Here is a 72089-nt window from a genome sequence, read left to right as displayed (position 1 = left end):
TGAACTGAGGCAGCTCCGGAACATTGTCTCTCAACTGTGATATAGAGTGTAGTACTACATTTCAGTGAAGTGTAAGGCTTTCCAAAGCTGCCGAACGTGTTTCTGTCTCTATTTCAATGGTATTCTGCCTTGTATAACACACGTTTACCACTCTAGTCTCCTTTAAGTAAAGAATATAGGGTTCATACACTGCTTCATGTGATCTTAACTCGAATTAAGGATTTCCCGGATCTTAGCTACCTTTTCTACACTAAGAACTGACTTGGAGAATCTCTTTGAGCTGTTCTAAACAAGTTCTCATCTGTTTACAGTCATTTTCTCTGAATTATCCATGTTTTCATGTAGTTTCCTATATTCTGCCTTCTGGTCCAAGTATAAGCTTTGCCCACTTTATCAAACAACTTCCTACACACTGTTATGAACTGAGGTAGCTCGGGAACATTGTCTCTCAACTGTGTTATAGAGTGTAGTACTACATTTCAGTGAAGTGTAAGGCTTTCCAAAGCTGCCGAACGTGTTTCTTTCTCTATTTCAATGGTATTCTGCCTTTTATAACCCACATTTACCACTCTAGTCTCCTTTAAGTAAAGAATATAGGATTCATACAATGTTTCATGTGATCTTAACTCGAATTAAGGATTTCCCGGATCTTAGCTACCTTTTCTACACTAAGAACTGACTTGGAGAATCTCTTTGAGCTGTTCTAAGCAAGTTCTCATCTGTTTACAGTCATTTTCTCTGAATTATCCAAGTTTTCATGTAGTTTCCTATATTGTGCCTTCTGGTCCAAGTATAAGCGTTGCCCACTTTATGAAACAACTTCCTACACACTGTTATGAACTGAGGCAGCTCGGGAAAATTGGCTCTCAACTGTGTTATAGAGTGTAGTACTACATTTCAGTGAAGTGTAAGGCTTTCCAAAGCTGCCGAACGTGTTTCTTTCTCTATTTCAGTGGTATTCTGCCTTGTATAACACACATTTACCACTCTAGTCTCCTTTAAGTAAAGAATATAGGAGTCATACAGTGTTCCATGTGATCTTCACTCGAATTAAGGATTTCCCGGATCTTAGTTAACTTTTCTACACTAAGAACTGACTTGGAGAATCTCTTTGAGCTGTTCTAAACAAGTTCTCATCTGCTTACAGTCATTTTCTCTGAATTATCCAAGTTTTCATGTAGTTTCCTATATTCTGCCTTCTGGTCCAAGTATAAGCTTTGCCCACTTTATCAAACAACTTCCTACACACTGTTATGAACTGAGGTAGCTCGGGAACATTGTCTCTCAACTGTGTTATAGAGTGTAGTACTACATTTCAGTGAAGTGTAAGGCTTTCCAAAGCTGCCGAACGTGTTTCTTTCTCTATTTCAATGGTATTCTGCCTTGTAGAACACACATTTACCACTCTAGTCTCCTTTAAGTAAAGAATATAGGATTCATACAGTGTTTCATGTGATCTTAACTCGAATTAAGGATTTCCCAGATCTTAGCTACCTTTTCTACACTAAGAACTGACTTGGAGAATCTCTTTGAGCTTTTCTAAACAAGTTCTCATCTGTTTACAGTCATTTTCTCTGAATTATCCAAGTTTTCATGTAGTTTCCTATATTCTGCCTTCTGGTCCAAGTATAAGCGTTGCCCACTTTATCAAACAAGTTCCTACACACTGTTATGAACTGAGGCAGCTCGGGAACATTGTCTCTCAACTGTGTTATAGAGTGTAGTACTACCTTTCAGTGAAGTGTAAAGCTTTCCAAAGCTACCGATCGTGTTTCTTTCTGTATTTCAATGGTATTCTGCCTTGTAGAACACACATTTACCACTCTAGTCTCCTTTAAGTAAAGAATATAGGATTCATACAGTTTTTCATGTGATCTTAACTCGAATTAAGGATTTCCCGGAAATTAGCTACCTTTTCTACACTAAGAACTGACTTGGAGAATCTTTTTGAGCTGTTCTAAACAAGTTCTCATGTGTTTACAGTCATTTTCTCTGAATTATCCATGTTTTCATGTAGTTTCCTATATTCTGCCTTCTGGTCCAAGTATAAGCTTTGCCCACTTTATCAAACAACTTCCTACACACTGTTATGAACTGAGGTAGCTCTGGAACATTGTCTCTCAACTGTGTTATAGAGTGTAGTACTACATTTCAGTGAAGTGTAAGGCTTTCCAAAGCTGCCGAACGTGTTTCTTTCTCTATTTCAATGGTATTCTGCCTTGTATAACACACATTTACCACTCTAGTCTCCTTTAAGTAAAGAATATAGGATTCATACAGTGTTTCATGTGATCTTAACTCGAATTAAGGATTTCCCGGATCTTAGCTACCTTTTCTACACTAAGAACTGACTTGGAGAATCTCTTTGAGCTGTTCTAAACAAGTTCTCATCTGATTACAGTCATTTTCGCTGAATTATCCATGTTTTCATGTAGTTTCCTATATTCTGCCCTCTGGTCCAAGTATAAGCTTTGCCCACTTTATCAAACAACTTCCTACACACTGTTATGAACTGAGGCAGCTCGGGAACATTGTCTCTCAACTGTGTTATAGAGTGTAGTACTACCTTTCAGTGAAGTGTAAAGCTTTCCAAAGCTACCGATCGTGTTTCTTTCTCTATTTCAATGGTATTCTGCCTTGTAGAACACACATTTACCACTCTAGTCTCCTTTAAGTAAAGAATATAGGATTCATACAGTTTTTCATGTGATCTTAACTCGAATTAAGGATTTCCCGGAAATTAGCTACCTTTTCTACACTAAGAACTGACTTGGAGAATCTCTTTGAGCTGTTCTAAACAAGTTCTCATCTGTTTACAGTCATTTTCTCTGAATTATCCATGTTTTCATGTAGTTTCCTATATTCTGCCTTCTGGTCCAAGTATAAGCTTTGCCCACTTTATCAAACAACTTCCTACACACTGTTATGAACTGAGGCAGCTCGGGAACATTGTCTCTCAACTGTGTTATAGAGTGTAGTACTACATTTCAGTGAAGTGTAAAGCTTTCCAAAGCTACCGAACGTGTTTCTTTCTCTATTTCAATGGTATTCTGCCTTGTAGAACACACATTTACCACTCTAGTCTCCTTTAAGTAAAGAATATAGGATTCATACAGTGTTTCATGTGATCTTAACTCGAATTAAGGATTTCCCGGATCTTAGCTACCTTTTCTACACTAAGAACTGACTTGGAGAATCTCTTTGAGCTGTTCTAAACAAGTTCTCATCTGCTTACAGTCATTTTCTCTGAATTATCCAAGTTTTCATGTAGTTTCCTATATTCTGCCTTCTGGTCCAAGTATAAGCTTTGCCCACTTTATCAAACAACTTCCTACACACTGTTATGAACTGAGGCAGCTCCGGAACATTGTCTCTCAACTGTGATATAGAGTGTAGTACTACATTTCAGTGAAGTGTAAGGCTTTCCAAAGCTGCCGAACGTGTTTCTGTCTCTATTTCAATGGTATTCTGCCTTGTATAACACACGTTTACCACTCTAGTCTCCTTTAAGTAAAGAATATAGGGTTCATACACTGCTTCATGTGATCTTAACTCGAATTAAGGATTTCCCGGATCTTAGCTACCTTTTCTACACTAAGAACTGACTTGGAGAATCTCTTTGAGCTGTTCTAAACAAGTTCTCATCTGTTTACAGTCATTTTCTCTGAATTATCCATGTTTTCATGTAGTTTCCTATATTCTGCCTTCTGGTCCAAGTATAAGCTTTGCCCACTTTATCAAACAACTTCCTACACACTGTTATGAACTGAGGTAGCTCGGGAACATTGTCTCTCAACTGTGTTATAGAGTGTAGTACTACATTTCAGTGAAGTGTAAGGCTTTCCAAAGCTGCCGAACGTGTTTCTTTCTCTATTTCAATGGTATTCTGCCTTTTATAACCCACATTTACCACTCTAGTCTCCTTTAAGTAAAGAATATAGGATTCATACAATGTTTCATGTGATCTTAACTCGAATTAAGGATTTCCCGGATCTTAGCTACCTTTTCTACACTAAGAACTGACTTGGAGAATCTCTTTGAGCTGTTCTAAGCAAGTTCTCATCTGTTTACAGTCATTTTCTCTGAATTATCCAAGTTTTCATGTAGTTTCCTATATTGTGCCTTCTGGTCCAAGTATAAGCGTTGCCCACTTTATGAAACAACTTCCTACACACTGTTATGAACTGAGGCAGCTCGGGAAAATTGGCTCTCAACTGTGTTATAGAGTGTAGTACTACATTTCAGTGAAGTGTAAGGCTTTCCAAAGCTGCCGAACGTGTTTCTTTCTCTATTTCAGTGGTATTCTGCCTTGTATAACACACATTTACCACTCTAGTCTCCTTTAAGTAAAGAATATAGGAGTCATACAGTGTTCCATGTGATCTTCACTCGAATTAAGGATTTCCCGGATCTTAGTTAACTTTTCTACACTAAGAACTGACTTGGAGAATCTCTTTGAGCTGTTCTAAACAAGTTCTCATCTGCTTACAGTCATTTTCTCTGAATTATCCAAGTTTTCATGTAGTTTCCTATATTCTGCCTTCTGGTCCAAGTATAAGCTTTGCCCACTTTATCAAACAACTTCCTACACACTGTTATGAACTGAGGTAGCTCGGGAACATTGTCTCTCAACTGTGTTATAGAGTGTAGTACTACATTTCAGTGAAGTGTAAGGCTTTCCAAAGCTGCCGAACGTGTTTCTTTCTCTATTTCAATGGTATTCTGCCTTGTAGAACACACATTCACCACTCTAGTCTCCTTTAAGTAAAGAATATAGGATTCATACAGTGTTTCATGTGATCTTAACTCGAATTAAGGATTTCCCAGATCTTAGCTACCTTTTCTACACTAAGAACTGACTTGGAGAATCTCTTTGAGCTTTTCTAAACAAGTTCTCATCTGTTTACAGTCATTTTCTCTGAATTATCCAAGTTTTCATGTAGTTTCCTATATTCTGCCTTCTGGTCCAAGTATAAGCGTTGCCCACTTTATCAAACAAGTTCCTACACACTGTTATGAACTGAGGCAGCTCGGGAACATTGTCTCTCAACTGTGTTATAGAGTGTAGTACTACCTTTCAGTGAAGTGTAAAGCTTTCCAAAGCTACCGATCGTGTTTCTTTCTGTATTTCAATGGTATTCTGCCTTGTAGAACACACATTTACCACTCTAGTCTCCTTTAAGTAAAGAATATAGGATTCATACAGTTTTTCATGTGATCTTAACTCGAATTAAGGATTTCCCGGAAATTAGCTACCTTTTCTACACTAAGAACTGACTTGGAGAATCTTTTTGAGCTGTTCTAAACAAGTTCTCATGTGTTTACAGTCATTTTCTCTGAATTATCCATGTTTTCATGTAGTTTCCTATATTCTGCCTTCTGGTCCAAGTATAAGCTTTGCCCACTTTATCAAACAACTTCCTACACACTGTTATGAACTGAGGTAGCTCGGGAACATTGTCTCTCAACTGTGTTATAGAGTGTAGTACTACATTTCAGTGAAGTGTAAGGCTTTCCAAAGCTGCCGAACGTGTTTCTTTCTCTATTTCAATGGTATTCTGCCTTGTATAACACACATTTACCACTCTAGTCTCCTTTAAGTAAAGAATATAGGATTCATACAGTGTTTCATGTGATCTTAACTCGAATTAAGGATTTCCCGGATCTTAGCTACCTTTTCTACACTAAGAACTGACTTGGAGAATCTCTTTGAGCTGTTCTAAACAAGTTCTCATCTGATTACAGTCATTTTCGCTGAATTATCCATGTTTTCATGTAGTTTCCTATATTCTGCCCTCTGGTCCAAGTATAAGCTTTGCCCACTTTATCAAACAACTTCCTACACACTGTTATGAACTGAGGCAGCTCGGGAACATTGTCTCTCAACTGTGTTATAGAGTGTAGTACTACCTTTCAGTGAAGTGTAAAGCTTTCCAAAGCTACCGATCGTGTTTCTTTCTCTATTTCAATGGTATTCTGCCTTGTAGAACACACATTTACCACTCTAGTCTCATTTAAGTAAAGAATATAGGATTCATACAGTTTTTCATGTGATCTTAACTCGAATTAAGGATTTCCCGGAAATTAGCTACCTTTTCTACACTAAGAACTGACTTGGAGAATCTCTTTGAGCTGTTCTAAACAAGTTCTCATCTGTTTACAGTCATTTTCTCTGAATTATCCATGTTTTCATGTAGTTTCCTATATTCTGCCTTCTGGTCCAAGTATAAGCTTTGCCCACTTTATCAAACAACTTCCTACACACTGTTATGAACTGAGGCAGCTCGGGAACATTGTCTCTCAACTGTGTTATAGAGTGTAGTACTACCTTTCAGTGAAGTGTAAAGCTTTCCAAAGCTACCGAACGTGTTTCTTTCTCTATTTCAATGGTATTCTGCCTTGTAGAACACACATTTACCACTCTAGTCTCCTTTAAGTAAAGAATATAGGATTCATACAGTGTTTCATGTGATCTTAACTCGAATTAAGGATTTCCCGGATCTTAGCTACCTTTTCTACACTAAGAACTGACTTGGAGAATCTCTTTGAGCTGTTCTAAACAAGTTCTCATCTGCTTACAGTCATTTTCTCTTAATTATCCAAGTTTTCATGTAGTTTCCTATATTCTGCCTTCTGGTCCAAGTATAAGCTTTGCCCACTTTATCAAACAACTTCCTACACACTGTTATGAACTGAGGCAGCTCGGGAACATTGTCTCTCAACTGTGATATAGAGTGTAGTACTACATTTCAGTGAAGTGTAAGGCTTTCCAAAGCTGCCGAACGTGTTTCTGTCTCTATTTCAATGGTATTCTGCCTTGTATAACACACGTTTACCACTCTAGTCTCCTTTAAGTAAAGAATATAGGGTTCATACACTGCTTCATGTGATCTTAACTCGAATTAAGGATTTCCCGGATCTTAGCTACCTTTTCTACACTAAGAACTGAATTGGAGAATCTCTTTGAGCTGTTCTAAACAAGTTCACATCTGTTTACAGTCATTTTCTCTGAATTATCCATGTTTTCATGTAGTTTCCTATATTCTGCCTTCTGGTCCAAGTATAAGCTTTGCCCACTTTATCAAACAACTTCCTACACACTGTTATGAACTGAGGTAGCTCGGGAACATTGTCTCTCAACTGTGTTATAGAGTGTAGTACTACATTTCAGTGAAGTGTAAGGCTTTCCAAAGCTGCCGAACGTGTTTCTTTCTCTATTTCAATGGTATTCTGCCTTTTATAACCCACATTTACCACTCTAGTCTCCTTTAAGTAAAGAATATAGGATTCATACAATGTTTCATGTGATCTTAACTCGAATTAAGGATTTCCCGGATCTTAGCTACCTTTTCTACACTAAGAACTGACTTGGAGAATCTCTTTGAGCTGTTCTAAGCAAGTTCTCATCTGTTTACAGTCATTTTCTCTGAATTATCCAAGTTTTCATGTAGTTTCCTATATTGTGCCTTCTGGTCCAAGTATAAGCGTTGCCCACTTTATGAAACAACTTCCTACACACTGTTATGAACTGAGGCAGCTCGGGAAAATTGGCTCTCAACTGTGTTATAGAGTGTAGTACTACATTTCAGTGAAGTGTAAGGCTTTCCAAAGCTGCCGAACGTGTTTCTTTCTCTATTTCAGTGGTATTCTGCCTTGTATAACACACATTTACCACTCTAGTCTCCTTTAAGTAAAGAATATAGGATTCATACAGTGTTCCATGTGATCTTCACTCGAATTAAGGATTTCCCGGATCTTAGCTAACTTTTCTACACTAAGAACTGACTTGGAGAATCTCTTTCAGCTGTTCTAAACAAGTTCTCATCTGCTTACAGTCATTTTCTCTGAATTATCCAAGTTTTCATGTAGTTTCCTATATTCTGCCTTCTGGTCCAAGTATAAGCTTTGCCCACTTTATCAAACAACTTCCTACACACTGTTATGAACTGAGGTAGCTCGGGAACATTGTCTCTCAACTGTGTTATAGAGTGTAGTACTACATTTCAGTGAAGTGTAAGGCTTTCCAAAGCTGCCGAACGTGTTTCTTTCTCTATTTCAATGGTATTCTGCCTTGTATAACACACATTTACCACTCTAGTCTCCTTTAAGTAAAGAATATAGGATTCATACAGTTTTTCATGTGATCTTAACTCGAATTAAGGATTTCCCGGAAATTAGCTACCTTTTCTACACTAAGAACTGACTTGGAGAATCTCTTTGAGCTGTTCTAAACAAGTTCTCATCTGTTTACAGTCATTTTCTTTGAATTATCCATGTTTTCATGTAGTTTCCTGTATTCTGCCTTCTGGTCCAAGTATAAGCTTTGCCCACTTTATCAAACAACTTCCTTCACACTGTTATGAACTGAGGTAGCTCGGGAACATTGTCTCTCAACTGTGTTATAGAGTGTAGTACTACATTTCAGTGAAGTGTAAGGCTTTCCAAAGCTGCCAAACGTGTTTCTTTCTCTATTTCAATGGTATTCTGCCTTGTAGAACACACATTTACCACTCTAGTCTCCTTTAAGTAAAGAATATAGGATTCATACAGTGTTTCATGTGATCTTAACTCGAATTAAGGATTTCCCAGATCTTAGCTACCTTTTCTACACTAAGAACTGACTTGGAGAATCTCTTTGAGCTTTTCTAAACAAGTTCTCATCTGTTTACAGTCATTTTCTCTGAATTATCCAAGTTTTCATGTAGTTTCCTATATTCTGCCTTCTGGTCCAAGTATAAGCGTTGCCCACTTTATCAAACAACTTCCTACACACTGTTATGAACTGAGGCAGCTCGGGAACATTGTCTCTCAACTGTGATATAGAGTGTAGTACTACATTTCAGTGAAGTGTAAGGCTTTCCAAAGCTGCCGAACGTGTTTCTTTCTCTATTTCAATGGTATTCTGCCTTGTAGAACACACATTTACCACTCTAGTCTCCTTTAAGTAAAGAATATAGGATTCATACAGTTTTTCATGTGATCTTAACTGGAATTAAGGATTTCCCGGAAATTAGCTACCTTTTCTACACTAAGAACTGACTTGGAGAATCTCTTTGAGCTGTTCTAAACAAGTTCTCATCTGTTTACAGTCATTTTCTCTGAATTATCCAAGTTTTCATGTACTTTCCTATATTGTGCCTTCTGGTCCAAGTATAAGCGTTGCCCACTTTATCAAACAACTTCCTACACACTGTTATGAACTGAGGCAGCTCGGGAAAATTGTCTCTCAACTGTGTTATAGAGTGTAGTACTACATTTCAGTGAAGTGCAAGGCTTTCCAAAGCTGCCGAACGTGTTTCTTTCTCTATTTCAATGGTATTCTGCCTTGTAGAACACACATTTACCACTCTAGTCTCCTTTAAGTAAAGAATATAGGATTCATACAGTGTTTCATGTGATCTTAACTCGAATTAAGGATTTCCCGGATCTTAGCTACCTTTTCTACACTAAGAACTGAATTGGAGAATCTCTTTGAGCTGTTCTAAACAAGTTCTCATCTGTTTACAGTCATTTTCTCTGAATTATCCATGTTTTCATGTAGTTTCCTATATTCTGCCTTCTGGTCCAAGTATAAGCTTTGCCCACTTTATCAAACAACTTCCTACACACTGTTATGAACTGAGGTAGCTCGGGAACATTGTCTCTCAACTGTGTTATAGAGTGTAGTACTACATTTCAGTGAAGTGTAAGGCTTTCCAAAGCTGCCGAACGTGTTTCTTTCTCTATTTCAATGGTATTCTGCCTTTTATAACCCACATTTACCACTCTAGTCTCCTTTAAGTAAAGAATATAGGATTCATACAATGTTTCATGTGATCTTAACTCGAATTAAGGATTTCCCGGATCTTAGCTACCTTTTCTACACTAAGAACTGACTTGGAGAATCTCTTTGAGCTGTTCTAAGCAAGTTCTCATCTGTTTACAGTCATTTTCTCTGAATTATCCAAGTTTTCATGTAGTTTCCTATATTGTGCCTTCTGGTCCAAGTATAAGCGTTGCCCACTTTATGAAACAACTTCCTACACACTGTTATGAACTGAGGCAGCTCGGGAAAATTGGCTCTCAACTGTGTTATAGAGTGTAGTACTACATTTCAGTGAAGTGTAAGGCTTTCCAAAGCTGCCGAACGTGTTTCTTTCTCTATTTCAGTGGTATTCTGCCTTGTATAACACACATTTACCACTCTAGTCTCCTTTAAGTAAAGAATATAGGATTCATACAGTGTTCCATGTGATCTTCACTCGAATTAAGGATTTCCCGGATCTTAGCTAACTTTTCTACACTAAGAACTGACTTGGAGAATCTCTTTCAGCTGTTCTAAACAAGTTCTCATCTGCTTACAGTCATTTTCTCTGAATTATCCAAGTTTTCATGTAGTTTCCTATATTTTGCCTTCTGGTCCAAGTATAAGCTTTGCCCACTTTATCAAACAACTTCCTACACACTGTTATGAACTGAGGTAGCTCGGGAACATTGTCTCTCAACTGTGTTATAGAGTGTAGTACTACATTTCAGTGAAGTGTAAGGCTTTCCAAAGCTGCCGAACGTGTTTCTTTCTCTATTTCAATGGTATTCTGCCTTGTATAACACACATTTACCACTCTAGTCTCCTTTAAGTAAAGAATATAGGATTCATACAGTTTTTCATGTGATCTTAACTGGAATTAAGGATTTCCCGGAAATTAGCTACCTTTTCTACACTAAGAACTGACTTGGAGAATCTCTTTGAGCTGTTCTAAACAAGTTCTCATCTGTTTACAGTCATTTTCTTTGAATTATCCATGTTTTCATGTAGTTTCCTGTATTCTGCCTTCTGGTCCAAGTATAAGCTTTGCCCACTTTATCAAACAACTTCCTACACACTGTTATGAACTGAGGTAGCTCGGGAACATTGTCTCTCAACTGTGTTATAGAGTGTAGTACTACATTTCAGTGAAGTGTAAGGCTTTCCAAAGCTGCCGAACGTGTTTCTTTCTCTATTTCAATGGTATTCTGCCTTTTATAACCCACATTTACCACTCTAGTCTCCTTTAAGTAAAGAATATAGGATTCATACAATGTTTCATGTGATCTTAACTCGAATTAAGGATTTCCCGGATCTTAGCTACCTTTTCTACACTAAGAACTGACTTGGAGAATCTCTTTGAGCTGTTCTAAGCAAGTTCTCATCTGTTTACAGTCATTTTCTCTGAATTATCCAAGTTTTCATGTAGTTTCCTATATTGTGCCTTCTGGTCCAAGTATAAGCGTTGCCCACTTTATGAAACAACTTCCTACACACTGTTATGAACTGAGGCAGCTCGGGAAAATTGGCTCTCAACTGTGTTATAGAGTGTAGTACTACATTTCAGTGAAGTGTAAGGCTTTCCAAAGCTGCCGAACGTGTTTCTTTCTCTATTTCAGTGGTATTCTGCCTTGTATAACACACATTTACCACTCTAGTCTCCTTTAAGTAAAGAATATAGGATTCATACAGTGTTCCATGTGATCTTCACTCGAATTAAGGATTTCCCGGATCTTAGCTAACTTTTCTACACTAAGAACTGACTTGGAGAATCTCTTTCAGCTGTTCTAAACAAGTTCTCATCTGCTTACAGTCATTTTCTCTGAATTATCCAAGTTTTCATGTAGTTTCCTATATTTTGCCTTCTGGTCCAAGTATAAGCTTTGCCCACTTTATCAAACAACTTCCTACACACTGTTATGAACTGAGGTAGCTCGGGAACATTGTCTCTCAACTGTGTTATAGAGTGTAGTACTACATTTCAGTGAAGTGTAAGGCTTTCCAAAGCTGCCGAACGTGTTTCTTTCTCTATTTCAATGGTATTCTGCCTTGTATAACACACATTTACCACTCTAGTCTCCTTTAAGTAAAGAATATAGGATTCATACAGTTTTTCATGTGATCTTAACTGGAATTAAGGATTTCCCGGAAATTAGCTACCTTTTCTACACTAAGAACTGACTTGGAGAATCTCTTTGAGCTGTTCTAAACAAGTTCTCATCTGTTTACAGTCATTTTCTTTGAATTATCCATGTTTTCATGTAGTTTCCTGTATTCTGCCTTCTGGTCCAAGTATAAGCTTTGCCCACTTTATCAAACAACTTCCTACACACTGTTATGAACTGAGGTAGCTCGGGAACATTGTCTCTCAACTGTGTTATAGAGTGTAGTACTACATTTCAGTGAAGTGTAAGGCTTTCCAAAGCTGCCGAACGTGTTTCTTTCTCTATTTCAATGGTATTCTGCCTTTTATAACCCACATTTACCACTCTAGTCTCCTTTAAGTAAAGAATATAGGATTCATACAATGTTTCATGTGATCTTAACTCGAATTAAGGATTTCCCGGATCTTAGCTACCTTTTCTACACTAAGAACTGACTTGGAGAATCTCTTTGAGCTGTTCTAAGCAAGTTCTCATCTGTTTACAGTCATTTTCTCTGAATTATCCAAGTTTTCATGTAGTTTCCTATATTGTGCCTTCTGGTCCAAGTATAAGCGTTGCCCACTTTATGAAACAACTTCCTACACACTGTTATGAACTGAGGCAGCTCGGGAAAATTGGCTCTCAACTGTGTTATAGAGTGTAGTACTACATTTCAGTGAAGTGTAAGGCTTTCCAAAGCTGCCGAACGTGTTTCTTTCTCTATTTCAGTGGTATTCTGCCTTGTATAACACACATTTACCACTCTAGTCTCCTTTAAGTAAAGAATATAGGATTCATACAGTGTTCCATGTGATCTTCACTCGAATTAAGGATTTCCCGGATCTTAGCTAACTTTTCTACACTAAGAACTGACTTGGAGAATCTCTTTCAGCTGTTCTAAACAAGTTCTCATCTGCTTACAGTCATTTTCTCTGAATTATCCAAGTTTTCATGTAGTTTCCTATATTCTGCCTTCTGGTCCAAGTATAAGCTTTGCCCACTTTATCAAACAACTTCCTACACACTGTTATGAACTGAGGTAGCTCGGGAACATTGTCTCTCAACTGTGTTATAGAGTGTAGTACTACATTTCAGTGAAGTGTAAGGCTTTCCAAAGCTGCCGAACGTGTTTCTTTCTCTATTTCAATGGTATTCTGCCTTGTATAACACACATTTACCACTCTAGTCTCCTTTAAGTAAAGAATATAGGATTCATACAGTTTTTCATGTGATCTTAACTCGAATTAAGGATTTCCCGGAAATTAGCTACCTTTTCTACACTAAGAACTGACTTGGAGAATCTCTTTGAGCTGTTCTAAACAAGTTCTCATCTGTTTACAGTCATTTTCTTTGAATTATCCATGTTTTCATGTAGTTTCCTGTATTCTGCCTTCTGGTCCAAGTATAAGCTTTGCCCACTTTATCAAACAACTTCCTACACACTGTTATGAACTGAGGTAGCTCGGGAACATTGTCTCTCAACTGTGTTATAGAGTGTAGTACTACATTTCAGTGAAGTGTAAGGCTTTCCAAAGCTGCCAAACGTGTTTCTTTCTCTATTTCAATGGTATTCTGCCTTGTAGAACACACATTTACCACTCTAGTCTCCTTTAAGTAAAGAATATAGGATTCATACAGTGTTTCATGTGATCTTAACTCGAATTAAGGATTTCCCAGATCTTAGCTACCTTTTCTACACTAAGAACTGACTTGGAGAATCTCTTTGAGCTTTTCTAAACAAGTTCTCATCTGTTTACAGTCATTTTCTCTGAATTATCCAAGTTTTCATGTAGTTTCCTATATTCTGCCTTCTGGTCCAAGTATAAGCGTTGCCCACTTTATCAAACAACTTCCTACACACTGTTATGAACTGAGGCAGCTCGGGAACATTGTCTCTCAACTGTGATATAGAGTGTAGTACTACATTTCAGTGAAGTGTAAGGCTTTCCAAAGCTGCCGAACGTGTTTCTTTCTCTATTTCAATGGTATTCTGCCTTGTAGAACACACATTTACCACTCTAGTCTCCTTTAAGTAAAGAATATAGGATTCATACAGTGTTTCATGTGATCTTAACTGGAATTAAGGATTTCCCGGAAATTAGCTACCTTTTCTACACTAAGAACTGACTTGGAGAATCTCTTTGAGCTGTTCTAAACAAGTTCTCATCTGTTTACAGTCATTTTCTCTGAATTATCCAAGTTTTCATGTAGTTTCCTATATTGTGCCTTCTGGTCCAAGTATAAGCGTTGCCCACTTTATCAAACAACTTCCTACACACTGTTATGAACTGAGGCAGCTCGGGAAAATTGTCTCTCAACTGTGTTATAGAGTGTAGTACTACATTTCAGTGAAGTGCAAGGCTTTCCAAAGCTGCCGAACGTGTTTCTTTCTCTATTTCAATGGTATTCTGCCTTGTAGAACACACATTTACCACTCTAGTCTCCTTTAAGTAAAGAATATAGGATTCATACAGTGTTTCATGTGATCTTAACTCGAATTAAGGATTTCCCGGATCTTAGCTACCTTTTCTACACTAAGAACTGAATTGGAGAATCTCTTTGAGCTGTTCTAAACAAGTTCTCATCTGTTTACAGTCATTTTCTCTGAATTATCCATGTTTTCATGTAGTTTCCTATATTCTGCCTTCTGGTCCAAGTATAAGCTTTGCCCACTTTATCAAACAACTTCCTACACACTGTTATGAACTGAGGTAGCTCGGGAACATTGTCTCTCAACTGTGTTATAGAGTGTAGTACTACATTTCAGTGAAGTGTAAGGCTTTCCAAAGCTGCCGAACGTGTTTCTTTCTCTATTTCAATGGTATTCTGCCTTTTATAACCCACATTTACCACTCTAGTCTCCTTTAAGTAAAGAATATAGGATTCATACAATGTTTCATGTGATCTTAACTCGAATTAAGGATTTCCCGGATCTTAGCTACCTTTTCTACACTAAGAACTGACTTGGAGAATCTCTTTGAGCTGTTCTAAGCAAGTTCTCATCTGTTTACAGTCATTTTCTCTGAATTATCCAAGTTTTCATGTAGTTTCCTATATTGTGCCTTCTGGTCCAAGTATAAGCGTTGCCCACTTTATGAAACAACTTCCTACACACTGTTATGAACTGAGGCAGCTCGGGAAAATTGGCTCTCAACTGTGTTATAGAGTGTAGTACTACATTTCAGTGAAGTGTAAGGCTTTCCAAAGCTGCCGAACGTGTTTCTTTCTCTATTTCAGTGGTATTCTGCCTTGTATAACACACATTTACCACTCTAGTCTCCTTTAAGTAAAGAATATAGGATTCATACAGTGTTCCATGTGATCTTCACTCGAATTAAGGATTTCCCGGATCTTAGCTAACTTTTCTACACTAAGAACTGACTTGGAGAATCTCTTTCAGCTGTTCTAAACAAGTTCTCATCTGCTTACAGTCATTTTCTCTGAATTATCCAAGTTTTCATGTAGTTTCCTATATCTTGCCTTCTGGTCCAAGTATAAGCTTTGCCCACTTTATCAAACAACTTCCTACACACTGTTATGAACTGAGGTAGCTCGGGAACATTGTCTCTCAACTGTGTTATAGAGTGTAGTACTACATTTCAGTGAAGTGTAAGGCTTTCCAAAGCTGCCGAACGTGTTTCTTTCTCTATTTCAATGGTATTCTGCCTTGTATAACACACATTTACCACTCTAGTCTCCTTTAAGTAAAGAATATAGGATTCATACAGTTTTTCATGTGATCTTAACTGGAATTAAGGATTTCCCGGAAATTAGCTACCTTTTCTACACTAAGAACTGACTTGGAGAATCTCTTTGAGCTGTTCTAAACAAGTTCTCATCTGTTTACAGTCATTTTCTTTGAATTATCCATGTTTTCATGTAGTTTCCTGTATTCTGCCTTCTGGTCCAAGTATAAGCTTTGCCCACTTTATCAAACAACTTCCTACACACTGTTATGAACTGAGGTAGCTCGGGAACATTGTCTCTCAACTGTGTTATAGAGTGTAGTACTACATTTCAGTGAAGTGTAAGGCTTTCCAAAGCTGCCGAACGTGTTTCTTTCTCTATTTCAATGGTATTCTGCCTTGTAGAACACACATTTACCACTCTAGTCTCCTTTAAGTAAAGAATATAGGATTCATACAGTGTTTCATGTGATCTTAACTCGAATTAAGGATTTCCCGGAAATTAGCTACCTTTTCTACACTAAGAACTGACTTGGAGAATCTCTTTGAGCTGTTCTAAACAAGTTCTCATCTGTTTACAGTCATTTTCTTTGAATTATCCATGTTTTCATGTAGTTTCCTGTATTCTGCCTTCTGGTCCAAGTATAAGCTTTGCCCACTTTATCAAACAACTTCCTACACACTGTTATGAACTGAGGTAGCTCGGGAACATTGTCTCTCAACTGTGTTATAGAGTGTAGTACTACATTTCAGTGAAGTGTAAGGCTTTCCAAAGCTGCCGAACGTGTTTCTTTCTCTATTTCAATGGTATTCTGCCTTGTAGAACACACATTTACCACTCTAGTCTCCTTTAAGTAAAGAATATAGGATTCATACAGTGTTTCATGTGATCTTAACTCAAATTAAGGATTTCCCAGATCTTAGCTACCTTTTCTACACTAAGAACTGACTTGGAGAATCTCTTTGAGCTTTTCTAAACAAGTTCTCATCTGTTTACAGTCATTTTCTCTGAATTATCCAAGTTTTCATGTAGTTTCCTATATTCTGCCTTCTGGTCCAAGTATAAGCGTTGCCCACTTTATCAAACAACTTCCTACACACTGTTATGAACTGAGGCAGCTCGGGAACATTGTCTCTCAACTGTGATATAGAGTGTAGTACTACATTTCAGTGAAGTGTAAGGCTTTCCAAAGCTGCCGAACGTGTTTCTTTCTCTATTTCAATGGTATTCTGCCTTGTAGAACACACATTTACCACTCTAGTCTCCTTTAAGTAAAGAATATAGGATTCATACAGTTTTTCATGTGATCTTAACTGGAATTAAGGATTTCCCGGAAATTAGCTACCTTTTCTACACTAAGAACTGACTTGGAGAATCTCTTTGAGCTGTTCTAAACAAGTTCTCATCTGTTTACAGTCATTTTCTCTGAATTATCCAAGTTTTCATGTAGTTTCCTATATTGTGCCTTCTGGTCCAAGTATAAGCGTTGCCCACTTTATCAAACAACTTCCTACACACTGTTATGAACTGAGGCAGCTCGGGAAAATTGTCTCTCAACTGTGTTATAGAGTGTAGTACTACATTTCAGTGAAGTGCAAGGCTTTCCAAAGCTGCCGAACGTGTTTCTTTCTCTATTTCAATGGTATTCTGCCTTGTAGAACACACATTTACCACTCTAGTCTCCTTTAAGTAAAGAATATAGGATTCATACAGTGTTTCATGTGATCTTAACTCGAATTAAGGATTTCCCGGATCTTAGCTACCTTTTCTACACTAAGAACTGACTTGGAGAATCTCTTTGAGCTTTTCTAAACAAGTTCTCATCTGTTTACAGTCATTTTCTCTGAATTATCCAAGTTTTCATGTAGTTTCCTATATTCTGCCTTCTGGTCCAAGTATAAGCGTTGCCCACTTTATCAAACAACTTCCTACACACTGTTATGAACTGAGGCAGCTCGGGAACATTGTCTCTCAACTGTGATATAGAGTGTAGTATTACATTTCAGTGAAGTGTAAGGCTTTCCAAAGCTGCCGAACGTGTTTCTTTCTCTATTTCAATGGTATTCTGCCTTGTAGAACACACATTTACCACTCTAGTCTCCTTTAAGTAAAGAATATAGGATTCATACAGTTTTTCATGTGATCTTAACTGGAATTAAGGATTTCCCGGAAATTAGCTACCTTTTCTACACTAAGAACTGACTTGGAGAATCTCTTTGAGCTGTTCTAAACAAGTTCTCATCTGTTTACAGTCATTTTCTCTGAATTATCCATGTTTTCATGTAGTTTCCTGTATTCTGCCTTCTGGTCCAAGTATAAGCTTTGCCCACTTTATCAAACAATTTCCTACACACTGTTATGAACTGAGGTAGCTCGGGAACATTGTCTCTCAACTGTGTTATAGAGTGTAGTACTACATTTCTGTGAAGTGTAAGGCTTTCCAAAGCTGCCGAACGAGTTTCTTTCTCTATTTCAATGGTATTCTGCCTTTTATAACCCACATTTACAACTCTAGTCTCTTTAAGTAAAGAATATAGGATTCATACAATGTTTCATGTGATCTTAACTCGAATTAAGGATTTCCCGGATCTTAGCTACCTTTTCTACACTAAGAACTGACTTGGAGAATCTCTTTGAGCTGTTCTAAGCAAGTTCTCATCTGTTTACAGTCATTTTCTCTGAATTATCCAAGTTTTCATGTAGTTTCCTATATTTTGCCTTCTGGTCCAAGTATAAGCGTTGCCCACTTTATGAAACAACTTCCTACACACTGTTATGAACTGAGGCAGCTCGGGAACATTGTCTCTCAACTGTGATATAGAGTGTAGTACTACATTTCAGTGAACTGTAAGGCTTTCCAAAACTACCGAACGTGTTTCTGTCTCTATTTCAATGGTATTCTGCCTTGTATAACACACTTTTAGCACTCTAGTCTTCTTTAAGTAAAGAATATAGGGTTCATACAGTGCTTCATGTGATCTTAACTCGAATTAAGGATTTCCCGGATCTTAGCTACCTTTTCTACACTAAGAACTGACTTGGAGAATCTCTTTGAGGTGTTCTAAAGAAGTTCCCATCTGTTTACAGTCATTTTCTCTGACTTATCCATGTTTTCATGTAGTTTCCTATATTCTGCCTTCTAGTCCAAGTATAAGCTTTGCCCACTTTATCAAACAACTTCCTACACACTGTTATGAACTGAGGTAGCTCGGGAACATTGTCTCTCAACTGTGTTATAGAGTGTAGTATTACATTTCAGTGAAGTGTAAGGCTTTCCAAAGCTGCCGAACGTGTTTCTTTCTCTATTTCAGTGGTATTCTGCCTTGTATAACACACATTTACCACTCTAGTCTCCTTTAAGTAAAGAATATAGGATTCATACAGTGTTCCATGTGATCTTCACTCGAATTAAGGATTTCCCGGATCTTAGCTAACTTTTCTACACTAAGAACTGACTTGGAGAATCTCTTTGAGCTGTTCTAAACAAGTTCTCATCTGCTTACAGTCATTTTCTCTGAATTATCCAAGTTTTCATGTAGTTTCCTATATTCTGCCTTCTGGTCCAAGTATAAGCTTTGCCCACTTTATCAAACAACTTCCTACACACTGTTATGAACTGAGGTAGCTCGGGAACATTGTCTCTCAACTGTGTTATAGAGTGTAGTACTACATTTCAGTGAAGTGTAAGGCTTTCCAAAGCTGCCGAACGTGTTTCTTTCTCTATTTCAATGGTATTCTGCCTTGTATAACACACATTTACCACTCTAGTCTCCTTTAAGTAAAGAATATAGGATTCATACAGTTTTTCATGTGATCTTAACTCGAATTAAGGATTTCCCGGAAATTAGCTACCTTTTCTACACTAAGAACTGACTTGGAGAATCTCTTTGAGCTGTTCTAAACAAGTTCTCATCTGTTTACAGTCATTTTCTCTGAATTATCCATGTTTTCATGTAGTTTCCTGTATTCTGCCTTCTGGTCCAAGTATAAGCTTTGCCCACTTTATCAAACAACTTCCTACACACTGTTATGAACTGAGGTAGCTCGGGAACATTGTCTCTCAACTGTGTTATAGAGTGTAGTACTACATTTCAGTGAAGTGTAAGGCTTTCCAAAGCTGCCGAACGTGTTTCTGTCTCTATTTCAATGGTATTCTGCCTTGTATAACACACGTTTACCACTCTAGTCTCCTTTAAGTAAAGAATATAGGGTTCATACACTGCTTCATGTGATCTTAACTCGAATTAAGGATTTCCCGGATCTTAGCTACCTTTTCTACACTAAGAACTGACTTGGAGAATCTCTTTGAGCTGTTCTAAACAAGTTCTCATCTGTTTACAGTCATTTTCTCTGAATTATCCATGTTTTCATGTAGTTTCCTATATTCTGCCTTCTGGTCCAAGTATAAGCTTTTCCCACTTTATCAAACAACTTCCTACACACTGTTATGAACTGAGGTAGCTCGGGAACATTGTCTCTCAACTGTGTTATAGAGTGTGGTACTACATTTCAGTGAAGTGTAAGGCTTTCCAAAGCTGCCGAACGTGTTTCTTTCTCTATTTCAATGGTATTCTGCCTTTTATAACCCACATTTACCACTCTAGTCTCCTTTAAGTAAAGAATATAGGATTCATACAATGTTTCATGTGATCTTAACTCGAATTAAGGATTTCCCGGATCTTAGCTACCTTTTCTACACTAAGAACTGACTTGGAGAATCTCTTTGAGCTGTTCTAAGCAAGTTCTCATCTGTTTACAGTCATTTTCTCTGAATTATCCAAGTTTTCATGTAGTTTCCTATATTGTGCCTTCTGGTCCAAGTATAAGCGTTGCCCACTTTATGAAACAACTTCCTACACACTGTTATGAACTGAGGCAGCTCGGGAAAATTGGCTCTCAACTGTGTTATAGAGTGTAGTACTACATTTCAGTGAAGTGTAAGGCTTTCCACAGCTGCCGAACGTGTTTCTTTCTCTATTTCAGTGGTATTCTGCCTTGTATAACACACATTTACCACTCTAGTCTCCTTTAAGTAAAGAATATAGGATTCATACAGTGTTCCATGTGATCTTCACTCGAATTAAGGATTTCCCGGATCTTAGCTAACTTTTCTACACTAAGAACTGACTTGGAGAATCTCTTTGAGCTGTTCTAAACTAGTTCTCATCTGCTTACAGTCATTTTCTCTGAATTATCCAAGTTTTCATGTAGTTTCCTATATTCTGCCTTCTGGTCCAAGTATAAGCTTTGCCCACTTTATCAAACAACTTCCTACACACTGTTATGAACTGAGGTAGCTCGGGAACATTGTGTCTCAACTGTGTTATAGAGTGTAGTACTACATTTCAGTGAAGTGTAAGGCTTTCCAAAGCTGCCGAACGTGTTTCTTTCTCTATTTCAATGGTATTCTGCCTTGTATAACACACATTTACCACTCTAGTCTCCTTTAAGTAAAGAATATAGGATTCATACAGTTTTTCATGTGATCTTAACTCGAATTAAGGATTTCCCGGAAATTAGCTACCTTTTCTACACTAAGAACTGACTTGGAGAATCTCTTTGAGCTGTTCTAAACAAGTTCTCATCTGTTTACAGTCATTTTCTTTGAATTATCCATGTTTTCATGTAGTTTCCTGTATTCTGCCTTCTGGTCCAAGTATAAGCTTTGCCCACTTTATCAAACAACTTCCTACACACTGTTATGAACTGAGGTAGCTCGGGAACATTGTCTCTCAACTGTGTTATAGAGTGTAGTACTACATTTCAGTGAAGTGTAAGGCTTTCCAAAGCTGCCGAACGTGTTTCTTTCTCTATTTCAATGGTATTCTGCCTTGTAGAACACACATTTACCACTCTAGTCTCCTTTAAGTAAAGAATATAGGATTCATACAGTGTTTCATGTGATCTTAACTCGAATTAAGGATTTCCCAGATCTTAGCTACCTTTTCTACACTAAGAACTGACTTGGAGAATCTCTTTGAGCTTTTCTAAACAAGTTCTCATCTGTTTACAGTCATTTTCTCTGAATTATCCAAGTTTTCATGTAGTTTCCTATATTCTGCCTTCTGGTCCAAGTATAAGCGTTGCCCACTTTATCAAACAACTTCCTACACACTGTTATGAACTGAGGCAGCTCGGGAACATTGTCTCTCAACTGTGATATAGAGTGTAGTACTACATTTCAGTGAAGTGTAAGGCTTTCCAAAGCTGCCGAACGTGTTTCTTTCTCTATTTCAATGGTATTCTGCCTTGTAGAACACACATTTACCACTCTAGTCTCCTTTAAGTAAAGAATATAGGATTCATACAGTTTTTCATGTGATCTTAACTGGAATTAAGGATTTCCCGGAAATTAGCTACCTTTTCTACACTAAGAACTGACTTGGAGAATCTCTTTGAGCTGTTCTAAACAAGTTCTCATCTGTTTACAGTCATTTTCTCTGAATTATCCAAGTTTTCATGTAGTTTCCTATATTGTGCCTTCTGGTCCAAGTATAAGCGTTGCCCACTTTATCAAACAACTTCCTACACACTGTTATGAACTGAGGCAGCTCGGGAACATTGTCTCTCAACTGTGATATAGAGTGTAGTATTACATTTCAGTGAAGTGTAAGGCTTTCCAAAGCTGCCGAACGTGTTTCTTTCTCTATTTCAATGGTATTCTGCCTTGTAGAACACACATTTACCACTCTAGTCTCCTTTAAGTAAAGAATATAGGATTCATACAGTTTTTCATGTGATCTTAACTGGAATTAAGGATTTCCCGGAAATTAGCTACCTTTTCTACACTAAGAACTGACTTGGAGAATCTCTTTGAGCTGTTCTAAACAAGTTCTCATCTGTTTACAGTCATTTTCTCTGAATTATCCATGTTTTCATGTAGTTTCCTGTATTCTGCCTTCTGGTCCAAGTATAAGCTTTGCCCACTTTATCAAACAATTTCCTACACACTGTTATGAACTGAGGTAGCTCGGGAACATTGTCTCTCAACTGTGTTATAGAGTGTAGTACTACATTTCTGTGAAGTGTAAGGCTTTCCAAAGCTGCCGAACGAGTTTCTTTCTCTATTTCAATGGTATTCTGCCTTTTATAACCCACATTTACAACTCTAGTCTCCTTTAAGTAAAGAATATAGGATTCATACAATATTTCATGTGATCTTAACTCGAATTAAGGATTTCCCGGAAATTAGCTACCTTTTCTACACTAAGAACTGACTGGAGAATGTCTTTGAGCTGTTCTAAACAAGTTCTCATCTGTTTACAGTCATTTTCTCTGAATTATCCATGTTTTCATGTAGTTTCCTATATTCTGCCTTCTGGTCCAAGTATAAGCTTTGCCCACTTTATCAAACAAGTTCCTACACACTGTTATGAACTGAGGCAGCGCAGGAACATTGTCTCTCAACTGTGTTATAGGGTGTAGTACTACCTTTCAGTGAAGTGTAAAGCTTTCCAAAGCTACCGATCGTGTTTTTTACTCTATTTCAATGGTATTCTGCCTTGTAGAACACACATTTACCACTCTAGTCTCCTTTAAGTAAAGAATATAGGATTCATACAGTTTTTCATGTGATCTTAACTCGAATTAAGGATTTCCCGGATCTTAGCCACCTTTTCTAAACTAAGAACTGACTTGGAGAATCTCTTTGAGCTGTTCTAAACAAGTTCTCATCTGCTTACAGTCATTTTCTCTGAATTATCCATGTTTTCATGTAGTTCCCTATATTCTGCCTTCTGGTCCAAGTATAAGCTTTGCCCACTTTATCAAACAAGTTCCTACACACTGTTATGAACTGAGGCAGCTCGGGAACATTGTCTCTCAACTGTGTTATAGAGTGTAGTACTACATTTCAGTGAAGTGTAAGGCTTTCCAAAGCTGCCGAAAGTGTTTCTTTCTCTATTTCAGTGGTATTCTGCCTTGTATAACACACATTTACCACTCTAGTCTCCTTTAAGTAAAGAATATAGGATTCATACAGTGTTTCATGTGATCTTAACTCGAATTAAGGATTTCCCGGATCTTAGCTACCTTTTCTACACTAAGAACTGACTTGGAGAATCTCTTTGAGCTGCTCTAAACAATGTCTAATCTCTTTACAGTCATTTTCTCTGAATTATCCATGTTTTCATGTAGTTCCCTATATTCTGCCGTCTGGTCCAAGTATAAGCTTTGCCCACTTTATCAAACAAGTTCCTACACACTGTTATGAACTGAGGCAGCTCGGGAACATTGTCTCTCAACTGTGTTATGAAGTGTAGTACTACATTTAAGTGAAGTGTAAGGCTTTCCAAAGCTGCGGAACGTGTTTCTTTCTCTATTTCAATGGTATTCTGCCGTGTATAACACACATTTACCATACTAGTCTCCTTAAAGTAAAGAATATGGGATTCATACAGTGTTTCATGTGATCTTAACTTGAATTAAGGATTTCCCGGATCTTAGCTACCTTTTCTACACTAAGAACTGACTTGGAGAATCTCTTTGAGGTGTTCTAAAGAAGTTCTCATCTGTTTACAGTCATTTTCTCTGAATTATACATGTTTTCATGTAGTTTCCTATATTCTGCCTTCTGGTCCAAGTATAAGCGTTGCCCACTTTATCAAACAACTTCCTACACACTGTTATGAACTGAGGCAGCTCGGGAAAATTGTCTCTCAACTGTGTTATAGAGTGTAGTACTACATTTCAGTGAAGTGTAAGGCTTTCCAAAGCTGCCGAACGTGTTTCTTTCTCTATTTCAGTGGTATTCTGCCTTGTATAACACACATTTACCACTCTAGTCTCCTTTAAGTAAAGAATATAGGATTCATACAGTGTTTCATGTGATCTTAACTCGAATTAAGGATTTCCCGGATCTTAGCTACCTTTTCTACACTGAGAACTGACTTGGAGAATCTCTTTGAGCTGCTCTAAATAAGGTCTAATCTCTTTACAGTCATTTTCTCTGAATTATCCATGTTTTCATGTAGTTTCCTATATTCTGCCGTCTGGTCCAAGTATAAGCTTTGCCCACTTTATCAAACAAGTTCCTACACACTGTTATGAACTGAGGCAGCTCGGGAACATTGTCTCTCAACTGTGTTATAGAGTGTAGTACTACATTTAAGTGAAGTGTAAGGCTTTCCAAAGCTGCGGAACGTGTTTCTTTCTCTATTTCAATGGTATTCTGCCTTGTATAACACACATTTACCATACTAGTCTCCTTTAAGTAAAGAATATGGGATTCATACAGTGTTTCATGTGATCTTAACTCGAATTAAGGATTTCCCGGATCTTAGCTACCTTTTCTACACTAAGAACTGACTTGGAGAATCTCTTTGAGCTGTTCTAAACAAGTTCTCATCTGTTTACAGTCATTTTCTCTGAATTATCCATGTTTTCATGTAGTTTCCTATATTCTGCCTTCTGGTCCAAGTATAATCTTTGCCCACTTTATCAAACAACTTCCTACACACTGTTATGAACTGAGGTAGCTCGGGAACATTGTCTCTCAACTGTGTTATAGAGTGTAGTACTACATTTCAGTGAAGTGTAAGGCTTTCCAAAGCTGCCGAACGTGTTTCTTTCTCTAATTCAATGGTATTCTGCCTTGTATAACACACATTTACCACTCTAGTCTCCTTTAAGTAAAGAATATAGGATTCATACAGTGTTTCATGTGATCTTAACTCAAATTAAGGATTTCCCGGATCTTAGCTACCTTTTCTACACTAAGAACTGACTTGGAGAATCTCTTTGAGCTGTTCTAAACAAGTTCTCATCTGTTTACAGTCATTTTCTCTGAATTATCCAAGTTTTCATGTAGTTTCCTATATTCTGCCTTGTGGTCCAAGTATAAGCATTGCCCACTTTATCAAACAACTTCCTACACACTGTTATGAACTGAGGCAGCTCGGGAAAATTATCCCTCAACTGTGTTATAGAGGGTAGTACTACTTTTCAGTGAAGTGTAAGGCTTTCCAAAGCTGCCAAACGTGTTTCTTTCTCTTTTTCAGTGGTATTCTGACTTGTATAACACACATTTACCACTCTAGTCTCCTTTAAGTAAAGAATATAGGATTCATACAGTGTTTCATGTTATCTTAACTCGAATTAAGGATTTCCCGGATCTTAGCTACCTTTTCTACACAAAGAACTGACTTGGAGAATCTCTCTGAGCTGTTCTAAACAAGTTCTCATCAGTTTACAGTCATTTTCTCTGAATTATTCATGTTTTCATGTAGTTTCCTATATTCTGCCTTCTGGTCCAAGTATAAGCTTTGCCCAGTTCATCAAACAACTTCCTACACACTGTTATGAACTGAGGTAGCTCGGGAACATTGTCTCTCAACTGTGTTATAGAGTGTAGTACTACATTTCAGTGAAGTGTAAGGCTTTCCAAAGCTGCCAAACGTATTTCTTTCTCTATTTCAATGGTATTCTGCCTTGGAGAACACACATTTACCACTCTAGTCTCCTTTAAGTAAAGAATATAGGATTCATACAGTTTTTCATGTGATCTTAACTCGAATTAAGGATTTCCCGGAAATTAGCTACCTTTTCTACACTAAGAACTGACTTGGAGAATCTCTCTGAGCTGTTCTAAACAAGTTCTCATATGTTTACAGTCATTTTCTCTGAATTATCCATGTTTTCATGTAGTTTCCTATATTCTACCTTCTGGTCCAAGAATAAGCTTTGCCCACTTTATCAAACAACTTCCTACACACTGTTATGAACTGAGGCAGCTCGGGAACATTGTCTCTCAACTGTGTTATAGAGTGTAGTACTACATTTCAGTGAAGTGTAAGGCTTTCCAAAGATGCCAAACGTGTTTCTTTCACTATTTCATGGTATCCTGCCTTGTATAACACACTTTTACCACTCTAGTCTCCTTTAAGTAAAGAATATAGGATTCAAACACTGTTTCAGGTGATCTTAACTCGAATTAAGGATTTCCCGGATCTTAGCTACCTTTTCTACACTAAGAACTGACTTCGAGAATCTCTTTGAGGTGTTCTAAAGAAGTTCTCATCTGTTTACAGTCATTTTCTCTGAATTATCCATGTTTTCATGTAGTTTCCTATTTTCTGCCTTCCGGTGCAAGTATAAGCTTTGCCCACTTTATCAAACAACTTCCTACACACTGTTATGAACTGAGGCAGCTCGGGAACATTGTCTCTCAACTGTGTTATAGAGTGTAGTACTACCTTTCAGTGAAGTGTAAAGCTTTCCAAAGCTACCGATCGTGTTTCTTTCTCTATTTCAATGGTATTCTGCCTTGTAGAACACACATTTACCACTCTAGTCTCCTTTAAGTAAAGAATATAGGATTCATACAGTTTTTCATGTGATCTTAACTCGAATTAAGGATTTCCCGGAAATTAGCTACCTTTTCTACACTAAGAACTGACTTGGAGAATCTCTTTGAGCTGTTCTAAACAAGTTCTCATCTGTTTACCGTCATTTTCTCTGACTTATCCATGTTTTCATGTAGTTTCCTATATTCTGCCTTCTGGTCCAAGTATAAGCTTTGCCCACTTTATCAAACAACTTCCTACACACTGTTATGAACTGAGGCAGCTCGGGAACATTGTCTCTCAACTGTGATATAGAGTGTAGTACTACATTTCAGTGAAGTGTAAGGCTTTCCAAAGCTGTCGAACGTGTTTCTTTCTCTACTTCAATGGTATTCTGCCTTGTATAACACACATTTACCACTCTAGTCTCCTTTAAGTAAAGAATATAGGATTCATACAGTGTTTCATGTGATCTTAACTCGAATTAAGGATTTCCCGGATCTTAGCTACCTTTTTTACACAAAGAACTTACTTGAAGAATCTCTCTGAGCTGTTCTAAACAAGTTCTCATCAGTTTACAGTCATTTTCTCTGAATTATTCATGTTTTCATGTAGTTTCCTATATTCTGCCTTCTGGTCCAAGTATAAGCTTTGCCCAGTTTATCAAACAACTTCCTACACACTGTTATGAACTGAGGTAGCTCGGGAACATTGTCTCTCAACTGTGTTATAGAGTGTAGTACTACATTTCAGTGAAGTGTAAGGCTTTCCAAAGCTGCCGAACATATTTCTTTCTCTATTTCAATGGTATTCTGCCTTGTAGAACACACATTTACCACTCTAGTCTCCTTTAAGTAAAGAATATAGGATTCATACAGCTTTTCATGTGATCTTAACTCGAATTAAGGATTTCCAGGAAATTAGCTACCTTTTCTACACTAAGAACTGACTTGGAGAATCTCTTTGAGCTGTTCTAAACAAGTTCTCATCTGTTTACAGTCATTTTCTCTGAATTATCCATGTTTTCATGTAGTTTCCTATATTCTACCTTCTGGTCCAAGAATAAGCTTTGCCCACTTTATCAAACAACTTCCTACACACTGTTATGAACTGAGGCAGCTCGGGAACATTGTCTCTCAACTGTGTTATAGAGTCTAGTACTACCTTTCAGTGAAGTGTAAAGCTTTCCAAAGCTGCGGAACGTGTTTCTTTCTCTATTTCAATGATATTCTGCCTTGTATAACACAATTTTTCCACTCTAGTCTCCTTTAAGTAAAGAATATAGGATTCAGACACTGTTTCATGTGATCTTAACTCGAATAAAGGATATCCCGGAAATTAGCTACCTTTTCTACACTAAGAACTGACTTGGAGAATCTCTTTGAGCTGTTCTAAACAAGTTCTCATCTGTTTACAGTCATTTTCTCTGAATTATTCATGTTTTCATGTAGTTTCCTATATTCTGCCTTCTGGTCCAAGTATAAGCTTTGCCCAGTTCATCAAACAACTTCCTACACACTGTTATGAACTGAGGTAGCTCGGGAACATTGTCTCTCAACTGTGTTATAGAGTGTAGTACTACATTTCAGTGAAGTGTAAGGCTTTCCAAAGCTGCCGAACGTATTTCTTTCTCTATTTCAATGGTATTCTGCCTTGGAGAACACACATTTACCACTCTAGTCTCCTTTAAGTAAAGAATATAGGATTCATACAGTTTTTCATGTGATCTTAACTCGAATTAAGGATTTCCCGGAAATTAGCTACCTTTTCTACACTAAGAACTGACTTGGAGAATCTCTCTGAGCTGTTCTAAACAAGTTCTCATATGTTTACAGTCATTTTCTCTGAATTATCCATGTTTTCATGTAGTTTCCTATATTCTACCTTCTGGTCCAAGAATAAGCTTTGCCCACTTTATCAAACAACTTCCTACACACTGTTATGAACTGAGGCAGCTCGGGAACATTGTCTCTCAACTGTGTTATAGAGTGTAGTACTACATTTCAGTGAAGTGTAAGGCTTTCCAAAGATGCCAAACGTGTTTCTTTCACTATTTCATGGTATCCTGCCTTGTATAACACACTTTTACCACTCTAGTCTCCTTTAAGTAAAGAATATAGGATTCAAACACTGTTTCAGGTGATCTTAACTCGAATTAAGGATTTCCCGGATCTTAGCTACCTTTTCTACACTAAGAACTGACTTGGAGAATCTCTTTGAGGTGTTCTAAAGAAGTTCTCATCTGTTTACAGTCATTTTCTCTGAATTATCCATGTTTTCATGTAGTTTCCTATTTTCTGCCTTCCGGTGCAAGTATAAGCTTTGCCCACTTTATCAAACAACTTCCTACACACTGTTATGAACTGAGGCAGCTCGGGAACATTGTCTCTCAACTGTGATATAGAGTGTAGTACTACATTTCAGTGAAGTGTAAGGCTTTCCAAAGCTGCCAAACGTGTTTCTTTCTCTATTTCAGTGGTATTCTGACTTGTATAACACACATTTACCACTCTAGTCTCCTTTAAGTAAAGAATATAGGATTCATACAGTGTTTCATGTTATCTTAACTCGAATTAAGGATTTCCCAGATCTTAGCTACCTTTTCTACACTAAGAACTGACTTGGAGAATCTCTTTGAGCTGTTCTAAACAAGTTCTCATCTGTTTACAGTCATTTTCTCTGAATTATCCAAGTTTTCATGTAGTTTCCTATATTCTGCCTTCTTGTCCAAGTATAAGCGTTGCCAACTTTATCAAACAACTTCCTACACACTGTTATGAACTGAGGCAGCTCGGGAACATTGTCTCTCAACTGTGTTATAGAGTGTAGTACTACATTTAAGTGAAGTGTAAGGCTTTCCAAAGCTGCCGAACGTGTTTCTTTCTCTATTTCAATGGTATTCTGCCTTGTATAACACACATTTACCACTCTAGTCTCCTTTAAGTAAAGAATATAGGATTCATACAGTTTTTCATGTGATCTTAACTCGAATTAAGGATTTCCCGGAAATTAGCTACCTTTTCTACACTAAGAACTGACTTGGAGAATCTCTTTGAGCTGTTCTAAACAAGTTCTCATCTGTTTACAGTCATTTTCTCTGAATTATCCATGTTTTCATGTAGTTTCCTGTATTCTGCCTTCTGGTCCAAGTATAAGCTTTGCCCACTTTATCAAACAACTTCCTACACACTGTTATGAACTGAGGTAGCTCGGGAACATTGTCTCTCAACTGTGTTATAGAGTGTAGTACTACATTTCAGTGAAGTGTAAGGCTTTCCAAAGCTGTCGAACGTGTTTCTTTCTCTACTTCAATGGTATTCTGCCTTGTATAACACACATTTACCACTCTAGTCTCCTTTAAGTAAAGAATATAGGATTCATACAGTGTTTCATGTGATCTTAACTCGAATTAAGGATTTCCCGGATCTTAGCTACCTTTTTTACACAAAGAACTTACTTGAAGAATCTCTCTGAGCTGTTCTAAACAAGTTCTCATCAGTTTACAGTCATTTTCTCTGAATTATTCATGTTTTCATGTAGTTTCCTATATTCTGCCTTCTGGTCCAAGTATAAGCTTTGCCCAGTTTATCAAACAACTTCCTACACACTGTTATGAACTGAGGTAGCTCGGGAACATTGTCTCTCAACTGTGTTATAGAGTGTAGTACTACATTTCAGTGAAGTGTAAGGCTTTCCAAAGCTGCCGAACATATTTCTTTCTCTATTTCAATGGTATTCTGCCTTGTAGAACACACATTTACCACTCTAGTCTCCTTTAAGTAAAGAATATAGGATTCATACAGCTTTTCATGTGATCTTAACTCGAATTAAGGATTTCCAGGAAATTAGCTACCTTTTCTACACTAAGAACTGACTTGGAGAATCTCTTTGAGCTGTTCTAAACAAGTTCTCATCTGTTTACAGTCATTTTCTCTGAATTATCCATGTTTTCATGTAGTTTCCTATATTCTACCTTCTGGTCCAAGAATAAGCTTTGCCCACTTTATCAAACAACTTCCTACACACTGTTATGAACTGAGGCAGCTCGGGAACATTGTCTCTCAACTGTGTTATAGAGTCTAGTACTACCTTTCAGTGAAGTGTAAAGCTTTCCAAAGCTGCGGAACGTGTTTCTTTCTCTATTTCAATGATATTCTGCCTTGTATAACACAATTTTTCCACTCTAGTCTCCTTTAAGTAAAGAATATAGGATTCAGACACTGTTTCATGTGATCTTAACTCGAATAAAGGATATCCCGGAAATTAGCTACCTTTTCTACACTAAGAACTGACTTGGAGAATCTCTTTGAGCTGTTCTAAACAAGTTCTCATCTGTTTACAGTCATTTTCTCTGAATTATTCATGTTTTCATGTAGTTTCCTATATTCTGCCTTCTGGTCCAAGTATAAGCTTTGCCCAGTTCATCAAACAACTTCCTACACACTGTTATGAACTGAGGTAGCTCGGGAACATTGTCTCTCAACTGTGTTATAGAGTGTAGTACTACATTTCAGTGAAGTGTAAGGCTTTCCAAAGCTGCCGAACGTATTTCTTTCTCTATTTCAATGGTATTCTGCCTTGGAGAACACACATTTACCACTCTAGTCTCCTTTAAGTAAAGAATATAGGATTCATACAGTTTTTCATGTGATCTTAACTCGAATTAAGGATTTCCCGGAAATTAGCTACCTTTTCTACACTAAGAACTGACTTGGAGAATCTCTCTGAGCTGTTCTAAACAAGTTCTCATATGTTTACAGTCATTTTCTCTGAATTATCCATGTTTTCATGTAGTTTCCTATATTCTACCTTCTGGTCCAAGAATAAGCTTTGCCCACTTTATCAAACAACTTCCTACACACTGTTATGAACTGAGGCAGCTCGGGAACATTGTCTCTCAACTGTGTTATAGAGTGTAGTACTACATTTCAGTGAAGTGTAAGGCTTTCCAAAGATGCCAAACGTGTTTCTTTCACTATTTCATGGTATCCTGCCTTGTATAACACACTTTTACCACTCTAGTCTCCTTTAAGTAAAGAATATAGGATTCAAACACTGTTTCAGGTGATCTTAACTCGAATTAAGGATTTCCCGGATCTTAGCTACCTTTTCTACACTAAGAACTGACTTGGAGAATCTCTTTGAGGTGTTCTAAAGAAGTTCTCATCTGTTTACAGTCATTTTCTCTGAATTATCCATGTTTTCATGTAGTTTCCTATTTTCTGCCTTCCGGTGCAAGTATAAGCTTTGCCCACTTTATCAAACAACTTCCTACACACTGTTATGAACTGAGGCAGCTCGGGAACATTGTCTCTCAACTGTGATATAGAGTGTAGTACTACATTTCAGTGAAGTGTAAGGCTTTCCAAAGCTGCCAAACGTGTTTCTTTCTCTATTTCAGTGGTATTCTGACTTGTATAACACACATTTACCACTCTAGTCTCCTTTAAGTAAAGAATATAGGATTCATACAGTGTTTCATGTTATCTTAACTCGAATTAAGGATTTCCCAGATCTTAGCTACCTTTTCTACACTAAGAACTGACTTGGAGAATCTCTTTGAGCTGTTCTAAACAAGTTCTCATCTGTTTACAGTCATTTTCTCTGAATTATCCAAGTTTTCATGTAGTTTCCTATATTCTGCCTTCTTGTCCAAGTATAAGCGTTGCCAACTTTATCAAACAACTTCCTACACACTGTTATGAACTGAGGCAGCTCGGGAACATTGTCTCTCAACTGTGTTATAGAGTGTAGTACTACATTTAAGTGAAGTGTAAGGCTTTCCAAAGCTGCCGAACGTGTTTCTTTCTCTATTTCAATGGTATTCTGCCTTGTATAACACACATTTACCACTCTAGTCTCCTTTAAGTAAAGAATATAGGATTCATACAGTTTTTCATGTGATCTTAACTCGAATTAAGGATTTCCCGGAAATTAGCTACCTTTTCTACACTAAGAACTGACTTGGAGAATCTCTTTGAGCTGTTCTAAACAAGTTCTCATCTGTTTACAGTCATTTTCTCTGAATTATCCATGTTTTCATGTAGTTTCCTGTATTCTGCCTTCTGGTCCAAGTATAAGCTTTGCCCACTTTATCAAACAACTTCCTACACACTGTTATGAACTGAGGTAGCTCGGGAACATTGTCTCTCAACTGTGTTATAGAGTGTAGTACTACATTTCAGTGAAGTGTAAGGCTTTCCAAAGCTGCCGAACGTGTTTCTGTCTCTATTTCAATGGTATTCTGCCTTGTATAACACACGTTTACCACTCTAGTCTCCTTTAAGTAAAGAATATAGGGTTCATACACTGCTTCATGTGATCTTAACTCGAATTAAGGATTTCCCGGATCTTAGCTACCTTTTCTACACTAAGAACTGACTTGGAGAATCTCTTTGAGCTGTTCTAAACAAGTTCTCATCTGTTTACAGTCATTTTCTCTGAATTATCCATGTTTTCATGTAGTTTCCTATATTCTGCCTTCTGGTCCAAGTATAAGCTTTTCCCACTTTATCAAACAACTTCCTACACACTGTTATGAACTGAGGTAGCTCGGGAACATTGTCTCTCAACTGTGTTATAGAGTGTGGTACTACATTTCAGTGAAGTGTAAGGCTTTCCAAAGCTGCCGAACGTGTTTCTTTCTCTATTTCAATGGTATTCTGCCTTTTATAACCCACATTTACCACTCTAGTCTCCTTTAAGTAAAGAATATAGGATTCATACAATGTTTCATGTGATCTTAACTCGAATTAAGGATTTCCCGGATCTTAGCTACCTTTTCTACACTAAGAACTGACTTGGAGAATCTCTTTGAGCTGTTCTAAGCAAGTTCTCATCTGTTTACAGTCATTTTCTCTGAATTATCCAAGTTTTCATGTAGTTTCCTATATTGTGCCTTCTGGTCCAAGTATAAGCGTTGCCCACTTTATGAAACAACTTCCTACACACTGTTATGAACTGAGGCAGCTCGGGAAAATTGGCTCTCAACTGTGTTATAGAGTGTAGTACTACATTTCAGTGAAGTGTAAGGCTTTCCACAGCTGCCGAACGTGTTTCTTTCTCTATTTCAGTGGTATTCTGCCTTGTATAACACACATTTACCACTCTAGTCTCCTTTAAGTAAAGAATATAGGATTCATACAGTGTTCCATGTGATCTTCACTCGAATTAAGGATTTCCCGGATCTTAGCTAACTTTTCTACACTAAGAACTGACTTGGAGAATCTCTTTGAGCTGTTCTAAACTAGTTCTCATCTGCTTACAGTCATTTTCTCTGAATTATCCAAGTTTTCATGTAGTTTCCTATATTCTGCCTTCTGGTCCAAGTATAAGCTTTGCCCACTTTATCAAACAACTTCCTACACACTGTTATGAACTGAGGTAGCTCGGGAACATTGTGTCTCAACTGTGTTATAGAGTGTAGTACTACATTTCAGTGAAGTGTAAGGCTTTCCAAAGCTGCCGAACGTGTTTCTTTCTCTATTTCAATGGTATTCTGCCTTGTATAACACACATTTACCACTCTAGTCTCCTTTAAGTAAAGAATATAGGATTCATACAGTTTTTCATGTGATCTTAACTCGAATTAAGGATTTCCCGGAAATTAGCTACCTTTTCTACACTAAGAACTGACTTGGAGAATCTCTTTGAGCTGTTCTAAACAAGTTCTCATCTGTTTACAGTCATTTTCTTTGAATTATCCATGTTTTCATGTAGTTTCCTGTATTCTGCCTTCTGGTCCAAGTATAAGCTTTGCCCACTTTATCAAACAACTTCCTACACACTGTTATGAACTGAGGTAGCTCGGGAACATTGTCTCTCAACTGTGTTATAGAGTGTAGTACTACATTTCAGTGAAGTGTAAGGCTTTCCAAAGCTGCCGAACGTGTTTCTTTCTCTATTTCAATGGTATTCTGCCTTGTAGAACACACATTTACCACTCTAGTCTCCTTTAAGTAAAGAATATAGGATTCATACAGTGTTTCATGTGATCTTAACTCGAATTAAGGATTTCCCAGATCTTAGCTACCTTTTCTACACTAAGAACTGACTTGGAGAATCTCTTTGAGCTTTTCTAAACAAGTTCTCATCTGTTTACAGTCATTTTCTCTGAATTATCCAAGTTTTCATGTAGTTTCCTGTATTCTGCCTTCTGGTCCAAGTATAAGCGTTGCCCACTTTATCAAACAACTTCCTACACACTGTTATGAACTGAGGCAGCTCGGGAACATTGTCTCTCAACTGTGATATAGAGTGTAGTACTACATTTCAGTGAAGTGTAAGGCTTTCCAAAGCTGCCGAACGTGTTTCTTTCTCTATTTCAATGGTATTCTGCCTTGTAGAACACACATTTACCACTCTAGTCTCCTTTAAGTAAAGAATATAGGATTCATACAGTTTTTCATGTGATCTTAACTGGAATTAAGGATTTCCCGGAAATTAGCTACCTTTTCTACACTAAGAACTGACTTGGAGAATCTCTTTGAGCTGTTCTAAACAAGTTCTCATCTGTTTACAGTCATTTTCTCTGAATTATCCAAGTTTTCATGTAGTTTCCTATATTGTGCCTTCTGGTCCAAGTATAAGCGTTGCCCACTTTATCAAACAACTTCCTACACACTGTTATGAACTGAGGCAGCTCGGGAAAATTGTCTCTCAACTGTGTTATAGAGTGTAGTACTACATTTCAGTGAAGTGCAAGGCTTTCCAAAGCTGCCGAACGTGTTTCTTTCTCTATTTCAATGGTATTCTGCCTTGTAGAACACACATTTACCACTCTAGTCTCCTTTAAGTAAAGAATATAGGATTCATACAGTGTTTCATGTGATCTTAACTCGAATTAAGGATTTCCCGGATCTTAGCTACCTTTTCTACACTAAGAACTGACTTGGAGAATCTCTTTGAGCTTTTCTAAACAAGTTCTCATCTGTTTACAGTCATTTTCTCTGAATTATCCAAGTTTTCATGTAGTTTCCTATATTCTGCCTTCTGGTCCATGTATAAGCGTTGCCCACTTTATCAAACAACTTCCTACACACTGTTATGAACTGAGGCAGCTCGGGAACATTGTCTCTCAACTGTGATATAGAGTGTAGTATTACATTTCAGTGAAGTGTAAGGCTTTCCAAAGCTGCCGAACGTGTTTCTTTCTCTATTTCAATGGTATTCTGCCTTGTAGAACACACATTTACCACTCTAGTCTCCTTTAAGTAAAGAATATAGGATTCATACAGTTTTTCATGTGATCTTAACTGGAATTAAGGATTTCCCGGAAATTAGCTACCTTTTCTACACTAAGAACTGACTTGGAGAATCTCTTTGAGCTGTTCTAAACAAGTTCTCATCTGTTTACAGTCATTTTCTCTGAATTATCCATGTTTTCATGTAGTTTCCTGTATTCTGCCTTCTGGTCCAAGTATAAGCTTTGCCCACTTTATCAAACAATTTCCTACACACTGTTATGAACTGAGGTAGCTCGGGAACATTGTCTCTCAACTGTGTTATAGAGTGTAGTACTACATTTCTGTGAAGTGTAAGGCTTTCCAAAGCTGCCGAACGAGTTTCTTTCTCTATTTCAATGGTATTCTGCCTTTTATAACCCACATTTACAACTCTAGTCTCCTTTAAGTAAAGAATATAGGATTCATACAATATTTCATGTGATCTTAACTCGAATTAAGGATTTCCCGGAAATTAGCTACCTTTTCTACACTAAGAACTGACTGGAGAATGTCTTTGAGCTGTTCTAAACAAGTTCTCATCTGTTTACAGTCATTTTCTCTGAATTATCCATGTTTTCATGTAGTTTCCTATATTCTGCCTTCTGGTCCAAGTATAAGCTTTGCCCACTTTATCAAACAAGTTCCTACACACTGTTATGAACTGAGGCAGCGCGGGAACATTGTCTCTCAACTGTGTTATAGGGTGTAGTACTACCTTTCAGTGAAGTGTAAAGCTTTCCAAAGCTACCGATCGTGTTTTTTACTCTATTTCAATGGTATTCTGCCTTGTAGAACACACATTTACCACTCTAGTCTCCTTTAAGTAAAGAATATAGGATTCATACAGTTTTTCATGTGATCTTAACTCGAATTAAGGATTTCCCGGATCTTAGCCACCTTTTCTAAACTAAGAACTGACTTGGAGAATCTCTTTGAGCTGTTCTAAACAAGTTCTCATCTGCTTACAGTCATTTTCTCTGAATTATCCATGTTTTCATGTAGTTCCCTATATTCTGCCTTCTGGTCCAAGTATAAGCTTTGCCCACTTTATCAAACAAGTTCCTACACACTGTTATGAACTGAGGCAGCTCGGGAACATTGTCTCTCAACTGTGTTATAGAGTGTAGTACTACATTTCAGTGAAGTGTAAGGCTTTCCAAAGCTGCCGAAAGTGTTTCTTTCTCTATTTCAGTGGTATTCTGCCTTGTATAACACACATTTACCACTCTAGTCTCCTTTAAGTAAAGAATATAGGATTCATACAGTGTTTCATGTGATCTTAACTCGAATTAAGGATTTCCCGGATCTTAGCTACCTTTTCTACACTAAGAACTGACTTGGAGAATCTCTTTGAGCTGCTCTAAACAAGGTCTAATCTCTTTACAGTCATTTTCTCTGAATTATCCATGTTTTCATGTAGTTCCCTATATTCTGCCGTCTGGTCCAAGTATAAGCTTTGCCCACTTTATCAAACAAGTTCCTACACACTGTTATGAACTGAGGCAGCTCGGGAACATTGTCTCTCAACTGTGTTATGGAGTGTAGTACTACATTTAAGTGAAGTGTAAGGCTTTCCAAAGCTGCGGAACGTGTTTCTTTCTCTATTTCAATGGTATTCTGCCGTGTATAACACACATTTACCATACTAGTCTCCTTAAAGTAAAGAATATGGGATTCATACAGTGTTTCATGTGATCTTAACTTGAATTAAGGATTTCCCGGATCTTAGCTACCTTTTCTACACTAAGAACTGACTTGGAGAATCTCTTTGAGGTGTTCTAAAGAAGTTCTCATCTGTTTACAGTCATTTTCTCTGAATTATACATGTTTTCATGTAGTTTCCTATATTCTGCCTTCTGGTCCAAGTATAAGCGTTGCCCACTTTATCAAACAACTTCCTACACACTGTTATGAACTGAGGCAGCTCGGGAAAATTGTCTCTCAACTGTGTTATAGAGTGTAGTACTACATTTCAGTGAAGTGTAAGGCTTTCCAAAGCTGCCGAACGTGTTTCTTTCTCTATTTCAGTGGTATTCTGCCTTGTATAACACACATTTACCACTCTAGTCTCCTTTAAGTAAAGAATATAGGATTCATACAGTGTTTCATGTGATCTTAACTCGAATTAAGGATTTCCCGGATCTTAGCTACCTTTTCTACACTGAGAACTGACTTGGAGAATCTCTTTGAGCTGCTCTAAATAAGGTCTAATCTCTTTACAGTCATTTTCTCTGAATTATCCATGTTTTCATGTAGTTTCCTATATTCTGCCGTCTGGTCCAAGTATAAGCTTTGCCCACTTTATCAAACAAGTTCCTACACACTGTTATGAACTGAGGCAGCTCGGGAACATTGTCTCTCAACTGTGTTATAGAGTGTAGTACTACATTTAAGTGAAGTGTAAGGCTTTCCAAAGCTGCGGAACGTGTTTCTTTCTCTATTTCAATGGTATTCTGCCTTGTATAACACACATTTACCATACTAGTCTCCTTTAAGTAAAGAATATGGGATTCATACAGTGTTTCATGTGATCTTAACTCGAATTAAGGATTTCCCGGATCTTAGCTACCTTTTCTACACTAAGAACTGACTTGGAGAATCTCTTTGAGCTGTTCTAAACAAGTTCTCATCTGTTTACAGTCATTTTCTCTGAATTATCCATGTTTTCATGTAGTTTCCTATATTCTGCCTTCTGGTCCAAGTATAATCTTTGCCCACTTTATCAAACAACTTCCTACACACTGTTATGAACTGAGGTAGCTCGGGAACATTGTCTCTCAACTGTGTTATAGAGTGTAGTACTACATTTCAGTGAAGTGTAAGGCTTTCCAAAGCTGCCGAACGTGTTTCTTTCTCTAATTCAATGGTATTCTGCCTTGTATAACACACATTTACCACTCTAGTCTCCTTTAAGTAAAGAATATAGGATTCATACAGTGTTTCATGTGATCTTAACTCAAATTAAGGATTTCCCGGATCTTAGCTACCTTTTCTACACTAAGAACTGACTTGGAGAATCTCTTTGAGCTGTTCTAAACAAGTTCTCATCTGTTTACAGTCATTTTCTCTGAATTATCCAAGTTTTCATGTAGTTTCCTATATTCTGCCTTGTGGTCCAAGTATAAGCATTGCCCACTTTATCAAACAACTTCCTACACACTGTTATGAACTGAGGCAGCTCGGGAAAATTATCCCTCAACTGTGTTATAGAGGGTAGTACTACTTTTCAGTGAAGTGTAAGGCTTTCCAAAGCTGCCAAACGTGTTTCTTTCTCTTTTTCAGTGGTATTCTGACTTGTATAACACACATTTACCACTCTAGTCTCCTTTAAGTAAAGAATATAGGATTCATACAGTGTTTCATGTTATCTTAACTCGAATTAAGGATTTCCCGGATCTTAGCTACCTTTTCTACACAAAGAACTGACTTGGAGAATCTCTCTGAGCTGTTCTAAACAAGTTCTCATCAGTTTACAGTCATTTTCTCTGAATTATTCATGTTTTCATGTAGTTTCCTATATTCTGCCTTCTGGTCCAAGTATAAGCTTTGCCCAGTTCATCAAACAACTTCCTACACACTGTTATGAACTGAGGTAGCTCGGGAACATTGTCTCTCAACTGTGTTATAGAGTGTAGTACTACATTTCAGTGAAGTGTAAGGCTTTCCAAAGCTGCCAAACGTATTTCTTTCTCTATTTCAATGGTATTCTGCCTTGGAGAACACACATTTACCACTCTAGTCTCCTTTAAGTAAAGAATATAGGATTCATACAGTTTTTCATGTGATCTTAACTCGAATTAAGGATTTCCCGGAAATTAGCTACCTTTTCTACACTAAGAACTGACTTGGAGAATCTCTCTGAGCTGTTCTAAACAAGTTCTCATATGTTTACAGTCATTTTCTCTGAATTATCCATGTTTTCATGTAGTTTCCTATATTCTACCTTCTGGTCCAAGAATAAGCTTTGCCCACTTTATCAAACAACTTCCTACACACTGTTATGAACTGAGGCAGCTCGGGAACATTGTCTCTCAACTGTGTTATAGAGTGTAGTACTACATTTCAGTGAAGTGTAAGGCTTTCCAAAGATGCCAAACGTGTTTCTTTCACTATTTCATGGTATCCTGCCTTGTATAACACACTTTTACCACTCTAGTCTCCTTTAAGTAAAGAATATAGGATTCAAACACTGTTTCAGGTGATCTTAACTCGAATTAAGGATTTCCCGGATCTTAGCTACCTTTTCTACACTAAGAACTGACTTCGAGAATCTCTTTGAGGTGTTCTAAAGAAGTTCTCATCTGTTTACAGTCATTTTCTCTGAATTATCCATGTTTTCATGTAGTTTCCTATTTTCTGCCTTCCGGTGCAAGTATAAGCTTTGCCCACTTTATCAAACAACTTCCTACACACTGTTATGAACTGAGGCAGCTCGGGAACATTGTCTCTCAACTGTGTTATAGAGTGTAGTACTACCTTTCAGTGAAGTGTAAAGCTTTCCAAAGCTACCGATCGTGTTTCTTTCTCTATTTCAGTGGTATTCTGCCTTGTATAACACACATTTACCACTCTAGTCTCCTTTAAGTAAAGAATATAGGATTCATACAGTGTTTCATGTGATCTTAACTCGAATTAAGGATTTCCCGGATCTTAGCTACCTTTTCTACACTGAGAACTGACTTGGAGAATCTCTTTGAGCTGCTCTAAATAAGGTCTAATCTCTTTACAGTCATTTTCTCTGAATTATCCATGTTTTCATGTAGTTTCCTATATTCTGCCGTCTGGTCCAAGTATAAGCTTTGCCCACTTTATCAAACAAGTTCCTACACACTGTTATGAACTGAGGCAGCTCGGGAACATTGTCTCTCAACTGTGTTATAGAGTGTAGTACTACATTTAAGTGAAGTGTAAGGCTTTCCAAAGCTGCGGAACGTGTTTCTTTCTCTATTTCAATGGTATTCTGCCTTGTATAACACACATTTACCATACTAGTCTCCTTTAAGTAAAGAATATGGGATTCATACAGTGTTTCATGTGATCTTAACTCGAATTAAGGATTTCCCGGATCTTAGCTACCTTTTCTACACTAAGAACTGACTTGGAGAATCTCTTTGAGCTGTTCTAAACAAGTTCTCATCTGTTTACAGTCATTTTCTCTGAATTATCCATGTTTTCATGTAGTTTCCTATATTCTGCCTTCTGGTCCAAGTATAATCTTTGCCCACTTTATCAAACAACTTCCTACACACTGTTATGAACTGAGGTAGCTCGGGAACATTGTCTCTCAACTGTGTTATAGAGTGTAGTACTACATTTCAGTGAAGTGTAAGGCTTTCCAAAGCTGCCGAACGTGTTTCTTTCTCTAATTCAATGGTATTCTGCCTTGTATAACACACATTTACCACTCTAGTCTCCTTTAAGTAAAGAATATAGGATTCATACAGTGTTTCATGTGATCTTAACTCAAATTAAGGATTTCCCGGATCTTAGCTACCTTTTCTACACTAAGAACTGACTTGGAGAATCTCTTTGAGCTGTTCTAAACAAGTTCTCATCTGTTTACAGTCATTTTCTCTGAATTATCCAAGTTTTCATGTAGTTTCCTATATTCTGCCTTGTGGTCCAAGTATAAGCATTGCCCACTTTATCAAACAACTTCCTACACACTGTTATGAACTGAGGCAGCTCGGGAAAATTATCCCTCAACTGTGTTATAGAGGGTAGTACTACTTTTCAGTGAAGTGTAAGGCTTTCCAAAGCTGCCAAACGTGTTTCTTTCTCTTTTTCAGTGGTATTCTGACTTGTATAACACACATTTACCACTCTAGTCTCCTTTAAGTAAAGAATATAGGATTCATACAGTGTTTCATGTTATCTTAACTCGAATTAAGGATTTCCCGGATCTTAGCTACCTTTTCTACACAAAGAACTGACTTGGAGAATCTCTCTGAGCTGTTCTAAACAAGTTCTCATCAGTTTACAGTCATTTTCTCTGAATTATTCATGTTTTCATGTAGTTTCCTATATTCTGCCTTCTGGTCCAAGTATAAGCTTTGCCCAGTTCATCAAACAACTTCCTACACACTGTTATGAACTGAGGTAGCTCGGGAACATTGTCTCTCAACTGTGTTATAGAGTGTAGTACTACATTTCAGTGAAGTGTAAGGCTTTCCAAAGCTGCCAAACGTATTTCTTTCTCTATTTCAATGGTATTCTGCCTTGGAGAACACACATTTACCACTCTAGTCTCCTTTAAGTAAAGAATATAGGATTCATACAGTTTTTCATGTGATCTTAACTCGAATTAAGGATTTCCCGGAAATTAGCTACCTTTTCTACACTAAGAACTGACTTGGAGAATCTCTCTGAGCTGTTCTAAACAAGTTCTCATATGTTTACAGTCATTTTCTCTGAATTATCCATGTTTTCATGTAGTTTCCTATATTCTACCTTCTGGTCCAAGAATAAGCTTTGCCCACTTTATCAAACAACTTCCTACACACTGTTATGAACTGAGGCAGCTCGGGAACATTGTCTCTCAACTGTGTTATAGAGTGTAGTACTACATTTCAGTGAAGTGTAAGGCTTTCCAAAGATGCCAAACGTGTTTCTTTCACTATTTCATGGTATCCTGCCTTGTATAACACACTTTTACCACTCTAGTCTCCTTTAAGTAAAGAATATAGGATTCAAACACTGTTTCAGGTGATCTTAACTCGAATTAAGGATTTCCCGGATCTTAGCTACCTTTTCTACACTAAGAACTGACTTCGAGAATCTCTTTGAGGTGTTCTAAAGAAGTTCTCATCTGTTTACAGTCATTTTCTCTGAATTATCCATGTTTTCATGTAGTTTCCTATTTTCTGCCTTCCGGTGCAAGTATAAGCTTTGCCCACTTTATCAAACAACTTCCTACACACTGTTATGAACTGAGGCAGCTCGGGAACATTGTCTCTCAACTGTGTTATAGAGTGTAGTACTACCTTTCAGTGAAGTGTAAAGCTTTCCAAAGCTACCGATCGTGTTTCTTTCTCTATTTCAATGGTATTCTGCCTTGTAGAACACACATTTACCACTCTAGTCTCCTTTAAGTAAAGAATATAGGATTCATACAGTTTTTCATGTGATCTTAACTCGAATTAAGGATTTCCCGGAAATTAGCTACCTTTTCTACACTAAGAACTGACTTGGAGAATCTCTTTGAGCTGTTCTAAACAAGTTCTCATCTGTTTACCGTCATTTTCTCTGACTTATCCATGTTTTCATGTAGTTTCCTATATTCTGCCTTCTGGTCCAAGTATAAGCTTTGCCCACTTTATCAAACAACTTCCTACACACTGTTATGAACTGAGGCAGCTCGGGAACATTGTCTCTCAACTGTGATATAGAGTGTAGTACTACATTTCAGTGAAGTGTAAGGCTTTCCAAAGCTGTCGAACGTGTTTCTTTCTCTACTTCAATGGTATTCTGCCTTGTATAACACACATTTACCACTCTAGTCTCCTTTAAGTAAAGAATATAGGATTCATACAGTGTTTCATGTGATCTTAACTCGAATTAAGGATTTCCCGGATCTTAGCTACCTTTTTTACACAAAGAACTTACTTGAAGAATCTCTCTGAGCTGTTCTAAACAAGTTCTCATCAGTTTACAGTCATTTTCTCTGAATTATTCATGTTTTCATGTAGTTTCCTATATTCTGCCTTCTGGTCCAAGTATAAGCTTTGCCCAGTTTATCAAACAACTTCCTACACACTGTTATGAACTGAGGTAGCTCGGGAACATTGTCTCTCAACTGTGTTATAGAGTGTAGTACTACATTTCAGTGAAGTGTAAGGCTTTCCAAAGCTGCCGAACATATTTCTTTCTCTATTTCAATGGTATTCTGCCTTGTAGAACACACATTTACCACTCTAGTCTCCTTTAAGTAAAGAATATAGGATTCATACAGCTTTTCATGTGATCTTAACTCGAATTAAGGATTTCCAGGAAATTAGCTACCTTTTCTACACTAAGAACTGACTTGGAGAATCTCTTTGAGCTGTTCTAAACAAGTTCTCATCTGTTTACAGTCATTTTCTCTGAATTATCCATGTTTTCATGTAGTTTCCTATATTCTACCTTCTGGTCCAAGAATAAGCTTTGCCCACTTTATCAAACAACTTCCTACACACTGTTATGAACTGAGGCAGCTCGGGAACATTGTCTCTCAACTGTGTTATAGAGTCTAGTACTACCTTTCAGTGAAGTGTAAAGCTTTCCAAAGCTGCGGAACGTGTTTCTTTCTCTATTTCAATGATATTCTGCCTTGTATAACACAATTTTTCCACTCTAGTCTCCTTTAAGTAAAGAATATAGGATTCAGACACTGTTTCATGTGATCTTAACTCGAATAAAGGATATCCCGGAAATTAGCTACCTTTTCTACACTAAGAACTGACTTGGAGAATCTCTTTGAGCTGTTCTAAACAAGTTCTCATCTGTTTACAGTCATTTTCTCTGAATTATTCATGTTTTCATGTAGTTTCCTATATTCTGCCTTCTGGTCCAAGTATAAGCTTTGCCCAGTTCATCAAACAACTTCCTACACACTGTTATGAACTGAGGTAGCTCGGGAACATTGTCTCTCAACTGTGTTATAGAGTGTAGTACTACATTTCAGTGAAGTGTAAGGCTTTCCAAAGCTGCCGAACGTATTTCTTTCTCTATTTCAATGGTATTCTGCCTTGGAGAACACACATTTACCACTCTAGTCTCCTTTAAGTAAAGAATATAGGATTCATACAGTTTTTCATGTGATCTTAACTCGAATTAAGGATTTCCCGGAAATTAGCTACCTTTTCTACACTAAGAACTGACTTGGAGAATCTCTCTGAGCTGTTCTAAACAAGTTCTCATATGTTTACAGTCATTTTCTCTGAATTATCCATGTTTTCATGTAGTTTCCTATATTCTACCTTCTGGTCCAAGAATAAGCTTTGCCCACTTTATCAAACAACTTCCTACACACTGTTATGAACTGAGGCAGCTCGGGAACATTGTCTCTCAACTGTGTTATAGAGTGTAGTACTACATTTCAGTGAAGTGTAAGGCTTTCCAAAGATGCCAAACGTGTTTCTTTCACTATTTCATGGTATCCTGCCTTGTATAACACACTTTTACCACTCTAGTCTCCTTTAAGTAAAGAATATAGGATTCAAACACTGTTTCAGGTGATCTTAACTCGAATTAAGGATTTCCCGGATCTTAGCTACCTTTTCTACACTAAGAACTGACTTGGAGAATCTCTTTGAGGTGTTCTAAAGAAGTTCTCATCTGTTTACAGTCATTTTCTCTGAATTATCCATGTTTTCATGTAGTTTCCTATTTTCTGCCTTCCGGTGCAAGTATAAGCTTTGCCCACTTTATCAAACAACTTCCTACACACTGTTATGAACTAAGGCAGCTCGGGAACAATGTCTCTCAACTGTGTTATAGAGTGTAGTACTACCTTTCAGTGAAGTGTAAAGCTTTCCAAAGCTACCGATCGTGTTTCTTTCTCTATTTCAATGGTATTCTGACTTGTAGAACACACATTTACCACTCTAGTCTCCTTTAAGTAAAGAATATAGGATTCATACAGTTTTTCATGTGATCTTAACTCGAATTAAGGATTTCCCGGAAATTAGCTACCTTTTCTACACTAAGAACTGACTTGGAGAATCTCTTTGAGCTGTTCTAAACAAGTTCTCATCTGTTTACAGTCATTTTCTCTGAATTATCCATGTTTTCATGTAGTTTCCTATATTCTGCCTTCTGGTCCAAGTATAAGCTTTGCCCACTTTATCAAACAACTTCCTACACACTGTTATGAACTGAGGCAGCTCGGGAACATTGTCTCTCAACTGTGATATAGAGTGTAGTACTACATTTCAGTGAAGTGTAAGGCTTTCCAAAGCTGCCAAACGTGTTTCTTTCTCTATTTCAGTGGTATTCTGACTTGTATAACACACATTTACCACTCTAGTCTCCTTTAAGTAAAGAATATAGGATTCATACAGTGTTTCATGTTATCTTAACTCGAATTAAGGATTTCCCAGATCTTAGCTACCTTTTCTACACTAAGAACTGACTTGGAGAATCTCTTTGAGCTGTTCTAAACAAGTTCTCATCTGTTTACAGTCATTTTCTCTGAATTATCCAAGTTTTCATGTAGTTTCCTATATTCTGCCTTCTTGTCCAAGTATAAGCGTTGCCAACTTTATCAAACAACTTCCTACACACTGTTATGAACTGAGGCAGCTCGGGAACATTGTCTCTCAACTGTGTTATAGAGTGTAGTACTACATTTAAGTGAAGTGTAAGGCTTTCCAAAGCTGCGGAACGTGTTTCTTTCTCTATTTCAATGATATTCTGCCTTGTATAACACAATTTTTCCACTCTAGTCTCTTTTAAGTAAAGAATATAGGATTCATACACTGTTTCATGTGATCTTAACTCGAATAAAGGATATCCCGGATCTTAGCTACCTTTTTTACACAAAGAACTGACTTGAAGAATCTCTCTGAGCTGTTCTAAACAAGTTCTCATCAGTTTACAGTCATTTTCTCTGAATTATTCATGTTTTCATGTAGTTTCCTATATTCTGCCTTCTGGTCCAAGTATAAGCTTTGCCCAGTTTATCAAACAACTTCCTACCCACTGTTATGAACTGAGGTAGCTCGGGAACATTGTCTCTCAACTGTGTTATAGAGTGTAGTACTACATTTCAGTGAAGTGTAAGGGTTTCCAAAGCTGCCGAACATATTTCTTTCTCTATTTCAATGGTATTCTGCCTTGTAGAACACACATTTACCACTCTAGTCTCCTTTAAGTAAAGAATATAGGATTCATACAGCTTTTCATGTGATCTTAACTCGAATTAAGTATTTCCCGGAAATTAGCTACCTTTTCTACACTAAGAACTGACTTGGAGAATCTCTCTGAGCTGTTCTAAACAAGTTCTCATATGTTTACAGTCATTTTCTCTGAATTATCCATGTTTTCATGTAGTTTCCTATATTCTACCTTCTGGTCCAAGAATAAGCTTTGCCCACTTTATCAAACAACTTCCTACACACTGTTATGAACTGAGTCAGCTCGGGAACATTGTCTCTCAACTGTGTTATAGAGTTTAGTACTACATTTCCGTGAAGTGTAAGGCTTTCCAAAGCTGCCAAACGTGTTTCTTTCACTATTTCATGGTATCCTGCCTTGTATAACACACTTTTACCACTCTAGTCTCCTTTAAGTAAAGAATATAGGATTCAAACACTGTTTGAGGTGATCTTAACTCGAATTAAGGATTTCCCGGATCTTAGCTACCTTTTCTACACTAAGAACTGACTTGGAGAATCTCTTTGAGGTGTTCTAAAGAAGTTCTCATCTGTTTACAGTCATTTTCTCTGAATTATCCATGTTTTCATGTAGTTTCCTATTTTCTGCCTTCCGGTCCAAGTATAAGCTTTGCCCACTTTATCAAACAACTTCCTACACACTGTTATGAACTGAGGCAGCTCGGGAACATTGTCTCTCAACTGTGTTATAGAGTGTAGTACTACCTTTCAGTGAAGTGTAAAGCTTTCCAAAGCTACCGATCGTGTTTCTTTCTCTATTTCAATGGTATTCTGCCTTGTAGAACACACATTTACCACTCTAGTCTCCTTTAAGTAAAGAATATAGGATTCATACAGTTTTTCATGTGATCTTAACTCGAATTAAGGATTTCCCGGAAATTAGCTACCTTTTCTACACTAAGAACTGACTTGGAGAATCTCTTTGAGCTGTTCTAAACAAGTTCTCATCTGTTTACCGTCATTTTCTCTGACTTATCCATGTTTTCATGTAGTTTCCTATATTCTGCCTTCTGGTCCAAGTATAAGCTTTGCCCACTTTATCAAACAACTTCCTACACACTGTTATGAACTGTGGCAGCTCGGGAACATTGTCTCTCAACTGTGATATAGAGTGTAGTACTACATTTCAGTGAAGTGTAAGGCTTTCCAAAGCTGCCAAACGTGTTTCTTTCTCTATTTCAGTGGTATTCTGACTTGTATAACACACATTTACCTCTCTAGTCTCCTTTAAGTAAAGAATATAGGATTCATACAGTGTTTCATGTTATCTTAACTCGAAGTAAGGATTTCCCGGATCTTAGCTACCTTTTCTACACTAAGAACTGACTTGGAGAATCTCTTTGAGCTGTTCTAAACAAGTTCTCATCTGTTTACAGTCATTTTCTCTGAATTATCCAAGTTTTCATGTAGTTTCCTATATTCTGCCTTCTGGTCCAAGTATAAGCGTTGCCCACTTTATCAAACAACTTCCTACACACTGTTATGAACTGAGGCAGCTCGGGAACATTGTCTCTCAACTGTGTTATAGAGTGTAGTACTACATTTAAGTGAAGTGTAAGGCTTTCCAAAGCTGCGGAACGTGTTTCTTTCTCTATTTCAATGATATTCTGCCTTGTATAACACAATTTTTCCACTCTAGTCTCTTTTAAGTAAAGAATATAGGATTCATACACTGTTTCATGTGATCTTAACTCGAATAAAGGATATCCCGGATCTTAGCTACCTTTTTTACACAAAGAACTGACTTGAAGAATCTCTCTGAGCTGTTCTAAACAAGTTCTCATCAGTTTACAGTCATTTTCTCTGAATTATTCATGTTTTCATGTAGTTTCCTATATTCTGCCTTCTGGTCCAAGTATAAGCTTTGCCCAGTTTATCAAACAACTTCCTACACACTGTTATGAACTGAGGTAGCTCGGGAACATTGTCTCTCAACTGTGTTATAGAGTGTAGTACTACATTTCAGTGAAGTGTAAGGCTTTCCAAAGCTGCCGAACGTATTTCTTTCTCTATTTCAATGGTATTCTGCCTTGTAGAACACACATTTACCACTCTAGTCTCCTTTAAGTAAAGAATATAGGATTCATACAGCTTTTCATGTGATCTTAACTCGAATTAAGGATTTCCCGGAAATTAGCTACCTTTTCTACACTAAGAACTGACTTGGAGAATCTCTCTGAGCTGTTCTAAACAAGTTCTCATATGTTTACAGTCATTTTCTCTGAATTATCCATGTTTTCATGTAGTTTCCTATATTCTACCTTCTGGTCCAAGAATAAGCTTTGCCCACTTTATCAAACAACTTCCTACACACTGTTATGAACTGAGGCAGCTCGGGAACATTGTCTCTCAACTGTGTTATAGAGTTTAGTACTACATTTCCGTGAAGTGTAAGGCTTTCCAAAGCTGCCAAACGTGTTTCTTTCACTATTTCATGGTATCCTGCCTTGTATAACACACTTTTACCACTCTAGTCTCCTTTAAGTAAAGAATATAGGATTCAAACACTGTTTGAGGTGATCTTAACTCGAATTAAGGATTTCCCAGATCTTAGCTACCTTTTCTACACTAAGAACTGACTTGGAGAATCTCTTTGAGGTGTTCTAAAGAAGTTCTCATCTGTTTACAGTCATTTTCTCTGAATTATCCATGTTTTCATGTAGTTTCCTATTTTCTGCCTTCCAGTCCAAGTATAAGCTTTGCCCACTTTATCAAACAACTTCCTACACACTGTTATGAACTGAGGCAGCTCGGGAACATTGTCTCTCAACTGTGTTATAGAGTGTAGTACTACCTTTCAGTGAAGTGTAAAGCTTTCCAAAGCTACCGATCGTGTTTCTTTCTCTATTTCAATGGTATTCTGCCTTGTAGAACACACATTTACCACTCTAGTCTCCTTTAAGTAAAGAATATAGGATTCATACAGTTTTTCATGTGATCTTAACTCGAATTAAGGATTTCCCGGAAATTAGCTACCTTTTCTACACTAAGAACTGACTTGGAGAATCTCTTTGAGCTGTTCTAAACAAGTTCTCATCTGTTTACAGTCATTTTCTCTGAATTATCCATGTTTTCATGTAGTTTCCTATATTCTGCCTTCTGGTCCAAGTATAAGCTTTGCCCACTTTATCAAACAACTTCCTACAAACTGTTATGAACTGAGGCAGCTCGGGAACATTGTCTCTCAACTGTGATATAGAGTGTAGTACTACATTTCAGTGAAGTGTAAGGCTTTCCAAAGCTGCCGAACGTGTTTCTTTCTCTACTTCAATGGTATTCTGCCTTGTATAACACACATTTACCACTCTAGTCTCCTTTAAGTAAAGAATATAGGATTCATACAGTGTTTCATGTGATCTTAACTCGAATTAAGGATTTCCCGGATCTTAGCTACCTTTTCTACACTAAGAACTGACTTGGAGAATCTCTTTGAGCTGTTCTAAACAAGTTCTCATCTGTTTACAGTCATTTTCGCTGAATTATCCATGTTTTCATGTAGTTTCCTATATTCTGCCTTCTGGTCCAAGTATAAGCTTTGCCCACTTTATCAAACAACTTCCTACACACTGTTATGAACTGAGGCAGCTCGGGAACATTGTCTCTCAACTGTGTTATAGAGTCTAGTACTACCTTTCAGTGAAGTGTAAAGCTTTCCAAAGCTGCGGAACGTGTTTCTTTCTCTATTTCAATGATATTCTGCCTTGTATAACACAATTTTTCCACTCTAGTCTCCTTTAAGTAAAGAATATAGGATTCAGACACTGTTTCATGTGATCTTAACTCGAATAAAGGATATCCCGGAAATTAGCTACCTTTTCTACACTAAGAACTGACTTGGAGAATCTCTTTGAGCTGTTCTAAACAAGTTCTCATCTGTTTACAGTCATTTTCTCTGAATTATCCAAGTTTTCATGTAGTTTCCTATATTCTGCCTTCTGGTCCAAGTATAAGCGTTGCCCACTTTATCAAACAACTTCCTACACACTGTTATGAACTGAGGCAGCTCGGGAACATTGTCTCTCAACTGTGTTATAGAGTGTAGTACTACATTTCAGTGAAGTGTAAGGCTTTCCAAAGCTGCCGAACGTGTTTCTTTCTCTATTTCAATGGTATTCTGCCTTGTATAACACACTTTTACCACTCTAGTCTCCTTTAAGTAATGAATATAGGGTTCATACAGTGTTTCATGTGATCTTAACTCGAATTAAGGATTTCCCGGATCTTAGCTACCTTTTCTACACTAAGAACTGACTTGGAGAATCTCTTTGAGCTGTTCTAAACAAGTTCTCATCTGCTTACAGTCATTTTCTCTGAATTATCCATGTTTTCATGTAGTTTCCTATATTCTCCCTTCTGATCCAAGTATAAGCTTTGCCCACTTTATCAAACAACTTCCTACACACTGTTATGAACTGAGGCAGCTCGGGAACATTGTCTCTCAACTGTGATATAGAGTGTAGTACTACATTTCAGTGAAGTGTAAGGCTTTCCAAAACTACCGAACGTGTTTCTGTCTCTATTTCAATGGTATCCTGCCTTGTATAACACACTTTTAGCACTCTAGTATCCTTTAAGTAAAGAATATAGGGTTCATACAGTGCTTCAAGTGATCTTAACTCGAATTAAGGATTTCCCGGATCTTAGCTACCTTTTCTACACTAAGAACTGACTTGGAGAATCTCTTTGAGCTGTTCTAAACAAGTTCTCATATGTTTACAGTCATTTTCTCTGAATTATCCATGTTTTCATGTAGTTTCCTATATTCTACCTTCTGGTCCAAGAATAAGCTTTGCCCACTTTATCAAACAACTTCCTACACACTGTTATGAACTGAGGCAGCTCGGGAACATTGTCTCTCAACTGTGTTATAGAGTGTAGTACTACATTTCAGTGAAGTGTAAGGCTTTCCAAAGCTGCCAAACGTGTTTCTTTCACTATTTCATGGTATGCTGCCTTGTATAACACACTTTTACCACTCTAGTCTCCTTTAAGTAAAGAATATAGGATTCAAACACTGTTTCAGGTGATCTTAACTCGAATTAAGGATTTCCCGGATCTTAGCTAACTTTTCTACACTAAGAACTGACTTGGAGAAGCTCTTTGAGGTGTTCTAAAGAAGTTCTCATCTGTTTACAGTCATTTTCTCTGAATTATCCAAGTTTTCATGTAGTTTCCTATATTCTGCCTTCTGGTCCAAGTATAAGCATTGCCCACTTTATCAAACAACTTCCTACACACTGTTATGAACTGAGGCAGCTCGGGAAAATTGTCTCTCAACTGTGTTATAGAGTGTAGTACTACATTTCAGTGAAGTGTAAGGCTTTCCAAAGCTGCCAAACGTGTTTCTTTCTCTATTTCAGTGGTATTCTGACTTGTATAACACACATTTACCACTCTAGTCTCCTTTAAGTAAAGAATACAGGATTCATAGAGTGTTTCATGTTATCTTAACTCGAATTAAGGATTTCCCGGATCTTAGCTACTTTTTCTACACTAAGAACTGACTTGGAGAATCTCTTTTAGCTGTTCTAAACAAGTTCTCATCTGCTTACAGTCATTTTCTCTGAATTATCCAAGTTTTCATGTAGTTTCCTATATTCTGCCTTCTGGTCCAAGTATAAGCGTTGCCCACTTTATCAAACAACTTCCTACACACTGTTATGAACTGAGGCAGCTCGGGAACATTGTCTCTCAACTGTGTTATAGAGTGTAGTACTACATTTAAGTGAAGTGTAAGGCTTTCCAAAGCTGCGGAACGTGTTTCTTTCTCTATTTCAATGATATTCTGCCTTGTATAACACAATTTTTCCACTCTAGTCTCTTTTAAGTAAAGAATATAGGATTCATACACTGTTTCATGTGATCTTAACTCGAATAAAGGATATCCCGGATCTTAGCTACCTTTTTTACACAAAGAACTGACTTGAAGAATCTCTCTGAGCTGTTCTAAACAAGTTCTCATCAGTTTACAGTCATTTTCTCTGAATTATTCATGTTTTCATGTAGTTTCCTATATTCTGCCTTCTGGTCCAAGTATAAGCTTTGCCCAGTTTATCAAACAACTTCCTACACACTGTTATGAACTGAGGTAGCTCGGGAACATTGTCTCTCAACTGTGTTATAGAGTGTAGTACTACATTTCAGTGAAGTGTAAGGCTTTCCTAAGCTGCCGAACGTATTTCTTTCTCTATTTCAATGGTATTCTGCCTTGTAGAACACACATTTACCACTCTAGTCTCCTTTAAGTAAAGAATATAGGATTCATACAGTTTTTCATGTGATCTTAACTCGAATTAATAATTTCCCGGAAATTAGCTACCTTTTCTACACTAAGAACTGACTTGGAGAATCTCTCTGAGCTGTTCTAAACAAGTTCTCATATGTTTACAGTCATTTTCTCTGAATTATCCATGTTTTCATGTAGTTTCCTATATTCTACCTTCTGGTCCAAGAATAAGCTTTGCCCACTTTATCAAACAACTTCCTACACACTGTTATGAACTGAGGCAGCTCGGGAACATTGTCTCTCAACTGTGTTATAGAGTGTAGTACTACATTTCAGTGAAGTGTAAGGCTTTCCAAAGCTGCCAAACGTGTTTCTTTCACTATTTCATGGTATCCTGCCTTGTATAACACACTTTTACCACTCTAGTCTCCTTTAAGTAAAGAATATAGGATTCAAACACTGTTTCAGGTGATCTTAACTCGAATTAAGGATTTCCCGGATCTTAGCTAACTTTTCTACACTAAGAACTGACTTGGAGAATCTCTTTGAGGTGTTCTAAAGAAGTTCTCATCTGTTTACAGTCATTTTCTCTGAATTATCCATGTTTTCATGTAGTTTCCTATTTTTTGCCTTCCGGTGCAAGTATAAGCTTTCCCCACTTTATCAAACAACTTCCTACACACTGTTATGAACTGAGGCAGCTCGGGAACATTGTCTCTCAACTGTGTTATAGAGTGTAGTACTACCTTTCAGTGAAGTGTAAAGCTTTCCAAAGCTACCGATCATGTTTCTTTCTCTATTTCAATGGTATTCTGCCTTGTAGAACACACATTTACCACTCTAGTCTCCTTTAAGTAAAGAATATAGGAATCATACAGTTTTTCATGTGATCTTAACTCGAATTAAGGATTTCCCGGAAATTAGCTACCTTTTCTACACTAAGAACTGACTTGGAGAATCTCTTTGAGCTGTTCTAAACAAGTGCTCATCTGTTTACAGTCATTTTCTCTGAATTATCCATGTTTTCATGTAGTTTCCTATATTCTGCCTTCTGGTCCAAGTATAAGCTTTGCCCACTTTATCAAACAACTTCCTACACACTGTTATGAACTGAGGCAGCTTGGGAACATTGTCTCTCAACTGTGATATAGAGTGTAGTACTACATTTCAGTGAAGTGTAAGGCTTTCCAAAGCTGCCGAACGTGTTTCTTTCTCTACTTCAATGGTATTCTGCCTCGTATAACACACATTTACCACTCTAGTCTCCTTTAAGTAAAGAATATAGGATTCATACAGTGTTTCATGTGATCTTAACTCGAATTAAGGATTTCCGGGATCTTAGCTACCTTTTCTACACTAAGAACTGACTTGGAGAATCTCTTTGAGCTGTTCTAAACAAGTTCTCATCTGTTTACAGTCATTTTCTCTGAATTATCCAAGTTTTCATGTAGTTTCCTATATTCTGCCTTCTGGTCCAAGTATAAGCATTGCCCACTTTATCAAACAACTTCCTACACACTGTTATGAACTGAGGCAGCTCGGGAAAATTGTCTCTCAACTGTGTTATAGAGTGTAGTACTACATTTCAGTGAAGTGTAAGGCTTTCCAAAGCAGCCAAACGTGTTTCTTTCTCTATTTCAGTGGTATTCTGACTTGTATAACACACATTTACCACTCTAGTCTCCTTTAAGTAAAGAATATAGGATTCATACAGTGTTTCATGTTATCTTAACTCGAATTAAGGATTTCCCGGATCTTAGCTACCTTTTCTACACTAAGAACTGACTTGGAGAATCTCTTTGAGCTGTTCTAAACAAGTTCTCATCTGTTTACAGTCATTTTCTCTGAATTATCCATGTTTTCATGTAGTTTCCTATATTCTGCCTTCTGGTCCAAGTATAAGCTTTGCCCACTTTATCAAACAACTTCCTACACACTGTTATGAACTGAGGCAGCTCGGGAACATTGTCTCTCAACTGTGTTATAGAGTGTAGTACTACCTTTCAGTGAAGTGTAAAGCTTTCCAAAGCTACCGATCCTGTTTCTTTCTCTATTTCAATGGTATTCTGCCTTGTAGAACACACATTTACCACTCTAGTCTCCTTTAAGTAAAGAATATAGGATTCATACAGTTTTTCATGTGATCTTAACTCGAATAAAGGATTTCCCGGAAATTAGCTACCTTTTCTACACTAAGAACTGACTTGGAGAATCTCTCTGAGCTGTTCTAAACAAGTTCTCATATGTTTACAGTCATTTTGTCTGAATTATCCATGTTTTCATGTAGTTTCATATATTCTACCTTCTGGTCCAAGAATAAGCTTTGCCCACTTTATCAAACAACTTCCTACACACTGTTATGAACTGAGGCAGCTCGGGAACATTGTCTCTCAACTGTGTTATAGAGTGTAGTACTACATTTCAGTGAAGTGTAAGGCTTTCCAAAGCTGCCAAACGTGTTTCTTTCACTATTTCATGGTATCCTGCCTTGTATAACACACTTTTACCACTCTAGTCTCCTTTAAGTAAAGAATATAGGATTCAAACACTGTTTCAGGTGATCTTAACTCGAATTAAGGATTTCCCGGATCTTAGCTACCTTTTTTACACAAAGAACTGACTTGAAGAATCTCTCTGAGGTGTTCTAAACAAGTTCTCATCAGTTTACAGTCATTTTCTCTGAATTATTCATGTTTTCATGTAGTTTCCTATTTTTTGCCTTCCGGTGCAAGTATAAGCTTTCCCCACTTTATCAAACAACTTCCTACACACTGTTATGAACTGAGGCAGCTCGGGAACATTGTCTCTCAACTGTGTTATAGAGTGTAGTACTACCTTTCAGTGAAGTGTAAAGCTTTCCAAAGCTACCGATCATGTTTCTTTCTCTATTTCAATGGTATTCTGCCTTGTAGAACACACATTTACCACTCTAGTCTCCTTTAAGTAAAGAATATAGGACTCATACAGTTTTTCATGTGATCTTAACTCGAATTAAGGATTTCCCGGAAATTAGCTACCTTTTCTACACTAAGAACTGACTTGGAGAATCTCTCTGAGCTGTTCTAAACAAGTTCTCATATGTTTACAGTCATTTTCTCTGAATTATCCATGTTTTCATGTAGTTTCCTATATTCTACCTTCTGGTCCAAGAATAAGCTTTGCCCACTTTATCAAACAACTTCCTACACACTGTTATGAACTGAGGCAGCTCGGGAACATTGTCTCTCAACTGTGTTATAGAGTGTAGTACTACATTTCAGTGAAGTGTAAGGCTTTCCAAAGCTGCCAAACGTGTTTCTTTCACTATTTCATGGTATCCTGCCTTGTATAACACACTTTTACCACTCTAGTCTCCTTTAAGTAAAAAATATAGGGTTCATACAGTGCTTCATGTGATCTTAACTCGAATTAAGGATTTCCCGGATCTTAGCTACCTTTTCTACACTAAGAACTGACTTGGAGAATCTCTTTCAGCTGTTCTAAACAAGTTCTCATCTGTTTACAGTCATTTTCTCTGAATTATCCATGTTTTCATGTAGTTTCCTATATTCTGCCTTCTGGTCCAAGTATAAGCTTTGCCCACTTTATCAAACAACTTCCTACACACTGTTATGAACTGAGGTAGCTCGGGAACATTGTCTCTCAACTGTGTTATAGAGTGTAGTACTACATTTCAGTGAAGTGTAAGGCTTTCCAAAGCTTCCGAACGTGTTTCTTTCTCTATTTCAATGGTATTCTGCCTTGTATAACACACATTTTGCACTCTAGTCTCCTTTAAGTAAAGAATATAGGATTCATACAGTGTTTCATGTGATCTTAACTCGAATTAAGGATTTCCCGGATCTTAGCTAAGTTTTCTACACTAAGAACTGACTTGGAGAATCTCTTTGAGCTGTTCTAAACAAGTTCTCATCTGCTTACAGTCATTTTCTCTGAATTATCCAAGTTTTCATGTAGTTTCCTATATTCTACCTTCTGGTCCAAGTATAAGCTTTGCCCACTTTATCAAACAACTTCCTACACACTGTTATGAACTGAGGCAGCTCGGGAACATTGTCTCTCAACTGTGTTATAGAGTGTAGTACTACCTTTCAGTGAAGTGTAAAGCTTTCCAAAGCTACCGATCGTGTTTCTTTCTCTATTTCAATGGTATTCTGCCTTGTAGAACACACATTTACCACTCTAGTCTCCTTTAAGTAAAGAATATAGGATTCATACAGTTTTTCATGTGATCTTAACTCGAATAAAGGATTTCCCGGAAATTAGCTACCTTTTCTACACTAAGAACTGACTTGGAGAATCTCTCTGAGCTGTTCTAAACAAGTTCTCATATGTTTACAGTCATTTTGTCTGAATTATCCATGTTTTCATGTAGTTTCCTATATTCTACCTTCTGGTCCAAGAATAAGCTTTGCCCACTTTATCAAACAACTTCCTACACACTGTTATGAACTGAGGCAGCTCGGGAACATTGTCTCTCAACTGTGTTATAGAGTGTAGTACTACATTTCAGTGAAGTGTAAGGCTTTCCAAAGATGCCAAACGTGTTTCTTTCACTATTTCATGGTATCCTGCCTTGTATAACACACTTTTACCACTCTAGTCTCCTTTAAGTAAAGAATATAGGATTCAAACACTGTTTCAGGTGATCTTAACTCGAATTAAGGATTTCCCGGATCTTAGCTACCTTTTTTACACAAAGAACTGACTTGAAGAATCTCTCTGAGGTGTTCTAAACAAGTTCTCATCAGTTTACAGTCATTTTCTCTGAATTATTCATGTTTTCATGTAGTTTCCTATATTCTGCCTTCTGGTCCAAGTATAAGCTTTGCCCATTTTATCAAACAACTTCCTACACACTGTTATGAACTGAGGTAGCTCGGGAACATTGTCTCTCAACTGTGTTATAGAGTGTAGTACTACATTTCAGTGAAGTGTAAGGCTTTCCAAAGCTGCCGAACGTATTTCTTTCTCTATTTCAATGGTATTCTGCCTTGTAGAACACACATTTACCACTCTAGTCTCCTTTAAGTAAAGAATATAGGACTCATACAGTTTTTCATGTGATCTTAACTCGAATTAAGGATTTCCCGGAAATTAGCTACCTTTTCTACACTAAGAACTGACTTGGAGAATCTCTCTGAGCTGTTCTAAACAAGTTCTCATATGTTTACAGTCATTTTCTCTGAATTATCCATGTTTTCATGTAGTTTCCTATATTCTACCTTCTGGTCCAAGAATAAGCTTTGCCCACTTTATCAAACAACTTCCTACACACTGTTATGAACTGAGGCAGCTCGGGAACATTGTCTCTCAACTGTGATATAGAGTGTAGTACTACATTTCAGTGAAGTGTAAGGCTTTCCAAAGCTGCCGAACTTGTTTCTGTCTCTATTTCAATGGTATTCTGCCTTGTATAACACACATTTACCACTCTAGTCTCCTTTAAGTAAAAAATATAGGGTTCATACAGTGCTTCATGTGATCTTAACTCGAATTAAGGATTTCCCGGATCTTAGCTACCTTTTCTACACTAAGAACTGACTTGGAGAATCTCTTTCAGCTGTTCTAAACAAGTTCTCATCTGTTTACAGTCATTTTCTCTGAATTATCCATGTTTTCATGTAGTTTCCTATATTCTGCCTTCTGGTCCAAGTATAAGCTTTGCCCACTTTATCAAACAACTTCCTACACACTGTTATGAACTGAGGTAGCTCGGGAACATTGTCTCTCAACTGTGTTATAGAGTGTAGTACTACATTTCAGTGAAGTGTAAGGCTTTCCAAAGCTTCCGAACGTGTTTCTTTCTCTATTTCAATGGTATTCTGCCTTGTATAACACACATTTTGCACTCTAGTCTCCTTTAAGTAAAGAATATAGGATTCATACAGTGTTTCATGTGATCTTAACTCGAATTAAGGATTTCCCGGATCTTAGCTAAGTTTTCTACACTAAGAACTGACTTGGAGAATCTCTTTGAGCTGTTCTAAACAAGTTCTCATCTGCTTACAGTCATTTTCTCTGAATTATCCAAGTTTTCATGTAGTTTCCTATATTCTACCTTCTGGTCCAAGTATAAGCTTTGTCCACTTTATCAAACAACTTCCTACACACTGTTATGAACTGAGGCAGCTCGGGAACATTGTCTCTCAACTGTGATATAGAGTGTAGTACTACATTTCAGTGAAGTGTAAGGCTTTCCAAAGCTGCCGAACGTGTTTCTGTCTCTATTTCAATGGTATTCTGCCTTGTATAACACACATTTACCACTCTAGTCTCCTTTAAGTAAAAAATATAGGGTTCATACAATGCTTCATGTGATCTTAACTCGAATAAAGGATATCCCGGATCTTAGCTACCTTTTTTACACAAAGAACTGACTTGAAGAATCTCTCTGAGCTGTTCTAAACAAGTTCTCATCAGTTTACAGTCATTTTCTCTGAATTATTCATGTTTTCATGCAGTTTCCTATATTCTGCCTTCTGGTCCAAGTATAAGCTTTGCCCAGTTTATCAAACAACTTCCTACACACTGTTATGAACTGAGGTAGCTCGGGAACATTGTCTCTCAACTGTGTTATAGAGTGTAGTACTACATTTCAGTGAAGTGTAAGGCTTTCCTAAGCTGCCGAACGTATTTCTTTCTCTATTTCAATGGTATTCTGCCTTGTAGAACACACATTTACCACTCTAGTCTCCTTTAAGTAAAGAATATAGGATTCATACAGTTTTTCATGTGATCTTAACTCGAATTAATAATTTCCCGGAAATTAGCTACCTTTTCTACACTAAGAACTGACTTGGAGAATCTCTCTGAGCTGTTCTAAACAAGTTCTCATATGTTTACAGTCATTTTCTCTGAATTATCCATGTTTTCATGTAGTTTCCTATATTCTACCTTCTGGTCCAAGAATAAGCTTTGCCCACTTTATCAAACAACTTCCTACACACTGTTATGAACTGAGGCAGCTCGGGAACATTGTCTCTCAACTGTGTTATAGAGTGTAGTACTACATTTCAGTGAAGTGTAAGGCTTTCCAAAGCTGCCAAACGTGTTTCTTTCACTATTTCATGGTATCCTGCCTTGTATAACACACTTTTACCACTCTAGTCTCCTTTAAGTAAAGAATATAGGATTCAAACACTGTTTCAGGTGATCTTAACTCGAATTAAGGATTTCCCGGATCTTAGCTAACTTTTCTACACTAAGAACTGACTTGGAGAATCTCTTTGAGGTGTTCTAAAGAAGTTCTCATCTGTTTACAGTCATTTTCTCTGAATTATCCATGTTTTCATGTAGTTTCCTATTTTCTGCCTTCCGGTGCAAGTATAAGCTTTCCCCACTTTATCAAACAACTTCCTACACACTGTTATGAACTGAGGCAGCTCGGGAACATTGTCTCTCAACTGTGTTATAGAGTGTAGTACTACCTTTCAGTGAAGTGTAAAGCTTTCCAAAGCTACCGATCATGTTTCTTTCTCTATTTCAATGGTATTCTGCCTTGTAGAACACACATTTACCACTCTAGTCTCCTTTAAGTAAAGAATATAGGAATCATACAGTTTTTCATGTGATCTTAACTCGAATTAAGGATTTCCCGGAAATTAGCTACCTTTTCTACACTAAGAACTGACTTGGAGAATCTCTTTGAGCTGTTCTAAACAAGTGCTCATCTGTTTACAGTCATTTTCTCTGAATTATCCATGTTTTCATGTAGTTTCCTATATTCTGCCTTCTGGTCCAAGTATAAGCTTTGCCCACTTTATCAAACAACTTCCTACACACTGTTATGAACTGAGGCAGCTTGGGAACATTGTCTCTCAACTGTGATATAGAGTGTAGTACTACATTTCAGTGAAGTGTAAGGCTTTCCAAAGCTGCCGAACGTGTTTCTTTCTCTACTTCAATGGTATTCTGCCTCGTATAACACACATTTACCACTCTAGTCTCCTTTAAGTAAAGAATATAGGATTCATACAGTGTTTCATGTGATCTTAACTCAAATTAAGGATTTCCGGGATCTTAGCTACCTTTTCTACACTAAGAACTGACTTGGAGAATCTCTTTGAGCTGTTCTAAACAAGTTCTCATCTGTTTACAGTCATTTTCTCTGAATTATCCATGTTTTCATGTAGTTTCCTATATTCTGCCTTCTGGTCCAAGTATAAGCTCTGCCCACTTTATCAAACAACTTCCTACACACTGTTATGAACTGAGGCAGCTCGGGAACATTGTCTCTCAACTGTGTTATAGAGTGTAGTACTACCTTTCAGTGAAGTGTAAAGCTTTCCAAAGCTACCGATCGTATTTCTTTCTCTATTTCAATGGTATTCTGCCTTGTAGAACACAGATTTACCACTCTAGTCTCCTTTAAGTAAAGAATATAGGATTCATACAGTTTTTCATGTGATCTTAACTCGAATAAAGGATTTCCCGGAAATTAGCTACCTTTTCTACACTAAGAACTGACTTGGAGAATCTCTCTGAGCTGTTCTAAACAAGTTCTCATCTGCTTACAGTCATTATCTCTGAATTATCCATGTTTTCATGTAGTTTCCTATATTCTGCCTTCTGGTCCAAGTATAAGCTTGGCCCACTTTATCAAACAACTTCCTACACACTGTTATGAACTGAGGCAGCTCGGGAACATTGTCTCTCAACAGTGATATAGAGTGTAGTACTACATTTTAGTGAAGTGTAAGGCTTTCCAAAGCTGCCGAACGTGTTTCTTTCTCTATTTCAATGGTATTCTGCCTTGTATAACACACATTTACCACTCTAGTCTCCTTTAAGTAAAGAATATAGGATTCATACAGTGTTTCATGTGATCTTAACTCGAATTAAGGATTTCCCGGATCTTAGCTACCTTTTCTACACTAAGAACTGACTTGGAGAATCTCTTTGAGCTGTTCTAAACAAGTTCTCATCTGCTTACAGTCATTTTCTCTGAATTATCCAAGTTTTCATGTAGTTTCCTATATTCTGCCTTCTGGTCCAAGTATAAGCTTTGCCCACTTTATCAAACATCTTCCTACACACTGTTATGAACTGAGGCAGCTCGGGTACATTGTCTCTCAACTGTGATATAGAGTGTAGTACTACATTTCCGTGAAGTGTAAGGCTTTCCAAAGCTGCCGAACGTGTTTCTTTCTCTATTTCAATGGTATTCTGCCTTGTATAACACACATTTACCACTCTAGTCTCCTTTAAGTAAAGAATATAGGATTCATACAGTGTTTCAGGTGATCTTAACTCGAATTAAGGATTTCCCGGATCTTAGCTACCTTTTCTACACTAAGAACTGACTTGGAGAATCTCTTTGAGCTGTTCTAAACAAGTTCTCATGTGCTTACAGTCATTTTCTCTGAATTATCCATGTTTTCATGTAGTTTCCTATATTCTGCCTTCTGGTCCAAGTATAAGCTTTGCCCACTTTATCAAATAACTTCCTACACACTGTTATGAACTGAGGCAGCTCGGGAACATTGTCTCTCAACTGTGTTATAGAGTGTAGTACTACATTTCAGTGAAGTGTAAGGCTTTCCAAAACTGCCGAACGTGTTTCTTTCTCTTTTTCAATGGTATTCTGTCTTGTATAACACACTTTTACCACTCTATTCTCCTTTAAGTAAAGAATATAGGGTTCATACAGTGTTTCATGTGATCTTAACTCGAATTAAGGATTTCCCGGATCTTAGCTACCTTTTCTACACTAAGAACTGACTTGGAGAATCTCTTTGAGCTGTTCTAAACAAGTTCTCATCTGCTTACAGTCATTTTCTCTGAATTATCCATGTTTTCATGTAGTTTCCTATATTCTGCCTTCTGGTCCAAGTATAAGCTTTGCCCACTTTATCAAACAACTTCCTACACACTGTTATGAACTGAGGCAGCTCGGGAACATTGTCTCTCAACTGTGTTATAGAGTGTAGTACTACCTTTCAGTGAAGTGTAAAGCTTTCCAAAGCTACCGATCGTGTTTCTTTCTCTATTTCAATGGTATTCTGCCTTGTATAATACACATTAACCACTCTAGTCTCCTTTAAGTAAAGAATATAGGATTCATACAGTTTTTCATGTGATCTTAACTCGAATTAAGGATTTCCCGGAAATTAGCTACCTTTTCTACACTAAGAACTGACTTGGAGAATCTCTTTGAGCTGTTCTAAACAAGTTCTCATCTGCTTACAGTCATTTTCTCTGAATTATCCATGTTTTCATGTAGTTTCCTAAATTTTGCCTTCTGGTCCAAGTATAAGCTTTGCCCACTTTATCAAACAACTTCCTACACACTGTTATAAACTGAGGCAGCTCGGGAAAATTGTCTCTCAACTGTGTTATAGAGTGTAGTACTACATTTCAGTGAAGTGTAAGGCTTTCCAAAGCTGCCGAACGTGTTTCTTTCTCTATTTCAATGGTATTCTGCCTTGTATAACACACATTTACCACTCTAGTCTCCTGTAAGTAAAGAATATAGGATTCATACAGTGTTTCAGGTGATCTTAACTCGAATTAAGGATTTCCCGGATCTTAGCTACCTTTTCTACACTAAGAACTGACTTGGAGAATCTCTCTGAGCTGTTCTAAACAAGTTCTCATCAGTTTACAGTAATTTTCTCTGAATTATTCATGTTTTCATGTAGTTTCCTATATTCTGACGTCTGGTCCAAGTATAAGCTTTGCCCAATTTATCAAACAACTTCCTACACACTGTTATGAACTGAGGCAGCTCGGGAACATTGTGTCTCAACTGTGTTATAGAGTGTAGTACTACATTTCAGTGAAGTGTAAGGCTTTCCAAAGCTGCCGAACGTGTTTCTTTCTCTATTTCAATGGTATTCTGCCTTGTATAACACACTTTTACCACTCTAGTCTCCTTTAAGTAAAGAATATAGGTTTCATACAGTGTTTCATGTGATCTTAACTCGAATTAAGGATTTCCCGGATCTTAGCTACCTTTTCTACACTAAGAACTGACTTGGAGAATCTCTTTGAGCTGTTCTAAACAAGTTCTCATCTGCTTACAGTCATTTTCTCTGAATTATCCATGTTTTCATGTAGTTTCCTATATTCTGCCTTCTGGTCCAAGTATAAGCTTTGCCCACTTTATCAAACAACTTCCTACACACTGTTATGAACTGAGGCAGCTCGGGAACATTGTCTCTCAACTGTGATATAGAGTGTAGTACTACATTTCAGTGAAGTGTAAGGCTTTCCAAAGCTGCCGAACGTGTTTCTTTCTCTATTTCAATGGTATTCTGCCTTGTATAACACACTTTTACCACTCTAGTCTCCTTTAAGTAATGAATATAGGGTTCATACAGTTTTTCATGAGATCTTAACTCCAATTAAGGATTTCCCGGATCTTAGCTACCTTTTCTACACTAAGAACTGACTTGGAGAATCTCTTTGAGCTGTTCTAAACAAGTTCTCATCTGCTTACAGTCATTTTCTCTGAATTATCCAAGTTTTCATGTAGTTTCCTATATTCTGCCTTCTGGTCCAAGTATAAGCTTTGCCCACTTTATCAAACAAATTCCTACACACTGTTATGAACTGAGGCAGCTCGGGAACATTGTCTCTCAACAGTGATATAGAGTGTAGTACTACATTTTAGTGAAGTGTAAGGCTTTCCAAAGCTGCCGAACGTGTTTCTTTCTCTATTTCAATGGTATTCTGCCTTGTATAACACACATTTACCACTCTAGTCTCCTTTAAGTAAAGAATATAGGATTCATACAGTGTTTCATGTGATCTTAACTCTAATTAAGGATTTCCCGGATCTTAGCTACCTTTTCTACACTAAGAACTGACTTGGAGAATCTCTTTGAGCTGTTCTAAACAAGTTCTCATCTGCTTACAGTCATTTTCTCTGAATTATCCAAGTTTTCATGTAGTTTCCTATATTCTGCCTTCTGGTCCAAGTATAAGCTTTGCCCACTTTATCAAACATCTTCCTACACACTGTTATGAACTGAGGCAGCTCGGGTACATTGTCTCTCAACTGTGATATAGAGTGTAGTACTACATTTCCGTGAAGTGTAAGGCTTTCCAAAGCTGCCGAACGTGTTTCTTTCTCTATTTCAATGGTATTCTGCCTTGTATAACACACATTTACCACTCTAGTCTCCTTTAAGTAAAGAATATAGGATTCATACAGTGTTTCAGGTGATCTTAACTCGAATTAAGGATTTCCCGGATCTTAGCTACCTTTTCTACACTAAGAACTGACTTGGAGAATCTCTTTGAGCTGTTCTAAACAAGTTCTCATGTGCTTACAGTCATTTTCTCTGAATTATCCATGTTTTCATGTAGTTTCCTATATTCTGCCTTCTGGTCCAAGTATAAGCTTTGCCCACTTTATCAAACAACTTCCTACACACTGTTATGAACTGAGGCAGCTCGGGAACATTGTCTCTCAACTGTGATATAGAGTGTAGTACTACATTTCAGTGAAGTGTAAGGCTTTCCAAAGCTGCCGAACGTGTTTCTTTCTCTATTTCAATGGTATTCTGCCTTGTATAACACACTTTTACCACTCTAGTCTCCTTTAAGTAATGAATATAGGGTTCATACAGTTTTTCATGAGATCTTAACTCGAATTAAGGATTTCCCGGATCTTAGCTACCTTTTCTACACTAAGAACTGACTTGGAGAATCTCTTTGAGCTGTTCTAAACAAGTTCTCATCTGCTTACAGTCATTTTCTCTGAATTATCCAAGTTTTCATGTAGTTTCCTATATTCTGCCTTCTGGTCCAAGTATAAGCGTTGCCCACTTTATCAAACAACTTCCTACACACTGTTATGAACTGAGGCAGCTCGGGAACATTGTCTCTCAACAGTGATATAGAGTGTAGTACTACATTTTAGTGAAGTGTAAGGCTTTCCAAAGCTGCCGAACGTGTTTCTTTCTCTATTTCAATGGTATTCTGCCTTGTATAACACACATTTACCACTCTAGTCTCCTTTAAGTAAAGAATATAGGATTCATACAGTGTTTCAGGTGATCTTAACTCGAATTAAGGATTTCCCGGATCTTAGCTACCTTTTCTACACTAAGAACTGACTTGGAGAATCTCTTTGAGCTGTTCTAAACAAGTTCTCATGTGCTTACAGTCATTTTCTCTGAATTATCCATGTTTTCATGTAGTTTCCTATATTCTGCCTTCTGGTCCAAGTATAAGCTTTGCCCACTTTATCAAATAACTTCCTACACACTGTTATGAACTGAGGCAGCTCGGGAACATTGTCTCTCAACTGTGTTATAGAGTGTAGTACTACATTTCAGTGAAGTGTAAGGCTTTCCAAAACTGCCGAACGTGTTTCTTTCTCTTTTTCAATGGTATTCTGTCTTGTATAACACACTTTTACCACTCTATTCTCCTTTAAGTAAAGAATATAGGGTTCATACAGTGTTTCATGTGATCTTAACTCGAATTAAGGATTTCCCGGATCTTAGCTACCTTTTCTACACTAAGAACTGACTTGGAGAATCTCTTTGAGCTGTTCTAAACAAGTTCTCATCTGCTTACAGTCATTTTCTCTGAATTATCCATGTTTTCATGTAGTTTCCTATATTCTGCCTTCTGGTCCAAGTATAAGCTTTGCCCACTTTATCAAACAACTTCCTACACACTGTTATGAACTGAGGCAGCTCGGGAACATTGTCTCTCAACTGTGTTATAGAGTGTAGTACTACCTTTCAGTGAAGTGTAAAGCTTTCCAAAGCTACCGATCGTGTTTCTTTCTCTATTTCAATGGTATTCTGCCTTGTATAATACACATTAACCACTCTAGTCTCCTTTAAGTAAAGAATATAGGATTCATACAGTTTTTCATGTGATCTTAACTCGAATTAAGGATTTCCCGGAAATTAGCTACCTTTTCTACACTAAGAACTGACTTGGAGAATCTCTTTGAGCTGTTCTAAACAAGTTCTCATCTGCTTACAGTCATTTTCTCTGAATTATCCATGTTTTCATGTAGTTTCCTAAATTTTGCCTTCTGGTCCAAGTATAAGCTTTGCCCACTTTATCAAACAACTTCCTACACACTGTTATAAACTGAGGCAGCTCGGGAAAATTGTCTCTCAACTGTGTTATAGAGTGTAGTACTACATTTCAGTGAAGTGTAAGGCTTTCCAAAGCTGCCGAACGTGTTTCTTTCTCTATTTCAATGGTATTCTGCCTTGTATAACACACATTTACCACTCTAGTCTCCTGTAAGTAAAGAATATAGGATTCATACAGTGTTTCAGGTGATCTTAACTCGAATTAAGGATTTCCCGGATCTTAGCTACCTTTTCTACACTAAGAACTGACTTGGAGAATCTCTCTGAGCTGTTCTAAACAAGTTCTCATCAGTTTACAGTAATTTTCTCTGAATTATTCATGTTTTCATGTAGTTTCCTATATTCTGACGTCTGGTCCAAGTATAAGCTTTGCCCAATTTATCAAACAACTTCCTACACACTGTTATGAACTGAGGCAGCTCGGGAACATTGTGTCTCAACTGTGTTATAGAGTGTAGTACTACATTTCAGTGAAGTGTAAGGCTTTCCAAAGCTGCCGAACGTGTTTCTTTCTCTATTTCAATGGTATTCTGCCTTGTATAACACACTTTTACCACTCTAGTCTCCTTTAAGTAAAGAATATAGGGTTCATACAGTGTTTCATGTGATCTTAACTCGAATTAAGGATTTCCCGGATCTTAGCTACCTTTTCTACACTAAGAACTGACTTGGAGAATCTCTTTGAGCTGTTCTAAACAAGTTCTCATCTGCTTACAGTCATTTTCTCTGAATTATCCATGTTTTCATGTAGTTTCCTATATTCTGCCTTCTGGTCCAAGTATAAGCTTTGCCCACTTTATCAAACAACTTCCTACACACTGTTATGAACTGAGGCAGCTCGGGAACATTGTCTCTCAACTGTGATATAGAGTGTAGTACTACATTTCAGTGAAGTGTAAGGCTTTCCAAAGCTGCCGAACGTGTTTCTTTCTCTATTTCAATGGTATTCTGCCTTGTATAACACACTTTTACCACTCTAGTCTCCTTTAAGTAATGAATATAGGGTTCATACAGTTTTTCATGAGATCTTAACTCCAATTAAGGATTTCCCGGATCTTAGCTACCTTTTCTACACTAAGAACTGACTTGGAGAATCTCTTTGAGCTGTTCTAAACAAGTTCTCATCTGCTTACAGTCATTTTCTCTGAATTATCCAAGTTTTCATGTAGTTTCCTATATTCTGCCTTCTGGTCCAAGTATAAGCTTTGCCCACTTTATCAAACAAATTCCTACACACTGTTATGAACTGAGGCAGCTCGGGAACATTGTCTCTCAACAGTGATATAGAGTGTAGTACTACATTTTAGTGAAGTGTAAGGCTTTCCAAAGCTGCCGAACGTGTTTCTTTCTCTATTTCAATGGTATTCTGCCTTGTATAACACACATTTACCACTCTAGTCTCCTTTAAGTAAAGAATATAAGATTCATACAGTGTTTCATGTGATCTTAACTCTAATTAAGGATTTCCCGGATCTTAGCTACCTTTTCTACACTAAGAACTGACTTGGAGAATCTCTTTGAGCTGTTCTAAACAAGTTCTCATCTGCTTACAGTCATTTTCTCTGAATTATCCAAGTTTTCATGTAGTTTCCTATATTCTGCCTTCTGGTCCAAGTATAAGCTTTGCCCACTTTATCAAACATCTTCCTACACACTGTTATGAACTGAGGCAGCTCGGGTACATTGTCTCTCAACTGTGATATAGAGTGTAGTACTACATTTCCGTGAAGTGTAAGGCTTTCCAAAGCTGCCGAACGTGTTTCTTTCTCTATTTCAATGGTATTCTGCCTTGTATAACACACATTTACCACTCTAGTCTCCTTTAAGTAAAGAATATAGGATTCATACAGTGTTTCAGGTGATCTTAACTCGAATTAAGGATTTCCCGGATCTTAGCTACCTTTTCTACACTAAGAACTGACTTGGAGAATCTCTTTGAGCTGTTCTAAACAAGTTCTCATGTGCTTACAGTCATTTTCTCTGAATTATCCATGTTTTCATGTAGTTTCCTATATTCTGCCTTCTGGTCCAAGTATAAGCTTTGCCCACTTTATCAAACAACTTCCTACACACTGTTATGAACTGAGGCAGCTCGGGAACATTGTCTCTCAACTGTGATATAGAGTGTAGTACTACATTTCAGTGAAGTGTAAGGCTTTCCAAAGCTGCCGAACGTGTTTCTTTCTCTATTTCAATGGTATTCTGCCTTGTATAACACACTTTTACCACTCTAGTCTCCTTTAAGTAATGAATATAGGGTTCATACAGTTTTTCATGAGATCTTAACTCGAATTAAGGATTTCCCGGATCTTAGCTACCTTTTCTACACTAAGAACTGACTTGGAGAATCTCTTTGAGCTGTTCTAAACAAGTTCTCATCTGCTTACAGTCATTTTCTCTGAATTATCCAAGTTTTCATGTAGTTTCCTATATTCTGCCTTCTGGTCCAAGTATAAGCTTTGCCCACTTTATCAAACAACTTCCTACACACTGTTATGAACTGAGGCAGCTCGGGAACATTGTCTCTCAACAGTGATATAGAGTGTAGTACTACATTTTAGTGAAGTGTAAGGCTTTCCAAAGCTGCCGAACGTGTTTCTTTCTCTATTTCAATGGTATTCTGCCTTGTATAACACACATTTACCACTCTAGTCTCCTTTAAGTAAAGAATATAGGATTCATACAGTGTTTCATGTGATCTTAACTCGAATTAAGGATTTCCCGGATCTTAGCTACCTTTTCTACACTAAGAACTGACTTGGAGAATCTCTTTGAGCTGTTCTAAACAAGTTCTCATCTGCTTACAGTCATTTTCTCTGAATTATCCAAGTTTTCATGTAGTTTCCTATATTCTGCCTTCTGGTCCAAGTATAAGCTTTGCCCACTTTATCAAACATCTTCCTACACACTGTTATGAACTGAGGCAGCTCGTGTACATTGTCTCTCAACTGTGATATAGAGTGTAGTACTACATTTCCGTGAAGTGTAAGGCTTTCCAAAGCTGCCGAACGTGTTTCTTTCTCTATTTCAATGGTATTCTGCCTTGTATAACACACATTTACCACTCTAGTCTCCTTTAAGTAAAGAATATAGGATTCATACAGTGTTTCAGGTGATCTTAACTCTAATTAAGGATTTCCCGGATCTTAGCTACCTTTTCTACACTAAGAACTGACTTGGAGAATCTCTTTGAGCTGTTCTAAACAAGTTCTCATCTGCTTACAGTCATTTTCTCTGAATTATCCAAGTTTTCATGTAGTTTCCTATATTCTGCCTTCTGGTCCAAGTATAAGCTTTGCCCACTTTATCAAACATCTTCCTACACACTGTTATGAACTGAGGCAGCTCGGGTACATTGTCTCTCAACTGTGATATAGAGTGTAGTACTACATTTCCGTGAAGTGTAAGGCTTTCCAAAGCTGCCGAACGTGTTTCTTTCTCTATTTCAATGGTATTCTGCCTTGTATAACACACATTTACCACTCTAGTCTCCTGTAAGTAAAGAATATAGGATTCATACAGTGTTTCAGGTGATCTTAACTCGAATTAAGGATTTCCCGGATCTTAGCTACCTTTTCTACACTAAGAACTGACTTGGAGAATCTCTTTGAGCTGTTCTAAACAAGTTCTCATGTGCTTACAGTCATTTTCTCTGAATTATCCATGTTTTCATGTAGTTTCCTATATTCTGCCTTCTGGTCCAAGTATAAGCTTTGCCCACTTTATCAAACAACTTCCTACACACTGTTATGAACTGAGGCAGCTCGGGAAAATTGTCTCTCAACTGTGTTATAGAGTGTAGTACTACATTTCAGTGAAGTGTAAGGCTTTCCAAAGCTGCCGAACGTGTTTCTTTCTCTATTTCAATGGTATTCTGCCTTGTATAACACACATTTACCACTCTAGTCTCCTGTAAGTAAAGAATATAGGATTCATACAGTGTTTCAGGTGATCTTAACTCGAATTAAGGATTTCCCGGATCTTAGCTACCTTTTCTACACTAAGAACTGACTTGGAGAAGCTCTTTGAGCTGTTCTAAACAAGTTATCTGTTTACAGTCATTTTCTCTGAATTATCCATGTTTTCATGTAGTTTCCTATATTCTTCCTTCTGGTCCAAGTATAAGCTTTGCCCAGTTTATCAAACAACTTCCTACACACTGTTATGAACTGAGGCAGCTCGGGAACATTGTCTCTCAACTGTGTTATAGAGTGTAGTACTACATTTTAGTGAAGTGTAAGGCTTTCCAAAGCTGCCGAACGTGTTTCTTTCTCTATTTCAATGGTATTCTGCCTTGTATAACACACTTTTACCACTCTAGTCTCCTTTAAGTAAAGAATATAGGGTTCATACAGTGTTTCATGTGATCTTAACTCGAATTAAGGATTTCCCGGATCTTAGCTACCTTTTCTACACTAAGAACTGACTTGGAGAATCTCTTTGAGCTGTTCTAAACAAGGTCTAATCTCTTTACAGTCATTTTCTCTGAATTATCCATGTTTTCATGTAGTTTCATATATTCTGCTTGTGGTCGAAGTATAAGCTTTGCCCACTTTATCAAACAACTTCCTACACACTGTTATGAACTGAGGCAGCTCGGGAACATTGTCTCTCAACTGTGTTATAGAGTGTAGTACTACATTTCAGTGAAGTGTAAGGCTTTCCAAAGCTGCCGAACGTATTTCTTTCTCTATTTCAATGGTATTCTGCCTTGTATAACACACATTTACCACTCTAGTCTCCTTTAAGTAAAGAATATAGGATTCAAACTGTGTTTCATGTGATCTTAACTCGAA

This window comes from Pipistrellus hanaki (genome assembly GCF_964339955.1).
Source record: "Pipistrellus hanaki genome assembly, chromosome: 12".
Classification (NCBI taxonomy): Eukaryota; Metazoa; Chordata; class Mammalia; order Chiroptera; family Vespertilionidae; genus Pipistrellus; species Pipistrellus hanaki.
Note: the sequence above shows the minus strand (reverse complement) of the source record.